Source organism: Gorilla gorilla, chromosome 7 (genome assembly GCF_029281585.2).
Source record: "Gorilla gorilla gorilla isolate KB3781 chromosome 7, NHGRI_mGorGor1-v2.1_pri, whole genome shotgun sequence".
NCBI lineage: Eukaryota > Metazoa > Chordata > Mammalia > Primates > Hominidae > Gorilla > Gorilla gorilla.
The window spans coordinates 79259977-79330084 of record NC_073231.2 but is presented as its reverse complement, the minus strand read 5'-3'; the positions used below and the strand labels follow the sequence as shown (position 1 = coordinate 79330084).

At 46.6% G+C, this 70108-nt stretch overlaps 2 protein-coding genes, 1 long non-coding RNA gene and 1 pseudogene across 11 annotated transcripts; 1 reads left to right on the top strand and 3 right to left on the bottom strand.

The window, feature by feature from the left end:
- Nucleotides 1-488, bottom strand: part of LOC101143758 (myosin regulatory light chain 2, smooth muscle major isoform-like) — an 11624-nt pseudogene extending 11136 nt beyond the window's left edge.
- A 1627-nt stretch (nt 489-2115) lies between these two features.
- LOC129524232 (uncharacterized) lies at nt 2116-3190 on the bottom strand. Its single transcript, XR_008667982.2, has 2 exons — nt 3031-3190; nt 2116-2408 (listed from the first exon to the last, which is right to left on the bottom strand). It is a non-coding gene; the product is annotated as an uncharacterized lncRNA (long non-coding RNA).
- Nucleotides 3191-12965: 9775 nt separating this feature from the next.
- Nucleotides 12966-31348, top strand: AP3M2 (adaptor related protein complex 3 subunit mu 2). 8 transcript variants are annotated; one of them, XM_055349201.2, is made up of 9 exons: nt 12966-13235; nt 14732-15076; nt 18055-18226; nt 22394-22531; nt 25222-25307; nt 25578-25711; nt 27319-27526; nt 27821-27965; nt 28352-28448. In XM_055349201.2, exons 2-9 carry the CDS (start codon nt 14804-14806, stop codon nt 28417-28419), a joined length of 1224 nt encoding a protein of 407 aa, XP_055205176.1. In that variant the 5' UTR covers nt 12966-13235; nt 14732-14803; the 3' UTR covers nt 28420-28448. The 8 variants fall into 8 exon arrangements, with proteins under 8 accessions (XP_055205176.1, XP_055205173.1, XP_055205178.1 ...); XM_055349198.2 differs by lacking the exon at nt 28352-28448 and adding an exon at nt 29125-31348 and having other exon boundaries at nt 12970-13235; XM_055349203.2 differs by lacking the exons at nt 14732-15076; nt 28352-28448 and adding exons at nt 14594-14652; nt 29125-31348 and having other exon boundaries at nt 12972-13235.
- A 4045-nt stretch (nt 31349-35393) lies between these two features.
- Nucleotides 35394-67939, bottom strand: PLAT (plasminogen activator, tissue type). 2 transcript variants are annotated; one of them, XM_055349196.2, is made up of 14 exons: nt 67677-67939; nt 53340-53437; nt 51596-51638; nt 49132-49269; nt 48103-48213; nt 47643-47817; nt 45281-45372; nt 42918-43089; nt 42136-42221; nt 40689-40884; nt 40441-40577; nt 40125-40265; nt 39097-39263; nt 35394-36312 (listed from the first exon to the last, which is right to left on the bottom strand). In XM_055349196.2, exons 2-14 carry the CDS (start codon nt 53409-53411, stop codon nt 36160-36162), a joined length of 1683 nt encoding a protein of 560 aa, XP_055205171.1. In that variant the 5' UTR covers nt 53412-53437; nt 67677-67939; the 3' UTR covers nt 35394-36159. The 2 variants fall into 2 exon arrangements, with proteins under 2 accessions (XP_055205171.1, XP_055205172.1); XM_055349197.2 differs by lacking the exon at nt 49132-49269 and having other exon boundaries at nt 67677-67892.
- Nucleotides 67940-70108: the final 2169 nt, after the last annotated feature.

The window sequence follows — 70108 nt, the reverse complement described above, 5'->3', positions numbered from 1 at the left end:
CTTCTTTATCCTGTGATTCCGTTCTGCTTTTCCTTCCAGCACGACTGCAAAGTGACTCTGCGGGGTTTTCCCGAGTGCCCTCGCCCCAGACCTCAGCGAGTTATTTGTGGAGTCACCGGGTCCTGCTCCGCATTGTTATTCGAAGTCTCCCCGGGACAGCGGGGAGCAGGCGGAGCTGCGTGTCCCGGCCTGCGCGTCTGGGCCCAGGCGGGCGCGCGTCGCGCTCGGATTTCGGGTGGATAGTGCGAGGGAGGCGGCGCTGCCCTCCGTATGCAGCGCGCGTGCAGCCGCGGTGGCGCTGCGATCTGCGGCCTGGGGCCCTGGTGTGAAACTCCCGCGGAGACGCTCCCAGCCGCGGGCCGCAGCTCGCCCCCGCACGGAGGGAGGTGTCTAAAGGTGTCTCTTAGGAACAGGCACAACCCGGGCAGCCGGGCCCCAGAACAATGGGTGCTTTCAGCCGCCCCTTTAGATGCCTGGCCCGTCACCATGGCAACCACCCCATTATTGAAAGTCAGTGCCGGTCCCCGCCTTAGACGCTCTCCTCCCGGGCTCCCCTCCCCCGCCGGCCCCGCCGTATGGTGTGTGTGTCACTGGAAGCTGTTGTCAAAAGAAGGCACCTCTTTGTCTCCAGGGGATGAAAGCCATTTGGTTTCCAGCGCCACCCTTTCTCTCCGCCCGGCAACTTTTCTCCGCGTCCCGTCCCCAAGGCGTCCCTGGATGCGCGCGCTCGGCCCCGCGCCCGCCACCCGCGCTGAGTGCTGGTATCCTCCCCATCACTCAGCCCAGAGCCGTTCTGCCTCTGCCTCAAACTCTCAGAGTCCTTATAAGTCTTATTCTCAAGAGTTGTGTCCCAGCGAAGGGAATCCGCCTTGGAAATCGCGGCTTCCTCCTTGCACGCCGCTCGCTGAGTTTCAGCGCAAGCCGAATCTCCCCTCACACCCAACAGCACCACCTTCCGAGACTAGCGGCTCATTACCGCCCAGTCCCCGCGGCCGGCGCAAGAACTCCTCGCCGGGCCCCATTCCAGGCTGGGTCGGGTCTTTAGAATAAGGACCAGTTGTGTGTCTCCCTGTCGCTGGCAGCTGATCACTTTCTGGCTGAAGAAAAGACAAAACGACGAGGGAAACAATAGGACCTGTATGTTTTACACACAGTTCTCATTCGAAATGTATCATGATCATATTTTTAAAGATGCGTGTTACCTTTCATAAATACCTAAATAAAACTTACTTTCTGTTGTCTGCGGAGGAACTTGATAAACATTAAAAAAGCAAGAATATCTTTGGTGGCCATGTGTCTGGGATGTGGGGTTCACCTATCATCTGCCCCAGGGATCCTAAGAGGGGAACAGATGGTGTTTTCAAAACCTATCTGGAAATAAAAAAGGTTACGGTGCTGAGAGGAAGAGCAGAGTCCAAGAGGAGGGGGCTGTGAGAGAGAAACGCAGAGAGAGGATAAAGCTAGGACTTCCAGTTATTCTGTAAACACAAACTTGAGATGCTGTGTGGGTAGGAAAAATAGAGGCGTCATAAAACTTCACTGATACTGAAAAGTGTAACTACTAGAGGAAGAAATTTAAGGATAATTTGTTCAGAACTCAGTCTATATTTTTACAAAAAGTTTAAAAATAATTACCAAATGATAAACACATTTTTAAAACTTTGTAAATGCTAAAAGTATGACAAGTAAAGAAAAGCAGGTGACTGACAAGAGGTAAGTTGTTCTGGTCTTTGCTTTCAATAACTATCAGTTCCATTTGATAAACAGGATGCAGGCGAGTCTGACACACAGGAAACAAGTGTTTGCAAAGCCCAGGGGTGTGTTTCCCTCTGCGTACAAGTGTTATCTGAGTAACTATCTAGAAAATAGTAAGTATGTTACCCTGAAAACGTTTCCTGACAGTCCAACCTCTTTTCCTTTCCGATAAATTCTGGAGAAAATTCTGTCATTCTTCCATGAGATTTGATGAGTATTTCTCCAGTCATTTCAAATGAGGGTTTATTATGCAGTGTCAAAATTTGAAACGCTAGTTATTTAATGTGATGGGTTTGGTAAAAAGTGCGTAAGATTGTTATTACCAAGTAAAAGCAATTTTCCATATCTGATGGTAATCTGTCTGATTTTTAACCAATAAATGCGTCATTTTATTTTGTTGAAGTCACACATGGAACTATGTAGAAGTGAGCTCCACGGAACTCAGGGGCCACCATGGGAATGAAGACCGAGGCCAAGCAGACATTGCTCCGGAATTCTATTGCTGCGTCCTCTGGAGCACCTCTGCTTGATCTTTTTTGTTGGTTGATTGGTTGGTTGGTTGGTTGGCTGGTTTTGTCTTCAGAGATAGAGTCTTGCTATGTTGCCCAGAATGGTCTTGAACTCCTGGGGTCAATCGATCCGCCCGCAGCTTCCTGAGTAGTTGAGAATACAGGTGTGTGCTGTCTCACCCAGCTCTTCATCTGTTTTCTATGAAACCTTCCATTTGTCTAAAATATTTCACTTAATTAAAATAAAAGTTTCCCTGGTGTGGTGGCTCACACCTGTAATCCCAGCACTTTGGGAGGCCGAGGTGGAAGGATCTCTTGAGCCCAGGAGTTCAGGACCAGCCTGGGCAATATAGTGAAACCCTCATCTTTTAAAATAAAAAAAATTAGCCAGGCATGGTGGTGCACACCTGTGGTCCCAGCTACTCTGAAGGCTGAGGCTGGAGGATGGCTTGAGTCAAGGACGCAGAGGTTGCAGTGACCAGAGATCACACCACTGTACTTTAAGCCTGGTCAACAGAGCCAGACCCTCTCTTAAAAAAAAAAAAAATGACCACTAGAATTGTAGCGTTGGGAAAGATCTTAAAGATAATTTAGTTCAATCCTCTCATTTTACGACCCATGAGACCCAAGGACCTCCCTAGGTAACCTCCTGAGGTCACACCGCCAGTTTGTGGTGACCCTGTCACCATGCAGATGACCCTGTGATTGCTTATCATCCCCACAGTGCTTTCAGACATGACTCTTACCCTGACATCACGTACTGTACCTTGTTTTCACAACGGACATGTTTCTGTCTTGTCTTCTAACAAGATTAAATAAAAAGTCGAGCACTGTGGCTTGTGCCTGTAATCCCAACTCAGGAGGCTGAGGCTGGAGGATCGCTTGAGACCAGCAGCTCAAGGCCAGTGTCAGCAGCAGAGCAAGACCCTGTCTCAGAAAAAAAAATTAAGTAGAGTCTATTTTGTGGAACCTTCCTGTTTTCCAGTCCACCTTACCTAAGCCCTCCAATTCTAGACTTTAATTAAAATATTCAGTCTATTCATTGATTGTAATCACACTTCACTTTGTTAGTTGCCTATTGGATATCCATTCTCCTGTCTTCCTTATTCACAGAATCCATTTTGGAAGTGGGAGTGGGGGCAGTAATGTGCCCAGCTAAGAACAATCCCAGGACCTCCTTTAACATAATATTATCTGAACAAGAGAGTACCAGTGGGATTCAGGAAAAGTTCCTCAAAGGGAGCCGATGCAGTTGGCTCACACTCATTTGCTCTCTATCTTTTTTTGCCTGGAATATAGCTTGATGCCTGGAGCCACGGCAACAATGTTATGCACATGAGGATGAAAGCTCCACCCCCAGGAAGGGTAGGATGACAAGCTAAGAGATGCCTGAGTCCATGATGGAAGCTGCCATTCCAGCTCTGGATTTATGAACTTCTTGACATCTCATGATGTGGAGAGAAAACTAAACCCCTATCTTGTTTAAGCCAGTGTTATTTGGCTTTTCTGTTACATGTAGCTAAGCATAATCCCCATGGGCTCCAATTTAGGACAAGAATAAAGGAGAATTAGGGGGCCTGGCACAGTGGCTCACCCCTGCAACCCTAGCACTTTGGGAGGTCGAGGCAGGCAAATTGCTTGAGTCCAGTTCGAGACCAGCCTGGGCAATGTTGTGAAACCCTGTCTCTACAAAAAAATAGAAAAATTAGCTGGGCATGGTGACCACACACCTGTAGTCCCACCCAGCCCAGAGGCTGAGGTGGGAGGATCACTTAAGCCCGGGAGGTGAAGGCTGCAGTAGTGAGCCAAGATTGCACCACTGTACTCCAGCCTGGGTGAGAGTGAGACCATGTCTCAAAAAAAAAAAAAAAAAAAAAAAAAGGTAGGATTAGGAATTCAGTTTTTTAAGGAAAACTTACTAGCTACTCATCTAGTAGCCTGTACATACAAATCACAGGGCTGTAGTATAGTAATTCATTCACTTAGTCTTGTAATAAAATAATCTCTTCCCCTTACCCCCTGCCTCTGGCTACTATATGTGTATGTCTCTTGTCCAGATGCTATTATAGATCCATGTATGGTAAGAACTAAACTTTCAAGTGCGACCTTGACATTCTTGAAGATCACAGGGCCTGAATGCTTGTGAATTCCCCTCATCTTAGCAGACATCCCTGGCTAATTCTGTCAGCAGGACAAGCTGCACCCCATGCAGTTCTCAACCTAATGAGCTTCACCTTCCTATTAGCCTGCGAAATAATTCAAACAAACCAATCACATGCTCCAATGGGAACCAAGGGCCATCCTGCCCTCTTGTCTCTACCAAGGCTGCCTCTCTGGGGGTTTGCTCTACTCCAGAATGCAGCCCCCACCGTCCACAATCTCCTCCTCCTGCAGCTGTGAGTTTACATTGTGAATAAACTGCTATCAACCTCATCCGTCCAGGGCCAGGTGTCATGTGTTTGGCTATCTTGTACTTTTTAGGGCAGGGATACCCCTCATTCACCAACAGTGGAAGGTGATCAGAACAGCCCATGTAAGCCACAAACATTTATTGATTTAAAATTTTAGATTCAGGGGTACAGGTGCAGGTTTGTTACATGAGTATATTGCATGATGCTGAGGCTTTAATGATCCCGTCAGCCAAGTAGTGAGCACAGTACCCATAGGTAGTTTTTTGACCCTTGACTTCCTCCCTTTCCCCTGCTTTTGGGATCCCAGTGTTTATTGTTCCCATCTTTGTGTCTGTGTGTACCTAACATTTAGCTCCGACTTACAAGTGAAAACATGCAGTATTTGCTTTTCTGTTTCTGCATTAATTTGCTTAGGATAATGGCCTCCAGCTGCATTCATGTTGCTGCAAAGGACATGATTTCACTCTGTTTTATGGCTACATAGTATTCCACGGTGTATATGTACCACATTTTCTTTATCCAATCCACCATTGATGGGCACCTAAGTTGATTCCATGTCTTTGCTATTGTGAATAGCACAGTGATGAACATACAAGTGCATATGTCTTTTTGGTAGAACAATTTATTTCCTTTGGGTATATGCCCAGTAATGGGATTGCTGGATTGCATGGTAGTGCTATTTTAAGTTCTTTGAGAGATCCCCAAACTGCTTTTCACAGGGCAACAAACATTTACTGAAACCTCCTGGGTGCCAGATATTGTGCTAGGCAATGGCTACAAAAGTGAGCAGGACAGACACAGTGCCTGACCTCAGGGGGCACATACTCTAGTGGGGAAGACTGACAAAGAAGAAAAGACCACAGATAAATAAACACAGTAATTACAAGCTGCGATGGGTATTATAAAGAATAGAGACAGAATACTTAGGGTGGTAGAGGAAGACAAAGATGGGGGGTAGATTTAGACAAGGTGCTTAATGGAAGACTCCCTGAGAAGGTACCATAAAGGAAGACTTAAAGGAAGAACAGGAGCTTCCAAGCAGAGGAAAGAGCATGTTCTAGGCCCAGAGCTGAGAATGGGGGTGAGTGGTGGAGGGGTGTGGCAAGAGATTCAACTGGAGAGATCGAGAGGACAGATAAGTGTTAAAGGTAGTCAGGTGTGGTGGCATGCCTGTAGTCCCATTTACTCAGGAGGCTGAAGCGGGAGTATTGCTTGAGTCCAGGAGTTCAAGGCTGCAATGAGTTATGATCACACCACTGCACTCCAGCCTGGGCAACACAGTGAGACCCTGACTCTAAGGGGGGAAAAAAAGAAGTAGTAAAGGCATTTTTGATTTAATGCCATGGGAATGCATTGATGGGTTCCAAGCTGCACATAACTGTTTACAGTTTTAAAAGCTCACTTTTGCTGCTGTATAGAAAATGGATTGGAGGGGTGAGAGTAGAAATGGGAGACCAGTATGGCAGCGGTTATCATCTTTCAGGGAAGTGGTGATTGTGGCCTGGACTAAAGTGATGACATTGCATTGGAGAGATTCTGAATTCCTGATGTACATTAAAGATAGAATCCACAGGGTGTGCTTCTGATTACATGAGGGGATGAGGGTAATGGAGGACTTGAGGATGACTCATGGGTTTGAGTAGCTGGATGGATGGTGGTATTGTTTACTAAGCTGGGGAAAACAGATGAGGTTGGAGATACATCGAGAGCTGTCATCATTAAAAGGGTATTACACTCATGAAGCCATCTAGGGAGAGTGCAGAGAAAGAACCGCGGAGCGTCTACTAACAAGCCACAGAATAATGCCATGCCCCTGAGGTGAGGGTGTGGCCTCATGATTGGATATTCTTGTGGCTAATCATCTGGGGAAGGGACCATTTGGTGCAATAATTATGTCCCTCAGGAGACTGGAACCAGGAGGCCAGCCTGAGGCCACCAGGAGAGGGAGGCTGCTGTCTCCTTGTCAGACAAGGTTTGGATTTCAGGAACTCCAGATGGCTTGCTGGGGCTCCTAGGTGAGAGGAGGTACACAGCATCCCTGTCCCCTGGAAGCAGGTGTGCATCCCATAGAGACATCTAAGATGCCCGGATTGGATCACATTTGTGAGCTACATTTTTAGTTGCATGTTACTCTTTCTGCTCACTTCCTTTCTGTTATCTTCAAGTCTTTTTTTTTTTTTTTTTGAGACTGAGTCTCATTCTATCACCCAGGCTGGAGTGCAATGGCACGATCTTGGCTCACTGCAAACTCTGCCTTCCAGGTTCAAGCCATTCTCATGCCTCGGCCTCCTGAGTAGCTGGGATTACAGGTGGCCGCCACCATGCCCAGCTAATTTTTGTATTTTTAGTAGAAATAGGTTGGCCAGGCTGGTCTCGAACTCCTGACCTCAAGTGATCCGCCCACCTCTGTCTCCCAAAATGTTGGGATTACAGGCGTGAGCCACTGTGCTCGGCCTATCTTCAAGTCTTTAGACAAGCTTTGGATAAATGTCCATCCTGGTCTCTGCTCTGCTATAGGAAATTAAACAAACAACAAAAAATAGTGTGTCTTAAATGCCATTGAAGAGTTAAAGGGATACTGACCCTCCCAAAACCAGTATGGTGGTAGAAGCTGCAGCCAGCAGTGAGAGGTCCCTAAGGAGAAAGCGGATCTCTTTTTCTAGAGTAGGGCGTCAGGTTCAGTCTCTCCTCTCCACATGGACAGGCTCCTTTCATGTGGAGCCTCCTTTAAGGCCAGGCTTAAAGGAGCTGGTTTTTTTTTTTTTTTTTTTTTGAGATGGAGTCTCCCTCTGTGGCCCAGGCTGGAGTGCAGTGGCGCGATCTTGGCTCACTGCAACCTCCGCCTCCTGGGTTCAAGTGATTCTCCTGCCTCAGCCTCCCCGAGTAGCTGGGACTATAGGTGCATGCCACCACACTGGGCTAATTTTTTTTTTCTATTTTTAGTAGAGACAAGGTTTCACCATGTTGGCCAGGCTGGTCTCGAACTCTTGACTTCAGGTGATCCACCCGCCTTGGCCTCCCAAAGTGCTGGGATTACAGGTGTGAGCCACGGCGCCCGGGCTGGTTTTGATAAGGGGAGCAGTCTATACTTTAAATCCCCCCTCCACTTGACTGTATGTTCCTTGAAGTAACATAGAGTACCGCATCTTTGTACCCGCGGTGTCCAGGAGGTTGTAAGCACTCCATCACTGTTAGTTTAATAGGTGATTGTTCGCTAGACATTGTGAGACACACTGTGGTTTCCCAAAGAGCTTAGAATCCAGATTTGGTCAGCAGATGCACATGTTGATGCATGGCAGAGTGTGCCCGCTCTGTAGGTTACATGAAAGAGCTGGGAAATGCTCTTTGATCACAGAGGAGGGAAACATTACTCCCAGTGTGGGGGCATGAAGCTTCAAACAGACTTTGTGGAGGAGGAAACATATGGCTGGGCCTTGCGGGCTGGAGCGAATTTCCAAAATAGGATGAGTAAAAGACAAACATGTGCCAGGTAGAGGGCTCCGTGAGAAGGGAGGCATGAGGAGAAGGCATTCCATTGCTTCAGTGCATGACCGGTAGTGAGGTGTGTTGCAAGGAGAGCATACGTGTGAACAGGGAGGAAGTGGCAAAGACGCAGAAATGATGTTGCAGCTCTGAAAAAAATGTCTTTCTGGGTGGGCAAGGCCTCTCTTGTCTCAGACCAAAAATGAAATATAAATAAATAAATAAATAAATGGTTCCCACTGAATCCTGATAGCTAGGATTGACTTTTTATGGTAGAAAAATTTCTCAGCAGTGAGAGCTGTTAAACACTAGAATGGTTTGTCAGTGGCAGCTTTAGGAAATCTTTCCCTAGAGATTTTTATGCACAAAATAGACTGACTTATCATTTGTCAATGATTTCCTGTGGCCTCTCTTAAAGTCATGGGAAAGTATTACATGAGCTCTCAGATTCGATGTTACTTGATTCAATTCAACAAACACTTGAGTATCAACTTGGTTCATGCCCCCAGGCATTGCTATATACTGGATTCATGCGCCCTCCCCTCAAGGGGCCTCTCTTCCAGTGATCCCCATCTCAACACATGATGCTTCCATCCATGTCATTGCCCGAATCAGAAACCTACTCTGCCTCACCACTGACATTCCATTAATCCCTAATCCCTATCTTCTCTGGAAGGTGTCCACTTCTCTCTAATCCCTGCCTCCTGGCTCCAGGCACTAGCTCTCTCCTAGGGATTACTGCAATTGTCTAAATGACCTCCCAGCCTCCAGGCTCAGCCTGTTACAGTCCATCCTGCACACATAGTCTTTCTGAAATGGAAATCTGAAAGTGTGCCACTCTCCTGCTTCACATTTCTTCAATGGGTTCCTGGGCTTAGAGGTAGGAAGTGTGGAATCTGAGCCATTCTGCTCAGATCTTCCAACGTCCTTGAATCACAGCTTTGCTGTTCGACCTTGGGCAGGTTATTTAAGCAGTCTTTGCAGCTTCCTCATCTACAAAAAGGGGATCACAACAGTAATTCATTTTAGAGTAGTTGGGGGGATTAAATGATTTCAGATCCTCCTCTCTTATGTGAACTCTTAAATTTGGAGTGTCCCTGGAATCTGGTTCTCTTATCTCTCCACACTCCTTCCCTTGGTCATCTCAACAGGTCCTACTACTTTAAATATCCATATACTGAAAACACCCAAATTTATATCTCAAGCTCAGCCCACTCTCCTGAACCCTGGACTTATATGTCCAGCTGCCTTCTCAACATCTCCACTTGGATAGTTAATGGAGCTCACAGATATATTGATATACTTTAGATGTTTGTCCCCTCCAAATCTCATGTTGAAATGTGATCCCCAGTTTTGGAGGTGGGTCTAGCAGGTGTCATGGGGTTGGATCCCTCGTGAATGGCTTGGTGCCCTCCCCATGGTAATGAGTGAGTTCTCACTCTGTTGGTTTATGAGAGAGCTGGTTGTTTAAAGGAGCCTGGCACCTCCTCTCTCTCACTCCTGCTTTCACCATGCAACTGCCCGCTCCCCTTTCACCTTCTGCCATGAGTAAAAGCTTCCTGAGGCCTCACCAGAAGCTGAGCAGATGCTGGTACCACGCTTGCATAGCCTACAGAACCATGAGCCAAATAAACCTCTTTTTTTTAATATTATAAATTACTGAGTCTCAGGTATTCCTTTATAGCAAGCTTGTCCAGCCCGAGGCCCATAGGCTGCATGCGGCCCAGGATAGCTCTGAATACAGCCCAACACAAACTCATAAACTCTCTTAAAACATTATCAGATTTCTTTGTGATTGCTTTTTTTTTTTTTTTTTGAGACGGAGTCTCGCCTTATTGCCCAGGCTGGAGTGCAGTGGCACAATCTCGGCTCACTGCAACTTCCACCTCCCAGGTTCAAGCAATTCTTTTGTCTCAGCCTTCCAAGTAGCTGGGATTACAGGTGTCCGCCACCACACTCGGCTAATTTTTGTATTTTTAGTAGAGACAGGGTTTCACCATGTTGGCCAGGCTGGTCTCGAACTCCTGACCTCAGGTGATCCACCTGCCTCAGCCTCCCAAAGTGCTGGAATTACAGGCATGAGCCACCGTGCTTGGCCTACCCATAGTCTTCCTAGTCTCAGCTGATGAAACTATCCTTCTCCATGCTGAAGCTCAGTGGCCCTCCCTTCTCTCTTGTTCTCACTCGCTGCATCCCATCCATCTGGAAATCCAGCTGGCTCCTCCTGGAGACTACACGCACAGTCCACCTCCTCCTCACCACCTCCATGGCTACAGCCTGGTCTGAGCTCCATCACCTCTCGCCTGGGTCACTGCAGTGGTCTCACTAGTCTTCTTGCACAGTCTTCTCAACCCAGATGACTGATAAATCAGATCCTATCACCCCTTTGTCCAAACCCTCCATGGGCTCTCTCTTTCACAACCATAATCTTTAAAAGAGCTTTCCAGCCCCTGTGTGATCAGGCCGCCCACCCTGTAACCTTGTCTCCTCCTTTACCCTGCGCTCATTTCACTCCAGCCACACTGTCACCCTTCCTGCTCCAGAAACTCCCCAGGAGCATTCTGGCCTTACAGGCTTTGCAGTGCCTGTTCCCTTTGCTGGAATGCTCTCCCCCAAGATCTCCCTATAGTTAACTCTTCTGCCTTCTTCAAGTCTTTGCACTAATGTCTCTTCTCAATGAGGCTTGTTCTCACTACTCTCTTAAAAACTGTAATTTGCCCTCCAATCCCATAACACTCCTGGTAGTTTTTTTTTTTTTTTATTGCACATGCCATCTTATAACCTACTATATACTTTACTTATGTATACTGATTATTATCTGTCTTTTCCCCACTAGAATATAAGCTTCACTAGGACAGGGATTTTTTTTTTTTTTTTTGAGACAGAGTCTCACTCTGTCGCCCAGGTTGGAGTGCAGTGGTGCGATCTTAGCTCACTGCAACCTCTGCCTCCTGGGTTCAAGCGATTCTCCCGTCTCAGCCTCCTGAGTAGCTGGGACCACAGGCACGTGCCATCACGTCTGGCTAATTTTTTAATTTTGGTAGAGACAGGGGTTCATCATGTTGGCCAGGCTGGTCTGGAACTCCTGACGTCAAGTGATCCGCCCACCTCAGCCTCCCAAAGTGTTGGGATTACAGGCGTAAGCCACCGCGCCCAGCTCCAAGAGATTTTTGTCTTTTGTTTACTCGTGTTATGTATCCAAGCACTGGAACAGTGCCTGGCGCATGGTAGGGCTCACTAAATATTTATGGAATGGTACTTACAAATTATAAAACACAGTGTATGGCACACAGTGTTTTATAAATATTAACATTTCCAAGGTTCACAACCACTAGGCTCCTACTTACCTTTCCAGCCTGATCTCCCTGCGCTCTTCCTACCATTCCAGCTCAGCTATACTTGCTCATCTGCAGAGCCTTCCTTATGTACTTTTTTCTCTGTCCATCTATCCCTGCATTTGAGGGATCCATTCTCATTTTCAGGTTTCAAGGTAGAGGGTCTTCCCTGACTCTAGGTCAGCCATCTCTACAGCACTCCTCCCACCCCCTATGCGTTCCTTATTCATCACACTGCATTGCAATCCCTTGCTTCTCATTTGTCTTTCCTGCTGGGCCCTGTAACCACAGGGACAATGCCTGTGACAGCAGTCATTGCAGCATCTCCAGCATCCAGCACAGGTCGATACGTGAGGGTTTTCGGCAAATGTTAATTCAGTGAATGAATGAGAAATCCTCACGGCAGCGACTGCATTTCTGCACCTTCGACACACATTATCACGTGTTATTGTATCTTGTGCTGTTCCTTAGGGCATAACAATTGCTAGCATTTTCTAACTCAATCCTCACAACTCTAGGAGGGAGGTACTATTCACGTGCTTATTTGAGAAGTGAGGAACTTGAAGTTTAGAGGAGTTACAGTTCTTTCTCACGGTCACTCAGGTTGTAAGTGTTGGAGCGGGTTCATGCCAAGTCCTCTGGCACCAGCGTCCCTAAGCCCACCCAGAGTCATACCATTCTGCCATTTTGTTTCTGGCTTTTCTCCTTAGTTCAAAGTCAGCCAACTACCTGCCCTTAGCAAGCGTGGAGAGAACCCCCCGCACCACCTCAGCAAAGGGCTTGTGTGTGGAGGAGCTGCCACCCACGCTCCATTTCACCAAAGTGAAAACTAATGCTAGGGAGGGCGAACCCCTCATCGGCGAGGTCGCCACTGTCACCAGCGCCCACTGCTGGGTCCAAGGCTGGCGACGCCTCACCGCATCTGGGCCTGACTTCCTGCGTCACTGGGGCGACCCCTGGTCCTGACTTCCACTCCACGCCTTCGTGGATCAGGACGACTGGGACCACTCAAAAGCATATCCAAGTCCTGAGGTCTCCAAAGCGGTGGAGAGACCCGCCCAGCCCCTCACTCCCCGGCTGGGAACTGAGATTGTGGAGGGTGGGCGCCCTGCCGCGGCCCAGTGGGGCTGGGGGCTTCCAGAGTCGGGGTCCAGGGCTCGGTGTCCGAGGCTCCACCGCCAGCCGCGCCGACCTGACCCACGGCCGGGTACAACAGACAAGGCTGCGCTTCCCAAAGGCACCGATGGAGTGGAGGGTAGCCGCCGCCCTCAGGATTTATCAACCGCGAGGCGCTGTCAGCAACTCGTTCCCGGAAGCCACCCCGCCCCGGCACACACATACTCCAGCGCCCCCTCCAGGCGCACTCCGCAAACACGCGACCGCGGCGGCCGCCCCAGCCCTTTGTGACTGGATGAGTGGGGCCGAGCAGCACTGTCTTCGACCTCCAATCAGGACTCGGGGTCTCGGAGCTGCACCAATCGGAGATGACCGTGGCCTCAACAGGGCCAATCGGGGGACTCGAGCCCGACAACAGGGCAAGCCGCCAACAGCGATCAATCAGAGGGGAGGAGCAGCTCCCAGATGCCCAATCAGCGGCCTTCAGGCGCAGATCGTGGGCGGAGCGGTAGCCAGGCCCGCGGGCCGGCCAATCAGCGGGCGAGCGGCTGCCTCAGCGCGCGCGGTGGGCGGGGCGGGGCCTGTCCGCGCCTGGGAGGAGTGGGCGCTGCGAGCAGCGAGGCCAGGTGAGGAGTAGGGACGACCCCGAGCCAGGAGTCGGGGCGCGCGAGGGTCGGGGCGGGGTCTCAGGATGCAGCCGGGCGGCCTCTCAGGGCTGCGGACGCGGCGGGGAGAGGTGAGGGGCCGGGTTCAGGGTTCGGGGAGGGGGTCCTTCCCAGCGTCGCGGCTGCGGGCGGAGGGGACACTGTTGCCATGGCAGCGCACGTGCGCTCGCTGGCGCGGCCCGGCGCCCCTGCGCTCTTCACCCCGGAACGCGCGTGCCCCTTCAGCCAGGCCCCTGCCCGCCTGCGCCCCGCGGCCTCCGTCGCCGCCAGCTCTGGGCCGGGGCCTGCGCAGGGACCGCCCGCCTAGGCCGCTGCCTCTCCCTCGCACCCCGGGCTGTCTGGCTGTCTCTCCCTCCTGCTGTCTCGTCCGGGCGGCGCTGGGCACCGCAGGCCTCTGCGTTTTGACCACCCGCGCCGGTTCGTGGAATGGCCACATCCTGGCGACTGGCACCAGAGAGATGCAACCGTCTGAGGGCTTTGGGGTGTCTGTCCCCCAGGGAAATTTTTTTTTTTTTGGAGGTGGGGGGGGCGGGGTTCTCGCTCTGTTGCCCGGGCTGGTCTCGAACTCGTGAGCTCCAGTGGTCTGCCCGCGGAGGCCTCCCTAAGTACTGGGATCACAGGCGGGAGCCCCAAGGGATCTTTTTAAATGTCTTACTGCATTAGCAAGTGCCTAAGGAGTGCTCAGAGAATAGCTCTGATTGGATGAATAAAGACCCCCAAGGGCAGCTTTCCATTCCTCCCACCAATTCTGGTGGGCAGAAATAGAAAGCAAACCACGTATATAATTGTACATGTTCTGGTAACCACTTTAAAATAATAAAACAGGTTAAATTAATTTTAATATATTTGATTTAACCCAGGATATCCAAAATGTTATTACAACATATAATCAATATTAAATTATTGGTAAGATATTTGAAATTTTTTTTTTCATGCAAAGCCTTTCAGATTTGTCATGTGTCTTACACTTAACAGCACACCTCAGTTCGCACCAGCCACCTTTCAAGTGCTCGCTGGTCCCATAGTGGCTATCGTATTAAGCTGCACATTTCTTGTGTATGTGTGAGCTGTTGCCAAAACATGACATCAAATTCAGTGTTCTTCGAAGCCCTCTTCAAAGAACACTGATTGTGTTGCAGTCAGGCAACGCAAAACATGAGGCACGGCCCTTTTCTTCAAGGAGTTTGCAGTTCGGTTGAGAAAATAGACACCCACAGATAAGTAGTATTTTAAATGGATGCAATTTGGGCGATAGTAAAGATAACTGGGAGTATATGATTGACAGTCAGATGACTGATCATTATCCTTTCGAATTCAAGGGAGGGCTATCTTCAGGCTCATGCAGGAGGGGAAGATTGGGCCTGGTCTTGAAAGATGGGTAAGTCTTGGACTGTTGGGAAAAGATGGGGAGGGCCTTTTGGTTGAATGGAACTGAATATCGGTGCTTTTGTTTTTAGAGTTGAAAATTTACAGAGTCCTGAGGCTTTCAGACTGAAAAAGGCTTTCTTCTGTCACTGACGATCGCCACCATGATCCATAGTCTTTTCTTGATCAACTCCTCTGGAGACATTTTCCTGGAGAAACATTGGAAAAGTGTGGTCAGCCGTTCTGTTTGTGATTACTTTTTTGAGGCGCAAGAGAGAGCTACTGAGGCAGAAAATGTGCCTCCGGTTATCCCTACCCCTCACCACTATCTCTTAAGTGTTTACCGCCACAAGATCTTTTTTGTGGCCGTGATCCAGACGGAGGTCCCCCCTCTGTTTGTCATTGAGTTTCTTCACCGAGTGGTGGACACATTTCAGGTTCGTGAATGTGGGAAAGTTCATATATGTAAACCGTGAAGTGTCTTTGTAGTCCTGTTTCCATTGTGTAAAGCCTCCATTAAGAAACTTAAAAAATCAAAACTCTGGTATTACTTACTTCCTCTCCCATCTGATAAGATTCTGGTTTCTATTTATTGAATTGGCTGCATACAAAATGACAAATGGAATACTTTTGAACCTCTTGCGTGGGAAAGTCATCCTATTTGCGATGACTATATATAGCCTTTCTAGCTCTGATTCTACTTTTTGCTCACAAATTAGAGTTTAGATTGTTTTTGCCTGGTGGTCTTGATCCTAACCATTGTTATCTGCATTGCTTTGAGTTGCATCAGAAAGTGATTGTATAAAGTTTTAGAAAAGAAAAAGTAGAAAAAGCTAAGGAATGCTTAATTTAACTCTCCCAGTCAGGGGTAACTCATGAACCTGTACTAGTTCTCAGGTTTGAGGTGGTTCTTTATAGTGAGAGAGTGGTACTGATGAGCTCTGCTTGCAAAGATGAGATTGGGAAATCTCATGTGCCTGTAAGAATTTAAGTGAGCCATTTTATGAGGCAGTTTTCATTTTAAGCTTTTTCTTCAGGAATAGATGTTAAGAACTTAGGGGGTGATGTCCAAGGGAGGTCAGTGATACCAGGACACGACACCACTTGCAGCACAGGAGTTCAGACAGCACCGGCCCTGGATTCACACAGAGGAACTTTCTCCCAAAAGAACCAATCAACTTCTAACTGTTTCGGTTATTTGCATAACTCAAATGAGAAGCGAGGGCCCTTTGGTTTAACTTCTGTGTCATATGAGGTCTGGAATGAGTCATATGAACACTGGAATTGTGGAATTGGAGAAGAGAATGAGGACCCACACACTATGATAAAAGTTAAAAAGCAAGTCAAAGAGTTCCTTCTCTTGTACTCATATCTGCACCACGTCTAGAACAACTTCCCTTCCCAAGAGAATTAAAATACGTTTTATGTTTTTCCCTGCAATACTCTGTAGTACTACTATTCTGGAATTTCAGTTCTCATGCAACATACCGGCCCCTTTGCACAGTGAAAACGTGAAGTATGATAAGTCCCAGTATGTGGAAGAACTAGAAGAACCCAGGAGTTGTGATCCTAAACAACTTTTAACTGGGCCTTGTTATGATTTCCACATGTGATACTTTACCCATTCTGAGATTAACAGTCGCACTGGTGAAACTGACAGCCGCTATATGGCCATACTAATGTAACTTATTACAAGACAGGAAGTGAGAAGAGTTGTTTGATCTAGTTGAAACCACGGGGGAATTTGGGAAAGCAGAGTAAATTTGCTAATTTGGAAGTCTGAGACTTCAGAGCTTGTTATTCTTGAAGCAGTTGTTAAAAGTCAGTGGACATCCTGATTCTCAGGTCTCCGATGTGCATCCTCTCCGGCAGCATGATTTTTCCAGGACCAGAATGTGACAGGAGCGGCCCCGCAATAGAATTGCAGGCTCACAGGCCGGCTGCAGCACTTGGCCGTATTGCGAGGCTCCTTTCCAGCTGCTTAGTTCACATGATGCCTGGTTTATAAAACCTAGTGAAGTGTTTTATTTTTAAAAAATAAATCACTTTTGGGAAGGAAATGTGTGACTTTTTCTTCTTTTAAATTATCATTCAAAATGAGAATTTTCCTCTTAAAGAGGAAATCTTTTTGTTTTAGGAATACATTCCTGACTCTTAGGTGACCCGGGTATTGGAATCTTGTGGATAATTGACGTTATCTAATGTAATTTAGACTCTAGTAGAGTCTGTTCAGTTTTGGATGTCAAAGAAATGGAAAGATGGTGAAACAACCTGGAAACCATACCTTATCATGAACAGCGGAAGTATCTTGAAAGTGTGGCCCTGAGAAGAAAAAAACTGAGGTGAAAACTCGTAGTTTTCAGATAATTGCGGGGCTGTTATGTACACTTGCCTGTAAAACAGAGCTAGGAGGCAAATTTCAGTTTAGCAAAAGAAAGAACTTTGGAATGATCAGAGCCATTCGTGAATAGAATGGACTTTCTCAAAAGGAGTAAATTTTCCTTCATTCTATGAGTTGAAGAGGGTTGCATGACCCTCTCAGAGGTCCTGGAAAAGACATACTGACATTGCTGGAAGGGAACATTGAATAGCCACAAACATTTCTTGCTAAATAATGATCATGCATTCCATTTTGTAGTGCTTTATAGTTTACAAAGTACATTCATGAGCGTTAGTGTTTAATTAGTCATGCCTAATTCTTACAGCCCTGTACCTCCAGTGGTGTTATCCTGATTATACCATTAAAGAATCAAGATCAAAATTAATTAACGTGACTTAATCTACAAATGACAAAATTATAATCCAGGTCTTCTGGTTTGAAATCCAGTGCTTTCCCACAATGCAGATAATTTAGCACCTAACGTTAGCCTTTTAAATAAAAGGACAAAGAGTTCTTGGAATGCTAGCGTCTTAAAGATAGTCCAGAGGAATTTTCAGGTGTGCTAGCTTGTCCCCCTTATTTCATTTTTTTCCCCTCAACTCTTATTCACTGCATGAATGTTAAGAAATAGCACAGCAGTAGGGGTAAAGATTTTCATGTACTGTTCTTTGTTATATCAAGTATTATTTTGTATAATTCTTTCAAATTCTTGTTGATAAGCACATATAATCAAGATTCAATTTTGTATTCTGTGTATTTTATCAAGTTGAGGAAATTAACCCAAAAGATTTAAGTTCCTCTTGTTTGTAGAAGAAGCTAGTAATGACAGTAGTACCATAAGCCAGTCTAGTGCTTTCTACCAAACAGACTGCCTAAGAGAACTATGGTTATGCTGCATTCCCTCATTGTAGAAGAGTAGCCCAGAAACACATGGACAGGCCAGATCCTTATTCTCTGTAGGCACATTCTTTTATTTATTTATTTATTTATTTTACAGTATCTGAGTGATCAATGTGTATATTCTGTCTCCATCAGGATTATTTTGGGGTCTGTTCAGAGCCAGTGATCAAAGACAATGTAGTTGTGGTTTATGAGGTATTGGAAGAGATGCTTGACAATGGTTTTCCATTGGCTACCGAGTCGAACATTCTTAAAGAACTCATAAAGCCTCCCACCATCCTTCGAACGGTTGTCAACACCATCACAGGTACGGCGGAGGGGGAAACTGATAGATAGTGGCCATCCTACAGCCTGAGTGGCTTAGTCGAGTGTCACACATTGTTTTGAGTGTTTGTCTTTGGGGATCTCAGGTGTCCCAGTGCTTTAATTTTGCTCTTTGTAGTTTTTTTTTTTTTTGAGACAGAGTCTCCCTCTGTCACCCAGGCTGGAGTGCAGTGGCGTGATCTTGGCTCACTGCAACCTCCGCCTCCTGGGTTGAAGTGATTCTCGTGCCTCAGCCTCCCGAGTAGCTGGGATTACAGGCATGCACCATCACACCCAGCTAATTTTTGTATTTTTAGTAGAGATGGTGTTTCACTATGTTGGCCAGGCTGGTCTTGAACTCCTGGCCTCAGGGGATCCACCTGCCTCGGCCTCCCAAAGTGCTGGGATTACAGGCATGAGCCACCGTGCCTGGCCCCTCTTGTAGACTGAGTACAACCTGAAATAATATTTTTGCTTTGTGGAAAATACCCTGATTTTAATGACAAAATGAAGTGTTCTTTAAAAATATTTTTTTCTGATTACAGAAGAAACACATGATTATTGTAGAAACTTCAGAAATACAGAAAAGCACAAAGAATGCAAAAATTGCTTTTAATCCCACCACACTTTTAACGTGATATTTTATGAACATTATCCCATGATGATGTCTTCTACATGGTTCTTTTTTTTTTTTTTTTTTTGAGATGGCGTCTTGCTCTGTTGCCCAGGCTGGAGTGCAGTGGTGCGATCTCAACTCACTGCAACCTCCGCCTCCCGGGCTCAAGCGATTCTCCTACCTCAGCCTCCCAAGTAGCTGGGATTACAGGCACACGCCATCATGCCCAGCTAATTTTTGTATTTTTTAGGAGAGATGGGGTTTCATCATGTTGAGTATGCTGGTCTCTAATGCCTGACCTCAAGTGATCCACCCACCTTGGCCTCCCAAAGTTCTGGGATTACAGGTGGAGCCACTATGCCTGGCCTTCATTTTTAATAATTTATAGTTTTCTTCCATGTGGAGTGGACCCAAAGTTATGTACTGAATCCCTATTTATGATGTTACTGATTTTTGTTCTTTTAAATAACAAGGATTACCATTCTTATACTTGAACCTTGGTGCACATCTGGGATGATTTCTTTAAAGTAGTAGAGGTAGCAATGCTGTGTCAAGGGGTGTATACATTTTAAGTACTGTAATGTGTTGCCCTCCAGAAAAGTTAGGCCAGTTTATACTTTCAGTAACAATTTCAAAGCACTGTAGTGAACCCTGTTATTGTCATTAATAATTTTTTAGAAACATTGGCAATTTGATGGTTTCCTGATATCTTGTATTTACACAGTCATTTTTTGTTATTAAGGAGACTAAAATCTTTTCAAGTATTTATTGACTGTTTTTCCTCTATTGTGAATTACCTTTTCATGTCCTTTGTTCATTTTTTTGTTGTTGAAATGTATTTCTTTTTTCATGTGGATTTAAAATCTCTTTTATGGGAGATCTTTATGTCTTTTGATTACTGCATTACAGATATTTTCTTACAGTCTATCACTTGTGATTTAGCTTTGTTCTGGTGGTGGTTAGCCACATTTTAAATGTTTTGGTTTAATCAAATTAATCATTCTTTTCATTAAGGTTTTACATTTTGGGTCTTGTTTAATGCATAAGCAAGCATTTTCATGGAATTTTATAAACTGATTGAAAAATACATTTTAAAAGTATAAATATTGCAAGAATAGCCAGGACAGTTTTGGAAAAGAATTACAAAGGGGTTGTTGGGAGGATTTGCCCTGTCAAATATCACGACACGTTAAGTTTGTATAGTACACAAGACAAATATTCGTACAGTAGACATCCCACAAGACCCAAGAGAGTTTTGAAAATAATATTTTTAAAAAGAGGAAAGATAAAATGTGTCCTACCAGATATCAGATATATTACAGGTTTAACATCCCAAATCCAAAATCCAGAATGCTCTACAATCCAAAACTTTTTGGACACTGACATGACACTCAAAGGAAATGCTCATTAGAGGATTTCAGATTTTTGAATTTGGGATGCGCAACTGGTATAATCCAGATATTCCAAAATTTAAAAAAATACAAAATTTGAAACATTTCTGGTCCTGAACATTTCAGGTAAAGATTACTCAATCTGTATGAAGTTTGGGTAGTTTTTAAAATTTGGTATTTGTCCGTAACAGACAGATAGGTCATTGGGATAAAATAGTCCAGAAACAGACCCTTGCTTTTATAGGAATTTGGTGTAGATAGATGTGGTCATTTATCAAATCAGTGGACCAGGGGCCAGTTGTTAACTATATTGTATTAGGGCAGTCAGCTTCAATATGGAAAAAATTAAGTCCCTCCACTTCACACTATACACAAAATAAAGTCTAGCTAGGTTGAGGAGTTAAACACAGACTTTATAATTATTAGACAAAAACAGGAGAATGTCTTTTTGATCTCAGAGAAGGGAAGATCTTTTTTAAAAGTCTAGTTTGTGATTTTATTTTTGGATTTAATTATTTAATCCATTTGAAAATTATCTTGGTGTGCAATAATGTTTATTTCTTCAAGAGTTTTCCTAGCACCATTGTGTAATTTATCCTTTTCCCCTGTTTTAGAATGACATTTCTATCTTGTCCTGTCATTATGGATTCTTGGTCTGTTTTTAGGCTTTCCTGCCTTTTCCCTAGACTGCTTTGATTATTATATCCTGATGATACATTTTAATACATAGTTCCTCTTTTTAAGGAAACAAATTTGGTGGTTTCTTCAATATTCTGAGTTCATTTTAAGCCTTAAAAGCTTTGTTAGTGCCTGAATCATTTACGAATATTATGAAGTGAGTTAAGCCTGTATCTCACTTTAATCTAGAAAAGGGTATCTAAGAACCACTTTTGAAAAGTTGAAATGCGCCTGACATATTGGCTCACGCCTGTATCCAATACTTTAGGAGGCCGAGGCAGGAGGATCACTCAAGCCCAGGAGTTCGAAACCAGCCTGGGCAACTTGATGAAACCCTGTCTTTACAAAAAATACAAAAATTAGCCAAGCATGGTGGTGCATGCCTGTGGTCCCAGCTACTCTGAAGGCTAAGGTGGGAGGATCACTTGAGCCCAGGAGGTCGAGGCTGCAGTGAGTTATGACTGTGCCTGTGAATAGCCACTGAACTCCAGCATGGGCAACATAGGAAAACCCTATCTCTTAAAAAAATTTTTTAGGTGGGCACGGTGGCTCACGTCTGTAATCCCAGCACTTTGGGAGGCCGAGTTGGGTGGATCATTAGGTCAGGAGTTCAAGACCAGCCTGGCCAACATAGTGAAACCCCGTCTCTACTAAAAATACAAAAATTAGCCGGATGTGGTGGCACGCGCCTGTAGTCCCAGCTACTCGGGAGGCTGAGGCAGGAGAATTGTTTGAACCTGGAAGGCAGAGGTTGCAGTAAGCCAAGACTGCACCACTGTACTCCAGCCTGGGCGATAGAGCAAGACTCTATCTAAAAAAATTTTTTTTAAAGACAGAAAATAAAAGGATCCAGGTAATGGAAGAAGGAAATAGAATTTAAATTAATGTATTTTATTATGTCAGTATAAAACCTTTTAAATTAAAAAAAAGTTTATGCCTGTAAAGGAAAAACCAAGTGAAGGAATTGATCTACAATTCTTAAAGACAGGGAGAGATCAACTTTGTGTTCTTTTCCTAAGTTTCAGTGTTGGAACTTAGGAATGAGACAGATCATATTGATATGTACATTTTAATACCTACCATAAATGTACCTAAGAACCTATCTCAGGCTCAAATACTGTTTTTACCCATGAAATTTTTATATCGATATGTAGATTACGAACTCTACTGAAAGCCAATACATTATTTAAGCTGCATCTGACATACTAAGTTCAGGTTACTTTCAAAACCAAAATATGATATCTGTTTCTCAGGTAACTTTTTCTTAAACCTTTATTCCGTTTGAAAAGGCAGACCAGATGGCAACAAGAAGTTTTAAAAATAGACTAGGTTACCCCATATAGAAGTTGGGAAAAACCTCATCTTCTGTTTGAAAAATTCTTCAATTGAGTGCATGAATAGTGGGAGCATAGAAACTTCTAGGGAGGTGTTCTGTGGTTTCTAGAGTCAAAATGGTGTTAAAATACAGTAATATTAATTGCCTCAGGAAGCACGAATGTGGGTGACCAGCTTCCCACTGGGCAGCTGTCAGTGGTGCCTTGGCGACGGACTGGGGTGAAATACACCAACAATGAGGCCTATTTTGATGTGATTGAAGAGATTGATGCAATTATTGATAAATCAGGTAGGTGCTTTTAATATGTTCTCAGAAATATGAAAATAGAAAGGGACCTCTTTCATATAATGCTTGTAGTTTCAGAATTAACCCCCATTCAAGGTCATCCACTTTAATTTAGTGCCTACTTTGTGCCAGGCACTGTGCTGGGTACTGGGAATGGACGTTAATATTATGATGCAGACCAGGTTTTATTTCATACTTTTACTTGCTTTATTGGTCTTATCCTCTTGAATAAAAAAGAGAAGTAACAGGCCAGATGTAGTGACTCACGCCTGTAATCCCAGCACTTTGGGAAGCTGAGGCGGGAGGATTGCTTGAGCCCAGGAGTTTAAGACCAGCCTGAGCAACATAGTGAGACCCTGAGCAACATAGTGAGACCCCATCTCCACAAAAAGTGAAAAAAATTACCTGAGCATAGTTGTGCATGCCTGTATTCCTAACTTTGTGAGGGGCTGAGGTAGGAGGATTGCTTGAGCCTGGGAAGTTGAGGTTGCAGTAAGCCCTGATCATGACACTGCACTCCAGCCTGGACAACAGCAAGACCCTGTCTCAAAAAAAAGAAAAAAAAAAAAAAAAAAAAAAAAGAGAAAGAAGTAACAAATTGATTTCTTATTGATTAAATTTCCTTCTCGAAAGTATTTGGCTCCCAGTTCTGATGGCAGAACTAAAGTTGTAATCACAAAATTCAGGGAGCTGCCTTTTCTATGTGTTCTGAATTAGGTAAATATGACTAGAAGTCCTGGAGCTTCAGAATTTGTAGAAGCCAGTCATGATGGTATGAGCCTATAGTCCCAATTATTGGGAGGCTGAGGTGAGAGGATCACTTAAGCCCAGTAGTTGGAGACTGCAGTGAGCTATGATTATGGCTGTGAATAATAGCTGCACTCTAGCCTGGGCAACATAGTGAGATCCTGTCTTTAATTAAAAAGAAAAAAATTGTAAAAAGTCCTTTTCACATTAGTGAACTTATTAAATTCAACAGATGTTTACTGAAAACTTGCATCATAGCACAGTGCTAGATAGTGGGCACTTGATGATGAATAAGACATAGTCTGTGGCTGCAGAAGTTAAGTCTAGTGAGGGAGAGAGAAAGGTAAAAAGGTGGAGCATATGAGAGGTACCCACCCCTGGGCAAAGTGCAACAGAGAGGTGGGGGTGTTTATGCTTCATCGGTGGATTGAAATGAAGTTATTAAGATGTGTGGATTTGGGAGCAAAGTATGCGCAAACATCACAATATTGAGCAAAAAATCAGATGCATAAGATTATAGACAGTGGGATTACATGTATATGAAGTTTGAAAACAGATGCAATTTAGTCTAAGGTAATAGAAGTCAGAATTTTGGGGATGTGAATTACCTGGGATGGGTAAGAGGGAGCGCTTGGATGCTGAAAATGTCCCGTATCTTGCTGTAGCTAGTATTTGCATAAATATATATATATTTAAAAATTCATTGAGCTGTACACTTTAAGATTTTTACATTTTACTGTTTACCTCAACGAAAAACTAAAATATATATGGCCAGATCATGAAGAACCTTGCCTGCCAGTTTAAGGAGGGCAGATGTGAGTGATTGAAGAGTTTTAAGTTGGGAATGACTTGATGAGACTTGTAGTTTAGAGCGATGAGTCTGGCTGCTGTGTGAAGAATGGCCTGAAGTGGGGTGGGCCTGAAGGCAGGGAGCAGCTACGAGGCTGAAATCCAGGCCCAAAACATAGACGTCCATAGTGCAATGAGGACAGAGAGGAATGCACAGACCAGAGAGAGGTGAGTCCTCGAAAAGAAAGGAGCTGATCATTGGCTGGATGTGGGCGGGGGAAGTGGACATCGTCAGGGATGCATCTGTGTTTCTGGCTTAGGCAGCAGGATAGATGGTGCCATCACACAGATTTGGAAATGGGAGCACCGGGTTCAGGGCATGAGAGAATGGACTCATTTCTGACATGTGCCTCAGTGTCATCCAAGTGGAGATGTCCATTAGGCAGGAGTGGGGCTGAACTTGAAAAAAGAATAGGTAATAATGGGCTGTAAATGAACATTGAAGCCTTGGGAAGTAGGTAAAATAACCCAGGAGAGTGTGTAAAGTGAAAGAAAATAGAAGTTCAGAACTGAAAAAGCATTTAAGGGATGTGCAAAGAAAGAGAACCTGCCGAAGACACTGAGGAAGAGGAGCTGGGAAAATAGGAGGACACCAGGAGAGGTTAGGAGGGAGGGATGTTTGAGAAGGTAGAAGTGATTGACAGTGACACATGCCACATAGAGGAAGTGTAGAATAAGAGACCGGGAGTGACCACTCACTTTAGCAGCAGAGCTCATTGGTGACCTTAGGGAGAACAGTTTCTGATAGGAAATTTTCTGAACCATTGGCTAAAATAATGATGCTCTGTTTAATTCTGATACTAGACTGACAACTCCTTTAGGCTAATAACTACTTCATTAATCTTTTTATCACCGTTACCTCACCGTAGTGTCTCATACTTGATGTGCAGTTGATAAGTGTTCAGAATGATGGATAGATGGATTGTATAAATGAATTGGATGGCTAGGCAGAAGGAAAGAAAGGGAGAGAGAGGAAGGGGAGGGAGAGAGAGGAAGGTGAGGGAGAGAGGAAGAGAAGGAGGGAGGAGATAAGTTTGTTGAGAAGGACAGAGAAGTATTCAGTAATCTGTGTTCTTTTTGTCTTATTCCTGTCTCAGGCTCCACAATTACTGCTGAGATCCAGGGGGTGATTGATGCCTGTGTCAAGCTGACTGGCATGCCAGACCTTACACTTTCCTTCATGGTAAAATCCTGGGCCAGAGATTAAGTTCTTGGGATGAGAAGTTAAATGCTGCTGGAAAGACAGAGTAGTGGGAATGGAATAGAACAAGAATAAATAATTAGGACAGCCACGAAGCTTGTCTCGGGCTTGAATTTTCTAGAAGTTACTACATGATTTCTGTGTGTGTGTGTGTGGTGTGTTTTAATTAAAAACAGCATTTAAATTGCTTTCCTGAAAGTACTGCAGGTGTTTAATGCCCACTTCTTGCTTCTCCTCTCCTGATGACTGTAGAACCCTAGGTTGTTGGATGATGTCAGCTTCCATCCTTGTGTTCGTTTCAAGCGCTGGGAATCTGAGCGCATCCTCTCCTTCATCCCTCCTGATGGAAACTTCCGCCTGCTGTCTTACCATGTCAGTGCACAGAAGTAAGCAGCTCTTATAATTAAGAATGGAATCTGTGTATGTACATGTATGTGGAAACCGTATCTGTGGTGATTAAGAACTCAGGCTCTAGAGTTACCTGGGTTCACATTCCAGCCTCTGTGGTTACTAATTGGGTAACCTCGGGTGAGTTGCTTAACCCCTGTGTATCTCTTTTCTCATCTGTAAATTGAAAATAATAAAAGTACCTTGTTCTGAAGATTGAATAAGAGACTCTGAATAGTGCTTAACACAAAGAAGTGCTCATTAAGTTTGCTGTTATTTTTGTTGTTGTTATGTGTCTGAACAAGAACATTATTTTCTCAAATCAGAATCTGGGCATACTGTGTTCAATGTCCCTGGTCTAAAAGAAGCATTAAGTTATGCTATGAAAAAGCATAAAACACAGTGATTTTTGGTCTTGAACATTCTCTTTTATTTGGAATCTAAAGGCTTTTGGAAGCAGTTTTGTATAGTATAAGGTATGCAGACAGAAGAGAGTCAGGAGGCCTCAGAGCCACCAGTCCCTTCCCGTGTGACGTGGAATGAATCATTTGGGAAAATATCTGAGTGCTTGAGGTCAAAGCCTCTGGAATCAGACTCCCTGGACTTAAACCCCATCTTCAGTACTTAGAACCTTGGGCAAGTTACTTAATCTCAGTTAAGTATAAGGACATCAGTATTCATCTATAAAATCAGTACCTACTGCATAGTTACAGTAGCAGTATCTACTTCATACTTATTGGGAGGATTAAACACGGTAGGAGTTAAATGGATAGAAACCATTTAGCATAGTGACTGGCAAACAGGAAGTACTCAATAAATGTTAGGAACTGTTATTACTTCAGGGTTATTCCGTGACTTCTCTGAATCCTTTTCTTCTGTCAAATCATGACAGCCTACCCTACCTTATGGGGTTTTTGTAAGGACCAGATGACGTCAGATGAAAGCATTCTAAAAAAATTATAGAGACAAGAGGATCACTTGAGCCCAGGAGTTTGAGACCAGCACGGGCAACATGGCCAAACCTTGTCTCTACAAAAAAAAAAAAAAAAAAGTAAAAATTAGCAGGGTGTGATGGTGTGTGCCTGTGGTCCCAGCTACTCAGGAGGCAGTTGTGGGAGGATCACTTGAGCCTGGTAGGTCGAGGCTGCAGTGAGCTATGATCGTGCCACTGCACTCCAACCAGGCTGACCGAGCCAGACCCTATCTCAAAAAAAAAAAAAAAAAAAGAAATTATAAAAGGTCCATGAGCTATGAATATTATACTCCCCAGTGCAAATGATGATTGGTCACATGTTACAAGTTAAAAACATAGAGACATAATGACAATACATTTTTGTACATTATGCCTTTGTCATAGTATACTTTTTGATTTTGTTTATATTATTCAGAGTCATTAGAAAAGTTAATTTAGTTACTAGACAGTAGCTTTTCAAAAAGAAAAAATTAGATTACTGGGGTTTTTTTCTGTTTATTTTTTCAGATAAAAAGTAAGGACATAGTTAAGGGAGAAGAAGCTACCCACAGGGCAGAAAAAGCATCATGTGAAAGGAAGAACTACCATTTTCCCAGTGCACGAATGAAATGACTCTTTGTCTCTCATTTCCAGTCTGGTTGCAATCCCAGTGTATGTCAAACATAACATCAGTTTCCGGGACAGTAGTTCCCATGGACGCTTTGAAATAACAGTGGGACCCAAGCAGACGATGGGGAAGACCATCGAGGGAGTGACTGTCACCAGCCAGATGCCCAAGGGGGTCCTGAACATGAGCCTTACTCCATCACAGGGGACACACACATTCGACCCAGTCACAAAGGTAGGGATGAGCAGGACATCTTGAATTGCTGATGTTAAGCAGAAACCAGTCTGCAGGTTCTCTGTGTAGACTCTAGACCTTGTTTGGAAGGTGAGATGAGTCAAAGGGACCTTGTTTTCTCCTGCCAGGTAACTTAACAGTAACACATAGGATTCTCAATGGAAAGATATCCAGAGGCAGCTTATAATGTTGTGGACAGGTGCCCTGAGTTTAGATCTCAGCCACCTCAAATGCAGGATTCTGCTGTAACTATTTTTTGGAAAGACCACTTCTCCATTTTTATTTTTTTTGAAGATGCTGTCTTGGGATGTAGGAAAAATAAATCCACAAAAGCTACCAAGTTTGAAGGGGACCATGAGTCTTCAGGCTGGAGCTTCCAAACCAGATGAAAACCCCACAATTAACCTGCAGTTTAAGATCCAGCAGCTGGCCATTTCTGGTAAGTGACCCAAAGCTCAAGAGGCTCCAAAGGGAACAAAAACGGCTTTCTGCCACATGGCGCAGGCACCAGGAAGCCTTTCTGGGCTTCCTGTTTACAAGGTTTAGTTTCATTACCTGATAAACAATCTTTAGTAACATCTTTTCTGGCATGTTTCTGGGGAAAATTTACAATCCTTCCTTTGAAGTTGGCATAAGTGACCTGAATAAAAGTGCCTAAGACACACTGAGAAAGAAACAGTATTGGTAGAAGGAAGTATTCATTAGCCATTTTTGGATCATCTTAGGGTTGTTCATTTCAGGTTCCCAAGGTTTTCAGTATGAGAATCCATGTGCATTCTCAGCTATAACTGAAGAGTAATTTCCACTCCTTTCTTCTGTTTTCAGAAGACTTTCATGTTTGCTCTTATTTCTATTTTGGAACCACTGGGCCTTTCCAGGTCAGTTCACTATAGTCTGTGCCAACCTTAGCACGATAGTCATCAGTTACCACTTTGGGGGCATTTACCATGTTCCAGGCACTGTTTTAAGCTCTTTTCATGTGTTTTCTTTTTTAATCCTTAGAAACTCTGTGATGTGGAAAGGAGATGACTTTAGCTTTATATGAAGTTTCTGTTTTTCTGTACAAACGGGCCTTATACAATTTAAGTGATTGGAATTCATTTGATGTATAAGCTCTTCCATCTTAAAACAATAAACTATAAAGCTCTATACAGTATAAAATATTCTTGGCTTAGTCTAGTGAGAATACTTAGGAAGCATTCATTTATTAATTTATTACTTTCATTGTTAATTCCTTTAGTTATAATTGACTTCATTATTCATTTGTTTTGTTATTCATTTGTTCAGTCCAATAATTTGAGAAAAATCATGCAGTGGTCTAATTTTTTCCTTACCCTCATTTTAGTCTGCACATTACTTTGTGCCCTTTCCACTTCAGGGACAGGTCTTCTCATAGGTAGCTTGTCTGTTGGAGCCTTTTTTTGCTGTCAGTATCTGTCCCAAGACTGGAGAATCCATCTGCTCTGCATAAGTGGTTCCCTGTCACAGCAATGTCGGTCCCACTGACCTCAGTGTATTGAAGTGAACAGAAACAGTTAGGCGACCTACCCCTTTTGAATAATACTCATGTCTATTTTCCCTCTCTCCCTCCTTTCTAGGACTCAAGGTGAATCGTCTGGATATGTATGGAGAAAAGTACAAACCCTTTAAGGGCATAAAATATATGACCAAAGCTGGGAAGTTCCAAGTTCGAACCTGAAGGGAGCATTTGCTGAGGGAATAGTCTTGCACACTTTTTCATTTCTTACTTGTCTAAAAGTAAAAAAAAATATCAGCCTGTCTCCTAGGTCAGTCCCCTCCTGGACCCACCCGCTCCCTTTTTTCCTTAGCCTTCAGTGCCATGGAACTAATCAAGGGAGGAAAAGGTCACCAGGGAGAACTGGACAGAACTGAAACACAGCAACACCAGTTCTCAAGGACAAGGTGTGTGATGGGGGTAGGAAGCTTGGTGCTTATGTAACCATTTTAAACGTGGTTTCTATAGGAAAGACCAACATTTGTTTAGCTTGCTTGGCTTTAATTATCTAAAGCCAATGAAAGACTTCTTTGTTGATTTTTTAAGATAGAAATATTAAAAAGAAAGAAAGATGGGAAGAAAATGAATGTTAGTCAAGGAAAGGCCACTTAAGGATCTGATCTATGAAGGAGAAGAAAGAGGAAAAAGAAGTAAAGGAGTTAGGAGGAGACACTTAAATGAAAGATTGGCAAGAAAAGCAGTCGGACTCTACCTTAAGGAGGGATGGGAAGGAAAGAGTTGAGTTGGTTTCTTTCTGATTCCTCTACTCATGTAGAAAACACTTGTACTTCTGGAAATGGACTGGAGACTTTTTAAATTTGAGTCCACTATTGACATGGAAACCCCAGTGGAATCAGATTTTCCCTTGAAGACCATGATGGTATCGGACTAGTTTTCAGACACTGCCTGTTGCTGTCCATCAGCACTTGGTCTCTTATCTTCAGTGAGAAGGTGACCTGCCTTCTTCCCATGGTGGCTGCCTAAAGTGCTTCTTTTCTAACCCAAAACAGTTCTACTCACTTCCTTTTACAGAATTCACTGGCCATTTTCCTGTTACCTGATCCTTCTACAGGATTTTTAAAAAGTAAGAGCGTTTCAGAGAAGCCGATCCCATAATCCCCAGTGCAGCCAGGGTTTGTGTGTCATCGTACTGGAGTAGAGAGGGCCGACTCTTCCCATGAAGGTGGGCACGGCTGTGAGTGAGTGAGCTCATATCTCCATTTGTCAGTGCTAGACTGGTACCAGATCGTAACCTTCCCGTTGGTCGGAAACTTTTCCATCTGTCGCCCTAGAAAAAGAGAAAGCTTACCATCGAGGGTGTGGTTGATCCTTGAAGCTACTTGGTAAAGTTATCATTTCCTCAGTCTTTTCTTTTATACTCTATCATGTATTCATTAATATCTACCAGTCCCTTTTCATTCTAAGACAAAACATTTCTCCTAAATCTCTGAATAAAATCAGTGCTGTAGGAAGATGGACCGTGTTGATCATGGGTGTAAGCAACCCAGTTTAAGAAACATGGCAACTAAAGGGATACCTCAGGCTTTCTTTCCCAGTGGGTCATTTTTGTCCTAGTTCAGTGTGTCTATTACTATTTAAATATTTATACAAAAGGGTTTTTGTTTATAGCTTAAGGAATGATACTGTGCTCTGCTTCGTGCGTGGAGAAAAGGGAAGACCCGTACTCTCCACACTCTAGAGCTTTTCTCTAAATATTGTGCAAAGTTTTTGCTAGTTTTATCTTCTGACTTTGGGACTAGTTTTTGCTGCAGAGTTGTGTTGCTTTGTGATTTTCCTCTGGGATAAAGTGTACTGTACACAACCAGATGTGTTCCACACTCCATCACTCTGCAGTTTGTCCTGGAGTGACATACACATCCACCACGGAAAGGGAAGCATCTCTCTGCCTGTGGATTCTCAAGTACTTGGAAGCACCTCTCCTGAGGAACCTACAGAATTCTAAGGTTTCCTAGGTCACTGAACAACTAATCTTGGTCCCTGAATATTTCTAGGTTTCTAAGTGCAGCAGTTTTACCTCTAGAACTCATCCTGTTTCAAGGGAAGTACCTAAGAAGATATAGAGTGTTTCTAGGGTAAGGGACCTGCAGGTGTAAGCATAGATGAAATAACTGTCCTGTCACATGTGCAGCAGGTCGTGGAGTGTAGCAGGCATCGCCGCCGCCATCCCTGCAGCGTCAGCATAAGCAGTGCGGGGTGTCTCCATTGAGCTGTTTAGTTCCATGTGTGTTTAACATGTGCAGAAGTAGCTTCTCTGTTTAAGTTTAATAAAGTTGAGTTTCACCAGTCTTCTACGTCCTAAGTGGTTTGTTACCAGAACTAACAATAGTGCTATGCCACTCAAACCTCAGTAGAAGCAGTGAGTAAGGAACTCATCGACTCAGGAAGATCTTACTGCTTCTGTCCTGTCCAGCCAGCAGACCTAAAGCATGTGTTTGGATCGATTCTTTGGTCACATCTGGAAGATAGCAGATGCTGATATTAATGTCATTTTTAGGGTTGTGAGCATAAGGTCCAGATCCACCTAGTAGTTATTTTTCACCAGAGTTTTAAAAGACGAAATCGTTGAAGCTGCCGGCATTTAGTCTAGGGCTTTTCCCATTCTCTTGACGTGCTTCTCTTGTCTTGTTAATTTAGGCATGAAACAGGGTGTCGCAGTACTCTGGCGTCTTTATTCCAGGAGAGGCTTCTTAAAAGATAAGGCAGTGCGAGTCGATTGTTAGGCCACACCTGTAACAATTTTCTATAAACATCTCATGGCCATCAAAAAACCTTAAAACTCAATGCGTACTCACCGTGAGTGTTCAGTGCCAGCTAGTGCTCCACCCCTTCTCCCTCTCAGCCGGCGTCAACTGTCTCTTCGCCTGTGCTCCCGGTGCTCTGACCCTGGTGGTGGGACAAGAAGTTGGTTGTATACATGTACTTTTCTCTGTGGCCGGTAGGTGGGGACTCCATGCCATCAATACTCATTATTTTAATGGTTAGATTTTTTTTTTTGGGGGGGGACGTAGTCTTGCACTGTTGCCCGGGCTGGTGTGCAGTGGCGGGATCTTGGCTCACTGCAATCTCCGCCTCCTGGATTCAAGCGATTCTCCTGCCTCAGACTCCCGAGTAGCTAGGATTACAGGCGCCCGCCACCATGCCCAGCTAATTTTTTTTTTTTTTTTTGTATTTTTAGTGGAGACAGGGTTTCACTATGTTGGCCAGGCTGGTCTTGAGATCTGCCCGCCTCGGCCTCCCAAAGTGCTGGGATTACAGGCATGAGCCATTGCTCCTGGCCAACTGTTAGAATTTTTTTTTTTTTTTTTTTTTTTGAGGCGGAGTCTCGCTCTGTCGCCCAGGCTGGAGTACAGTGGTGCGATTTCGGCTCACTGCAAGCTCTGCCTCCCGGGTTCATGCCATTCTCCTGCCTCAGCCTCAGAGTAGCTGGGACTACAGGAGCCCACCACCATGCCCCGCTAATTTTTTTTTTTTTTTTTTTTAGTAGAAACGGGGTTTCACTGTGTTAGCCAGAATGGTCTCGATCTCCTGACCTCGTGATATCACCACCCGCCTTGGCCTCCCAAAGTGCTGGGATTACAGGTGTGAGTCGTTGCGCCCGGCCCTGTTAAAATTTTTAAAAGGAAATTTGACCAGCCTGGCCAACATGGCAAAACCCATCTCTACTGAAAAATATAAAAATTAGCTGGGCCTGGTGGTGGGCACCTGTAATCCCAGCTACTGGGGAGGCTGAGGCAGGAGAATCGCTTGAACCCGGGAGTCGGAGGTTGCAGTGAGCCGAGATCGCACCACTGCACTCCAGCCTGGGCAAAAAGAGTGAGACTCCATCTCAAAATAAAATAAAATAAAAGGAAATTTAATTTCAAACTCTGAAACTTCCTCCAAGATCCTAAGTACTGAGGATTGCATGAGTCTTTGGCTTTTGAAGTTAAGTGGAATGAAAAGTTTATGCACTTTCTGATAAACAGACGTGACTGGGGCTCTGGGAGGGTACAGTGTCACCATCCGAGAGTTCCTCTAGGTCTTCACCCAGTAAGAAGAGTTGCACAGGTACCTGGAGATCTTGTTCTCCTGCACTGTTACCATCTGCTTGTTTTATTAACTAGCTGGGAATAATGAGGAGATGATATTTAATTTCCCCTGACACCCATTCCTGGTAATGATGTGTTGCTCTTTGAGCGTGTTTTAGAATTTGCATCACTGGGCTGGGGCCCCGTCTCTCAGTCAGGGGCCTTTTCTGAGCAATTGTCTCTATCTAGTCTGTGGTTCCAAGACTGCGTGGGAGGAATGCTGGGGCCTTTTTACCTCCCATTTCCATCCCCAGGGGCCTCACTGCCTCAGTTCATTTCATTAATCCTGAAGAAGAGCTTGTCCTGCAAAGGGGGAAGGGATGAAACCAGCTGAATTTCTGCCGGAGATTCAGTGGCTGGGGGTTCCTTCGCACTGGTCCTCAGTGTTTTTCTTTTTTTTCTTTCTTTCTTTTTTTTTCTTGACAGAGTCTTGCTCTGTTGCCCAGGGTGGAGTACAGTGACACAATTTCAGCTCACTGCAACCTCTGCCTCCCAGGCTCAAGCGATTCTCCTGCCCCAGTGTTCCAAGTAGCTGGAGCCACAGGCGTGCACCACCACACCCAGCTAACTTTTGTATTTTAGTAGAGATGGGGTTTCGCCACATTGGCCAGGCTGGTCTCGAACTCCTAGCCTCAAGTGATCCACCCACGTCAGCCTCCTAAAGTGCTGGGATTATAGGCATGAGCCACCATTCCTGGCCTCAAACAATGTTTTTCTTAAATGGCTGAGATACACATCTGTCTAAAAATTGTAGAACATGCAAGTGAGCAGTCTGAAGTCAAGAAATCTGTGACTTAAGTCTCTGTGACCTGCATTTATTTACTGGCCTAGGTACTTCAACACTTCAGGGATGTCCCCCGCTGCCTCCCCGACCCCAATCAAGCTCTTGGGAGTTAAAGAATCTCTTTCTTTTGTGAGTTTAAATGACTTTTGTTCCAAGAACCTCTAAACTGAGCAGTTCTGACAACTCCACCAGAGAGACGACCACCTTTCTCCTCTCTGAAGAGCTGTGTCAGCATATCCCCAACAGCAGCATTGCAGCATCCGATTTATTCTTGGAACTAGGATGTCAGCGAGAACAAAAGCTGCCAGACAGCAGCCAGGAATAGGGGTTGCATCTCGCGAGTAGAAAGTAGTCTAAGAGGGCCGGGTGCAGTGGCTCACGCCTGTAATCCCAGCACCTTGGGAGGCCGAGGCAGGCGGATCACGAGGTCAGGAGATCGAGACCATCCTGGCTAACATGGTGAAACCCCGTCTCTACTACAAATATGAAAAATTAGCCGGGCATGGTGGCGGGCACCTGTAGTCCCAGCTACTTGGGAGGCTGAGGCAGGAGAATGGCGTGAACCCAGGAGGCAGAGCTTGCAGATAGCGCCACTGCACTTCACCCTGGGCGAAAGAGCGAGACTTTGTCTCAAAAAAAAAAAAAAAAAAGTAGTCTAAGAGAAGCAGAATGCAACATTACTTAGATAACATACTTGTGTGGACTGGTTTAGGGGTTCGATTTCTAATGAGCAGAAAATTAAGACAGAATGGGAAACAGATGGCCCAAATACCAGCTTCTAGGCCGAACCAACGGTTGGGATGTTGCTGTGTTAGCAAGGTCATGCGAGGCTCTTCCTCCCTATCCCCACAGCATTCCTCTCCTGCTGTCTGCTTGCTTGCCAGCCACCCCCTGGTTAATTTTCCTAAGGCATGCCCAGTTCCTCACTTCCCTGAGCAGAATCTCCATGGCTCCTCGTTGCCTACAGAAGTCAATTAAGTCCAAACTCAGTTTGGTGTTCAGAGCCCCCATAATCTAAATTCCAGCCTATGTTCCTCTTCCTGAAGTTCACTTCAGACAAGCTCAACTCATTTCTCCCTGTACTCCCTTCTCTTGGCCCTCTACATATTCATACCTCCATGGAGAGTGCCTTTTCCACACCTGTCCACAGTCCATGTCTCACCCAGTTATTTTTTCCTTAAGATTCTATTTTTTCCTTAAGATTCCCCAATCCCTCTTGCAACTGAATTCTACTACAAGTCTGCCCTTTTGTGACCGGCTCCACTGTACCTTGGTACTTCTCTAAATGCCATATTATCCCATCAGACCAAGCATGCCTGTCCCTCCTTTTCCCGGTCTGGAGCACCTAGCCCATTGCCTTGTATGTTACAGGTGTTGTGTATATGTTAAGCGAGTGAAGCAGAATTCCGAATGATTTTAAAATGTGAACATGAATAAAGAGTGGGATACAGCATCTATAACAAAACCATTCCACTCTGATTTTGGAAAAACCGTGAAAAATATATCAGAATTTATTAAGTACAGTATAAAACAGGGTTGTGGCAATAGAAAGTAAAAACTAACATGGATTGCTATAAATATGCTGAAGTCTAGTTGTTCAAATGATACAATTCTCTCAAGCTACTCTAAAGTTTATAAAGAAAAAGGATTTACACTTTACACACTGTACACAAAAGGAATACCTTCTGAGAGCCGGGGAGTGGGGAAAGGGGAAGGAGACTTGATGTCAAGGGTGCTTTTGAGGAACATGACGGGCCGGCCAGCCTGCCCCAACTTTGAGGCCCTGCTGGGCTCTTGTGACTATAAATATACTGTCTATTTCTAATGCAATCCGTCTTTCCTGAAAGATCTTGTTATCTTTTACTATTGAGACATGCTTTTATTTTTGTGGTCCTGTTTCCAAAGCTGCTCACGGTGACAGGTCAGGAGGTTGGGCTTTAGCTGAAAACAGGGTGGCATGGCCACTTTCTGCCCAGGGAGGAGGCATTCCTGGAGAGGCTAGTGTGCATTCATGTCTTCCCATCTGACAGAGTATCCTGAAATCAGACCAAGTCCTGAAAACTTCCAAAATGGGAAGTATCTGGGAAAATGCACTCTTCCCTCTCCTGTAGGGTCTCGTCCCGCTTCTGCGGTGTGGTGGGTCTGGAGAAGTCTGTAGAGAAGCACTCCGCCTTTGCAGTGTCTTCTGAAGAAGAAGAGGCGGGGTCTCATTTGCTTTTGAGGAGTCGGGTGTTCCTGGTCACGGTCACATGTTGTCATGAATCCAGTCTAGGTAGTTGGTAACCTTGGTGTACACACCTGGGACATCCTTCTGTCCACAGCCCAGGCCCCAGCTGATGATGCCCACCAAAGTCATGCGGCCATCGTTCAGACACACCAGGGGGCCTCCCGAATCGCCCTGCAACGGAGATAGCAGGTTTGGCGTTTGCAAAAAAAAGCAGACTATCTGGAGAAAGTCAGTATGTATAGCATGAACATCGTAATCTTCAAAATACAGCAGGCCCTTCAATAATATTCCATTCAATGTCATTTCATTATAACATTGATGAGGAAAACAAAAATCAATTCCTGTCTGGGGACACTGTCTGCCTGGGTTTTGTCCAGGTACCCCGGTTTCCTTCCACATCCCAAAGCTTGCACGTTAAGCCAACTGAGGATGTGTCTACGTGGGCCCAGTCTGAGTGAGTGTGGGTGCCAGTGGCTCTGCGATAGGATGGTGGCGTCTGTCCAGGGCTGGTCCCGCCTGGCGCCCTGAGCTGCCAGGTGGCTCTGGCCACCCCCACCCGAGACCCTGAACCGGAATAAGCAGGTTGGAAAATGAATGAATACAAAGGGTTATAAAGTAAAAATCTGTCTAGTCTGTGATAAACACACGAATGAATGATGATAAACTGTGAGGTGTGGAGGCAGTCAGGGAGCCTGCCCTATTTGTGATTGTTTTTGAACTTCATGGTAGTAAGAGGTGTTCCTTACCATTTTTGCTTTGCAAACATTTATTCCCTGAATTAACCCACCACTATTATGACCGCCATCACTCACTTATTCTCCAAAAATTGGGTAAATAAATACCATGTTTGTTTTTATTAACCTTTCTTAAATGTTGTATAGCTCACATTTATTTCAATATTGAATGTTAGAAGTGTTTTGGGTCTTTATTTAGAAGTTTGCTGATGTTTTTATGACTAGAAATATTGCCACAAGAACTTCACTCTTCTTTTTTTGTTTTTTTGTTTTTTTGTTTTTTTTTTTTTGAGACAGAGTCTCACTCTGTCACCCACCCAGGCTGGAGTGCAGTGGCGCAATCTCAGCTCACTGCAGCCTCCACCTCTGGGGTTCAAGCAATTCTTGTGCTTATGGGCACGCACCACCACACCTGGCTAATTTTTGTGTTTTTAGTAGAGGCAGGGTTTCACTGTGGTGGCCAGGCTGGTCTCGAACTCCTGACCTCAGGTGATCTGCCTGCCTCAGCCTCTCAAAGTGCTGGGATTACAGGCATGAGCCCCGCACCTGACCAACTCTTGTTTATATCAATTAGCTGATGGTAAAATTGGTTTTGGAATTAGCTGATGGTAAAATTGGTTTTGTTATACGTCATTTCACTTACAGTTGCAGTTTCTAAGAACCTGTTTTTTCCAGGCATGCTGTTAAGTGGAGACTTACTGAAGAGTGGGTAAATTGTATCTCAGTTATCTTGGTCCCATGGAGGATTAGGCTGTATCTATTCTGGTAAAGTAGAGTTAATTACTCAAACGTTTCAGGCCTCAAAAACCCTGGCTTGGCTCCACCACTTACTGGCTGATGGCCTTAGACTAACCATGCTTCGGTTTTCTTATCTGTACCATAGAGATAATATTCATACTACCCATAGAGTGGTTATGGCATTCAGTAGAAGAATGCATGAAAAGCACTGGAAGACATCTAGTAAAACTCTTGGTAATTGTTAACTGTTCTTATATTGAATTAAAATGATTTGGTTTTGCTTTTAAATAAGCTTGCAGATAGATAATGGTTTCACTTTGGTACAACCTTTTTGTGTTTGGACTGTAAGCTGGTACAGCTGAGGTTTCTGAAGAAACCATTCAAAAAGAAACTAAATCCTGTCAGGGAATCAGAGGGGAAACCGCTGATATGACTGCCTTGCAAAAACAAAGCCCACACATTCTTCAGCGCCAGAGCCTGGCCTCACTTCTCTTTGTATCTCTTCTACCCCCAGCCCTTAAAGGAGAGCTTGGCACGCTGCAGGCACTGAAATGTCTGAGGAAGATCAATTCCTTGGCTCTGTGCAGGTCTTAATACCAGCAGGCTGGCCTGTCCTCCCATACCCCAGTATCTGGCTAATCATGAAATATAAGTACTAATTCTGATAAGGATGCCTACACAAAGGACCTCAAATAGTGTGCTTTCCCAGGGTATTAGGGCTGAATGTGAGTTTTGAAAACTTCTTTCTCACATCATCTAGATCCTGCTTCCCAGTAAGTTCCCTTTCTTCCTTCTCCTTCTACAAAGCAGACTCCAATTCTCTAGCGCCAACAGAGGCAAACATTTCTTTTCTTTCTTTTTTTTTTTTTTTTTTGAGGTCGAGTTTCGCTCTTGTTGCCCAGGCTGAAGCGCAATGGCGCGATCTCGGCTCACTGCAACCTCTGCCTCCCGGGTTCAAGCGATTCTCCTGCCTCAGCCTCCTGAGTAGCTGGGATTACAGGCATGTGCCACCATGCCAGGCTAATTTTGTATTTTTAGTAGAGATGGGGTTTCTCCATGTTGGTCAGGCTGGTCTCGAACTCCTGACCTCAGGTGAGCCTCCCACCTCAGCCTCCCAAAGTGCTGGGATTACAGGCGTGAACCACCACACCAGGCCGAGGCAAACGTTTCTTAATTGTGTGGCTCTCTCCATCACTTCAATAGTCAATCAATTGCCTGGGCTGAAAGGAAATCCTGTACAGGTGGAGTTGCCTGTGCAGATCCTGGGGAAATTTCCTGCAGTTTAGAATTCTTAGGTTTAGGTGACTTTGATCTTCCTCCAGTTGCTTTATTCTGTGAGGCCCTCATCTAGAATCCCCAGGGGTATCACTAAGAGGAAATCACTCCACTCTGGTGATAACTTTTTTCTTTGGTGAAGAACCTGTTGTCCCAGGGGCATTTTCCCCTGGGTTGTGCCCAGCATGGGCGCGCCACTCCTGGTTACCTGGCAGGCGTCATGCAAGTTTGCCTGGGGCCCGCCGCTCCGAGTGTCTCCAGCACACAGCATGTTGTCGGTGACCGTTCTGTTAAGTAAATGTTGTGATGTGCAGCGGCTGGATGGGTACAGTCTGACATGAGCCTCCTTCAGCCGCTCCGAATAGAAAGGAGACACTGAAAGAGGAGAACCATCATATGGTTTTAGGGAAAGTTATTTATAAACGTTTTTGAAAGAGAAAGCCAAATTTTCCAATAATAGCTAACATTGATCAAGATTCAACATGTATTAGGTCGAATCCTATGACACTGCTGGTATTTTATCGTTTTGACCCACAAAAACAGCAGGATTCCGGGACTGAACCCACAGCCTCTCCGTAGTGGCACTGCTGATGCTTCAGACCAGGCAGGTCCCTGTTGTGGGGGATGGGGACAGTCCCGAGCCCTGCAGTGTGCAGCATCCCTGGCTGCACTCACTGAAGGCCGGCGTTAACCCTCACCCTAAACTGTAACAACCAAAAACGTCTCCAGACCTCGCCAAACGTTTCCTGGGGGACAAAATCACCCCAGCTGACAACCATTCGTTCAATATTATCTCATTTAACCCTCCTAATCTAATTAGGGAGATAGTTCTATCTCCACTTTACCAACGAGGAAACTGAGGCTGGGAGCAGTTCAAAATAAAAATCCATGTCCACGGTCACACAGCTCAGCAAGTGGGATTTGAAATCGGGTCTTTGTAACTCCAGCTTCCCAGAACCCACACGCTTAGCGACTGTACTCCACTTCCTACTCAGAACCTTCCCAACACCTGCAGCACTTCGAGGCCCTCATACTGTTGTGTCCTTTCCTGGCCTGCAGTGTCCCTGTGAGGCAGAGACAGCAGAGACGGGCCCCCACGACACAGGGAGACGGGACTGGCGTCAGTGCCTGACCCGGGGCTGGAACTTCGCTCTCCTGACCCCATTTTCCTCTGGTGGACCGCAGCCTTCCCTGCTGTTCCGCAGACAGGATGGGGCCGAGACTTCTTCCACTTACAGGCCTCATGCTTGCCGTAGCCGGAGAGCTCACACTCCGTCCATTCCGGCAGCTGCAGGTCCGCCGGGGGAAGGCACACAATGCGGACCACGCTGCTCTCCTGGGCACAGCGGGACGAATCCGATTTCAGCTGCAGCAGCGCTGGGAGGGAGAAAGGAGGAGTGAGTTGGCGTGAGGGCCGCGTCCCTGGGAGGGGAGGAACAGGCAGGAGGGGCAGGGGCTGGAGGAGGAGGCCCGTGTGTGTAAACATAGGTGAGTGCATGTGGGTGTGTTGTGTGATCTGTATGAACTGGAGCCGGGAATGACGAGCTCTTACCAATGTCATTGTCGTAAGTGTCATCATCGAATTCCTTATGGACAATGTATTTTTCTACTTCAAATTTCTGCTCCTCCTCGCCAGGGACCACCCGGTATGTTCTGCCCAAGATCACCGTCAGGTGGTGGGGCGGAAACCTGGTGGAGAAACAGCCTTAGAATGCTATTTTTGCTGTGGGATTTCCCCTAAAGGGCTTGGTTTCTAGGCGTTAGAGGGTGGAAAAACCAACTGGGTTTCCGAGTCCCTACCTCTCCTGGAAGCAGTGGGCGGCAGAGAGAATCCAGCAGGAGCTGATGAGTATGCCCCCGCACAGGAACCGCTCTCCGGGCGACCTCCTGTGCTTGGCAAAGATGGCAGCCTGCCAGGGGTGGGAGGCGATGTCGGCGAAGAGCCCTCCTTTGATGCGAAACTGAGGCTGGCTGTACTGTCTCAGGCCGCAGGTGGCTGGGGAGGAAAGGACGAGGAGGCAGTCAGTCCCACAGGCCTCCTGCACGTGTGTAGGTAGAGTGAGGAGGCCATCAGCATGGCTGTAAAACCACAACTTTCACTTGGTGGGATCAGCATGCCGAGTGTTGTCCATACATTCTCTTCAGTTCCCACAGCGGTAAGTTTCAGGAGGCGGAGACGTTTTTGCCCAAGGTTGCAATGGCACCTGGATTAGTTCCCAAGTATGTTTGACTCCAAAACTGGGGATCTGCCACCCTTCATTCCTTCTAATGTTTTCCTACAGCCATTTCCTGGCCTAAGAAATGAAGAATTGCAGCTTCCTTCTGAGGAATGTCTGCTCATTTCTTTTCCATCTGTCCAACCTTACCCATGCTTCAAGGCCCAGGTGCAATCCTGCCTCCTCGCAAAGCTTTCCTGACGTCCCCACCTGCTCAGCTCTGAGGAGCTTAGGGACACGGACCACTGAGGACTCACACTAATGCCCTTGGTTGTGAGTTAGCTGGTGGTCTGTGTCTCATCGTCCCAGTTGGACTTGTGTTCCTTGGGGAACATTCTGGCTGATCTGTGTTCACAGGAGGTGATTAATAACCTACTCTCTGGCCATTTCCAAACTAAAGTTTCATTTTTTAGCAATATGCACCAGCTTGAATCTCCTATCTCTCACCCACATCATGAGCCAGCTCCCCTGTGTGAAATAGGTCAACAGGAAACGTGGAAGATCTCACAGTGGAAGTACATGCCATTGGGGTCAGAGGGCATGAGGGCAGGCCCTAGCTTTACCTCCCGGCGCCCAGCGAGCTTGGGCAGGCCACCTGGCGTCTGGGAGACTGCTTCCTACTCAGTAAACTGGAGGTAGGAAGACCACCTCCACCACGCTGTTGGACGAATGTGGTGAAGGCACTTTATTATCTAAGGAGCTATGCATGCGAGGCCTCCTCCTCATTCCCCATTACTCTCAGCAACACCAATAGAGGTGTCTAGAGAGAGCGGGGTAGAGCCTACTGACTTCTCAGAGAGGTTGCTGTGTTCTTTTCTTTCTTCTTGCCCCTCCCCACCACCCCCATGCATGGGTCGTGGACACCCGCCCACCCACCGTGGCTTCAGTCATGGAAGCCCCCTCCCCACCCAGCCTGGAAGTCTGGTAGGCACACAGTCTGCACCAGACAGCCATGAAGGCCTAGAAAGTGGCGAGGAAATGGTGAAGAAGGGAGACCAGGTGCAGGGAGGCAGCCGGGGCCCAGCCCTTACAGCAGGAGGGCACATCACAGTACTCCCACGTCAGCCTGCGGTTCTTCAGCACATGACACCAGGGCTTGGCGTCCCCATCAGGATTCCTAAATGATAAGAGAGTTTAAGGTTTCCTTTTTATCTTCTTATTTTTTAATTTTTCTAGAGATGGGGTCTTGCCATGTTGCCCAGGCTGGTCTTGAACTCCTGGGCTCAAGCAATCCTCCTGCCTCAGCCTCCCAAAGTGCTGGGATTACAGGCATGCACCACCACACCAGGCCAGGAGTTTAAGATTTTCAATCCCATTTTCAGCCACATCACAGGCCATGTAAGAGTAGAAGGAGACTCAGGAAACCAATGAAAACCACGAAGCTGGGAGGGAGGACGCCGAGTTCATCTTGACTTTGTGGCACACCCCCACCCTAGGAGAACTTCTCTTTAACTTTGTTATCCAGTCAGTAATGTAGTGTTCTAATCTCAAAGGGTTGTCAGATAGAACTGTGAGCTGTCCTGTTACAGAACTCTTACAAATCATTGCAATAAAGATGTCATGAGAACAGCTGAGGACTAAATGGTTACAGGCCAGGACCCTGAACTTGGGATTTAGGTTGGAAAACTGGTAGACCTTGCTTTTCACAATATGTGTTATTCTAGCAAGTGAAGAGGTTGGACTAGATAATATCCATGGGTGCTTCCCACGCACTGGGTCTGTCATGCAACTTGAGACATTGGATCTTCCCCCATCTCACACCCTAATCCCATGTTCTGCCAAGAACTGAACCCCCCGCCCCTGTGCTACCTACCGGCAGTAATTATGTTTGCCCAGGCCCAGTGCCTGGGCACTGGGGTTCTGTGCTGTGTAAACCTTGCCTATCAGGATCATGGAATTCCACGGGAGGCAGGAGGCACCCGACTCGGTGAGGCTGTGCGTGCCACGGTAGGCTAACCCATTCCCAAAGTAGCAGTCACTGTTTCCTAGAAGAAAAGAATTCTCAAACTGAAACAAAAACAAATTCTGAAGCACGCAAGTCAGGGCTGGGGCTTGAAGTGGAGCTGCCGGTCGAGGAAGCTGGAGGCCGCTAGCCCGGCACTGAGAAGAGTGTAACACCTCACACTTCCCCTTTTGTTGCCCAGGCTGGAGTGCAATGCGCGATCTTGGCTCACTGCAACCTCCACCTCCCGGGTTCAAGCGATTCTCCTACCTCAGCCTCCCAAGTAGGTGGGGTTACAGGCATGCGCCACCATGCTAGGCTAATTTTGTATTTTTAGTTGAGACAGGGTTTCACCATGTTGGCCAGGCTGGTCTTGAACTCCTGACATCAGGTGATCTGCCCGCCTCAGCCTCCCAAAGTGCTGGAAGTACAGGTGTGAGCCACCATGCCCGGCCTGAGCCTTTTTCCCCCTCTTTGAGTCCTTTTACTTAGAGATGGCAAGGGGGTTTCATCTCCACCAGAAGTGGCTCCCTAGATTGCTACGTTGAGAGAGAGTCTGGGGACATCTTCAGGTTCAGCAGGAAGGATGCTACGTTCCATGAGTGGGGGCTGTTTCTGAAGCTGCTTTGAAAGCCAGTAGGGGTTTCGTTGTGTTACTTAACAGGCTGCAGTGAACCAAGGTGCTTCAGTGGGGCTGGGGTGGGAGTTATTTCTCGGACTGTGTCTGCCAGTATCCTGAGGATCTGATGATGGGCTTGGGAAGGAGGAGGGTATGAGCCGTAGAGTGCTGCCTGTTTTCATCTATTTCCCCCATTTTTCCATTTTTTTCTCCCCACCTGAAACTGACAAAGCATACCTCTATACATAAATACCATAAATGGAAGGGATTTTCAAGATTATCTAGATCTGCGAGTCCTCATTTAGACCAGACCACGGGGGATGGGGAGGATGCTGTAGAGTGACCGTAAAGTCTTCAGAGTCACAGGCATCACCCGTGGACCTGGGTGCTGAATGCATAGAGCTGGTGTGTGTTTATATATATATCATATATAAATTTAATATATGTGTATTACATATATATACACACACACACACATTTATGTATTTATTTTGAGGCAGGATCTCACTGTCACCCAGGCTGGAGTGCAGTGGCACAATCATTGCTCACTGTGGCCTCAACCTCCTGGGCTCAAGCGATCCTCCCACCTGAGCCTCCCAAGCAGCTGGGACCATAGGCACAAGCCACCACACCTGACTAATTTTTGTATTTTTTGTAGAGATGGAGTCTCACTTTGTTGCCCAGGCTGGTCTCAAACTCCTGGGCTCAAGCAGTTCTCCTGCCTCAGCCTCCCAAAGTGCTGGGATTATAGACACGAGCCACTGCACCTGCCCCTATATATATTTAGAACTTAAAAAAAATCTTTCATAGTGCTGTGATAAATGTGATAAGTAACGTAATGATTTGTAAAAGCACCACTGAATTCATAGTACCTTTCTGTAACTTAGCATTTCATTTTTTTCTTTTTTTTGAAACAGTTTTTTGTTCTATCACCCAGGCTGGAGTGCAGTGGCATGATCTTGGCTCACTGCAACCTCCATCTCCCAGGTTCAAGCAATTCTCCTGCCTCAGCCTCCTGAGTAGCTGGGATTACAGGTGCCCGCCACCATATCCGGCTAATTTTTGTATTTTTAGTAGAGACAGGGTTTCACCATGTTGGCCAGGCTGGTCTCAAACTCCTGACCTCAGGTGATCCGCCCACCTCAGCCTCCCAGAGTGCTGGGTTTATAGGCATAAGCCACTGTGCCTGGTCTTGTAACTTAATATATTTTTTTTCAATTTTGGAAGTTGGCTTTTTTTTTTTTTTTTGCATTAAAAAGTTTGAGAGGGAGCGAAAGAGAGAGAAAGCCCCATTCACCCATTAATCAAAAAAGGGAGAATCTCCATTCATTCTCAAAAGGACTGAAAACCACTGATTCAGCCCCATCCTCTCCTCCATAGAGGAGGAAATTGAGGGTCAGAGTGTGAGGAGATCAGCTCCAGGTCAGACAAATAGCCAGTCAGAGGCCAAGCCCAGGCACAGACCTAAGTCCTGTCTTTCTTCCCTCTGCAACCAAAATAACTCACTCCTGGCCTCCCCCTTTCTCCCCTCAGGTGCAGGAGGGCTGTCGGCCTGTCCTCCTGGACTTTCCTCCCCCAGGGACATTCAGGGAAAGGCGGGGTGGCTGCCACTTACCCTCGGAGCAGGCGGGGGTGCTGCAGAACTCTGAGCTGTACTTCCCCGCCTTAAAGACGTAGCACCAGGGCTTTGAGTCTCGATCTGGGTTTCTGAAAAATCAGCCAAGGGAAGGGCCAGGGTAGGTCAAAGGTGAAGCCTCTCCTTTAGGACCCAAGGACTTTGGTATCCTTTTCTGGAGGAATGGGGGGTGCTTTTTTTTTTTTTTTTTTTTTTTTGACAGAGTCTCGCTGTGTCTCCCAGGCTGGAGCGCAGCGGCGCATCTCCTCTCACTGCAACCTCCGTTTCCTGGATTTGGGCAATTCTTCAGCCTCAGCTTCCCGAGTAGCTGGGATTACAGGTGGCTGCCACCATGCCTGGCTAATTTTTGTATTTTTAGTAGAGACAGGGTTTCACCATGTTGGCCAGGCTGGTCTTGAACTCCTGACCTCAGGTGATCCACCTGCTTTGGCTTCCCAGAGTGCTGGGATTACAGGCGTGAGCCACCACGCCCAGCCGGGAGTGTGTTTTTGGTTGTACACTGGTAGTTCTATCATGTTAGGCAGGAGTATGATTTTGTTCCTGTGTTTACTTGGAGGTGAAGGATGGTTTAAGGAGATGCACATGGGTGCCAAATTGACAAGGTGTGGACTGGAATAGTCTTATATGTCAACTTGGCCAGGCTGTAGCACCCAGTCAGTTAACCAAACATTCATCTAGGAGTTGTGAAAGTGTTTTATAGATGTGGTTAATATCTACAGCCAGTTGACTTTAGAAAAGGAAATTGTCCTAGATAATGTAGCTGGGCCTCGTCCAATCACTTAAAGGCCTTAAGAGCAAATATGAGGTTTCCTGAATAAGAAATTCTGCCTTAAGAGAGCAGCCTCAGCTTCTGCCTGCACTTCCAGCCTGGCTTACCAAGACGTTTCAGACTTGCCAGCCCCCATGATCCTGTCAGCCAGTTCCTTAACATAAATGTCTATCTATCTAGTGTGAAAGGAAAATAAATCTCAGGACCCCAACGTCATGAGCCTAGGGAAATGTCAAGCCGGGAACTACATCAGGCAAACCTGCCTCTCATTTATTCCTCAATAAGATAGCTGCAAAGTTTTTTTCTTTTTTTAATTCCCTACAAGGACATTCCTTGCAGGCCTAAAGATCTTTACCCTAAAACAGTTCTGTTGACTTTCACCTTGGCATTGTAAACGGATAGCTTATCTTCCCAGGTGCAGGACAGAAAATCATCCCTCTGCTCATCTGAGACAAATGCATATCTGATTGCTTCCTCTGCCCTATTTTTTATGTAAAAATGCAGATGAACTGAGCCAGACTCAATTGTGTGTTCAGTGAAAAGCTGATCAAGGACTCAGAATACAGCCTTTTGTCTCTTATCTACCTATGGCCTGGAAGCCCTTGCTTTGAGTTATCCCAACTTTCCAGACCAAACCGATGTACATCTCACACATGTTGATTGATGTCTCATGACTCCCTAAAACGTCTAAAGGCAAGCTGTGCCCTGACCACCTTGGGCACATGTCCTCAGGACCTCCTGAGGCTGTGTCACGGGGATGTCCTTAACCTTGGCAAAATCAACTTTCTAAATCGATTGAGACCCGTCTCAGATACTTTGGGTTCACACACATTCTCTCTCTCTCTCTATCTCTCTCTCCTCTTTCTCTATCTCTATCTCTCTATCATCTATCAATCTGTCTATCATCTATCTATCTATCATCTATCATCTTACATCTACTATCTATCACCTATGTATCTATCATCTATCTAATCTATCATCAATCATCTATCATCTATCAATCTATCTATCACCTATCATCTATCATCTATCATCTATTTATCATTATCTATCTATCATCTATGTATCATCTATTTAATCTATCATCTATCAATCATCTGTCATCTATCAATCTGTCTATCATCTATGTATCTATCATCTATTTATCTTTCTAATCATCTATCATCTAGCACCTATCGTCTATCTATCATCTATCCATCTATCATCTGTCTATCTACCATCTATCATCTATGTATCTATCATCTATTTATCTAATTTATCTATCAATCATCTATCAATCTATCATCTATCTATCACCTACCATCTACCTATCTGTCATCCATCTATCATCTATTTATCATCTATCTATCATGTATGTATCATCTATTTATCTAATCTATCACCTATCAATCATCTATCATCTATCAATCTATCATCTATCACCTATCATCTATTATCTGTCTATCATCTATCCATCCATCCATCCTGTATTGGTTATGTTTCTTGGGAGAACCCTGACGGATCTGACAGAATCTTTCCCCAGCCGTAGCAGCTTCTCACAGGGGGAATCCCTCCTTGGGGATGTGCCCTCACCTGCAGTAGTTGTGGTTCCCCAGGCCCAGCCTGATGGCGTCTGGCCTCCGCCCGCTGTAGGGCTTCTGGGCCAACGCGCTGCTGTTCCAGTTGGTGCACTCGGCGCCACTCTCCGCTGTGCTCCACGTGCCCCTGTAGCTGATGCCCTGGTCCTCGTAGCAGGTGGCCCTGGTATCTGACGGAGAGCAGGGCATGGATGCCTCACATGGGAGTCCCCTTTCATTCAGCCCTCAGGAGGCTCCCCTCTCTGCCCTGTCCTCCCCCAGGTCTGATGCAGGCTGGCTCGGAAGCCACAGGCTGGGTGGCAAGGGTGCCAGCCTGGATTCAGGGTCACACCTAGGCTCTGCTTGCTGTGTGGCACTGTGCTTCCTGACCCATGGCAGAAGCACCTTCCCTATCCCTGGCCCCACTTCCCTGGCCCTGGGATTTCAGCTCGTTTCACGTGCTCTCACCTACTCACCTATTTCACAGCACTTCCCAGCAAATCCTTCGGGGCACTGGCACACGAAATCTGAGAAGTACAGGGCCTGCTGGCAGGTGCCCCCGTTGAAACACCTTGGCTCGCTGCAACCTGTCAAGTATAAACAAGGAAGCCCCTAATGACAGCCTCCCTCTGTGTGCTCAGGCCATGGTTCCAGGAGCCCTGTCTACCACAATCCACACACACTCACGTCCTGCAGCGTGGAACACGCGTATACCAGTTCTGCATCCTACAAATACTGTTTTCATCCTGCCTTTGGTTGAAAAAAATCCATACATAAGTGGACCCTGCAGGTCAGACAAGTGTTGTTCAAGGGTCCCCTGTACTTTCAAAGCAGCTCCAAGGATGATGTGAGTTAAAATATTAAGAATGTGCTCTATGTGCCAGGCGCTGTTGTACAGTCTACAAAAATTAGCTAATTTAATCCTCACAGCAAACCATGAAGTGTGTACTGTTATTCCCACCTCTTTACAGATGAGGAAACTGAGGCAAGTGGGCATTTGCCCAAGGTCACTTGGTCTCGCTCCCTTTTCTGCTCGTATCTTCACCTCCGCCTAAGGCCGAACAGGCCTGGAGGCTCCTTTTGAAGATTTGAACTTTCCGGGGACCATGAAAGACAGGGCTCATGACTGGACCCCTGAACTCGAAGTCTCAGCTTGAAGTCGATTTGTACTGGGCTTTTCTGTGTTTTTGTTTTTGTTTGTGTTGTTTTGTTTTGTTTTAGAGGTGAGGGCTTGCCCTGTCGCCGAGGTTGAAATGCAGTGGCGCAATCGTAGATTACTGCAGCCTCCAACTCCTGGGCTCAAGTGATCCTTCTGCCTCAGCCTCCCAAGTAGTTGGGACTACATACCAGGTCTGGCTAATTTTTTTTTATTTTTTGTAGAGACAGGGGACTTGCTATGTTGCCCAGATTGGTCTTGAACTCCCGGGCTCCAGCGACCCTCCCACCTTGGCCTCCTAAAGTGCTGGGATCACAGGCATGCACCACCTCCCAGCCTCAGTACATACTTTTGACAGGCACCGAGTGGCACTGTGCCCTGCCACTGTTGCACCAGCAATATTCCACCCGGTTGCTTCTGAGCACAGGGCGCAGCCATGACTGATGTTGCTGGTATATCATCTGCGTTTTTTCATCTCTGCAGATCACTATGAGAAAAGACAGGCCAGCCTCATCAGAGTATGACTCAAAATGAAATGCTTCACTACCCTTGCACCTACTGAGAAAACTCCCTCACTTGCTTTCTATAGACTCCATTGCATACTCCCTTATTGAAGAGACACAACTGGAAGACAACAAGATAACGAATACTGGCCAAACACGGTGACTGATGCCAGTAATCCCAGCACTTTGGGTGGCCGAGGTGGGCGAATCACTTGAGGTCAGGAGTTCGAGACCAGCCTGGCCAACATGGTGAAACCCCATCTCTACTAAAAATACAAAAATTAGCCAGGCATGGTGGCAGGTGCCTGTAATCCCAGCTACTCAGGAGGCTGAGGCAGGAGTATTGCTTGAACCCAGGAAGTGGGGGTTGCAGTGAGCCGAGATTGTACCACTGCTCTCCAGCCTGGGCGACAGAGCAAGACTCCATCTCAAAATAAAATAAAATAAATTTGCATTTCTTTTCTGAGTGCCATTGAGTATCTTCTCATATGATTTATTTATTTATTATTTATTTATTATTATTATTTTTGAAACAAAGTCTCACTCTGTCGCCCAGGCTGGAGTGAAGTGGCACAATCTTGGCTCACTGCAACCTCCACCTCCTAGGTTCAAGTGATTCTCCTGCCTCAGCCTCCCGAGTAGCTGGGATTACAGGTGCCCGACACCATGCCCGGCTAATTTTTGTATTTTTGGTAGAGATGGGGTTTCACCATATTGGACAGGCTGGTCTCGAACTCGTGATCTCAAGTGATCCACCCGCCTCGGTCTCCCAAAGTGCTGGGATTACAGGCATGAGCCACCGTGCCCAGCCTAATTTTTTCTTTTCTTGTCTTTCTCTTTTTCTTTTTTTCGAGGGTCTCTGTCACCCAGGCTGGAGTCCAGTGGTGCTGTCTTGGCTCACTACAACCTCTGCCTCCCAGGCTCAAGCAGTCCTCCTGCGTCAACCTCCCAAGTAGCTGGGACTACAAGTGCACACCACCACACCCAGCTAATTTTTAAATTTTTTTGTAGAGGCGGGGTGGGGTGGGGGAGGCAGAGGGGTCTCACTATGTTGCCCATGCTGGTCTTGAACTCCTGGGCTAAAGCCATCCTCCTGGATCCGCCTCCTAAAGTGCTGGAGTTACAGATGTGAGCCATTGCACCTGGACTTTTTCTCATTGTAATTCACCAAAAAATATATATATGCATAACTGTCTACCAGAGTTTTTTATCCACATAAGTATTACCACACAGAAATGATGCATTTTTGGCCCCAAAGAAAATTGACATTTTAGACTTTGCAGAAAATGTGCTACTTCTCCAAGTATTTTTGGCATAATGAAAATAGTTGAAGTACTCCCATTAATATTTTCATGCCATCTTTCTGTTTTCAAGCCAGAATGCCAACTTAAAAAACAACAACTTTACTTTCAATTAATTAAAGAAGTAGCACGTGCCCACTGTAAGTCAGACCCTTGCTGCTTCTGAGGTCACTGAGGCCAGGATACCCTGGTAGGAAGCAGGATGCCATCCAACAACGAAGGCATTAAGAGTCCAGGTGTGACTCACTCTGGGGAGCGAGTCACCCTTTTTAACACCTTTACAAAGGGTATTGCAGAGTCTTCCAGACTCAAAGGAACTGGGTCGTGAAGGAGGGAAATCGAGGGCCTAAGTTGGTAGTTTTGGACCTGAAGCTGGGCCTCGCATTCCTCAGCCTTCTAGAGTCAACTCTAGATGTGGATTTAGAGACCCCACCATGTCTAGGGGTTGCCTGGGTGGGACATCCCAGTTGGGACATCCCGGTTGGATCAACAGAGGGAAATGGATACACAGGGATGTTGTTACCAAAGCTGCCGGTGCATTGTGGTGGGATCACAGCCCAGGATGAGACCCAGAGCATGGGGCTGGCCTCGGCCGTGACTGCCCTAGCCCTGCTGTTGGCGGCTGTGTGACCCTGGGCAAGCCACTTGCTCTCTCCTGGGCTCTGCCTTCTGATCTGTATAACCAGGACCTTGGGCCAGTGGCCGCCCCCCCCCCCAGCCCCCGCTAGGTTGTGATCCCTGACAGCCTGGCTCCTTGGCGGGGAACACCTGTTTCTGCTCCCCTCAGAATCAGAACCCGCCCAGTGGCCGCAGCTGATGGGAGAATGGTGCCGACACAGGCATCTCTGTAGAATTATGCTGCAATGGCACTGTCACACCGTAGGCAGGTGGTGGGTGGGAGAAGGCAGGTGGTGGGTGGGAGAAGGCAGGTGGTGGGTAGGTGATGCACTGTGCACCCCGCCCTGCCTCCCTCCCTGACGACCCCATGCACCCCTCAGCTTCACCCGACCTTGGTAAGATCTGGCTCCTCTTCTGAATCGGGCATGGATTTCCTGCGAAGAAGCCAGAGGTGGAGGAAGGATCAGCACATGCCAGGTGTACTAAGAGTAAAGGCGGCCAACCCAGAAGCCCATGCGAACCTGCCGGCCAGATACCCCTGCTCAGAGACCCCCTCGGGTAACTGGCCCAAGTGAAAGTCCATCTCCTGCCTTCTAGTCCAGTTCTTCCTCTCCTTCCTGACTGGCTCTGTCCAGAAGAGCTTTCTGCATGGTGGAAATGTTTTCTGTCTGTGCTGTCCATGACAGAAGCCACACAGGGCCACCGAGTGCTTTGAATGTGGCCAGTGGGACTGAGAAACAATTTTTAACTTTAATTATTTTAAATTTAAACAGCTGCACATGGTAAGTGGCCACCATATTGGGCAATGGAGTTGCAGCTGGCTGTCTACTCCACGCGGTCACCTGGCTCTCCCCGCTGTAGTGTCCTGTGGGAGAGGTGTGGTTAGTTTGGACTTCTGTGAGGCCCTTTATTGCTAGGCATTTTCAGAGAGTGTGTGTAGCGCTTCCATCTCAGCTAGAGAGTAGGCACCATGAGGGCAGCTTGCCTCTGCTGTGGCTCATGGCACTTGCATTGCCTTTTTCTTTTTCTTTTTTTTTTTTTTTGACACAGGATCTCAGTTTGTCACCCAGGCTGGAGTGCATTGGCGCAATCGTATCTCACTGAAGTCTCAACCTCCTGAACTTAAGCGATCCTCCCGCTTCAGCCTCCTGAGTAGCTGGGACCACAGGTGCATACTAGTACACCCGGCTAATTTTTAAATTTTTTGTAGAGACAGCATCTCACTATATTGCCCAGACTGGTCTCCAACTCCTGGGCTCAAGCGATCCTCCCACCTCGGCCTCCCAAAGTGCTGAGATTACAGGTGTGAGTCACTGTGCCCTGTCCTGCATTGTCTTTTATAAATACAGTCCACTTTGTATATCTGCAGGTTCCATGTCTGTGGATTCAACCAAAACAGAAAAATAAAAAATAATAATATAAGCTGGGCTTGTGGCTCACACCTGTAACCCCAGAGTTTTGGGAAGCCAAGTTTTAAGCCTAGGAGTTTGGTGCTGCAGTGAGCTATGATTGTGCCATTGCACTCCAGCCTGGGTGACAGAGTGAGACCCTGTTTCCAAAAAATATATAAATAAATAATACAACAATAAAAATAACACAAATTTAAAAATACATTATAACAACCATTTACATAGCATTAACATTGTACTAGGTATTATAAGTAATTTAGAGATGATTTAAAGTATACAGGAGGGTGTGCATAGGACATGCAAACTCTACACCATTCTATATGAGGAACTTGAGTATCCCTGGATTTTGGTATCCTTGGGGGTCCTGGAATAAATACCCCATAGATATGAGGGACAACTGTACTTTATGGATTAATTCGAATACATTCTTTAAAAACAGCTGCAAAAAAAGGCAGTCACAGGCAGGGAGTGGAATGTTAATTCTGCTTACTCAGGTCAAAATAAGTGCCTAGGGCCCAGCTACACACTGGGCCCCCAGATACAGAGTCTGCTGTACAGAAGGGAGTGTGTGCTGTGTGCTCCACAGCAATGCCAGCCCCTCGTCCCTGTGCCTCTCTGCTCCCTGACAGCATTCCCACCTCCGTGGCCCAGATGGACACAGACGCCTGGAGCCTCCGGAAGCATCGCAGCCTTGAGGGGCGGGACACAGGGATCCTGGACACCAACCTGGCTGGGCGAAGCGAAGACTGCTCCACACAGCAGCAGCACACAGCAGAGCCCTCTCTTCATTGCATCCATGATTGCTTCACAGCGTCCCTTAAATTCTGTAAGGAGAGAAAAAACAGCTTGATCACGGGGTGCGAGAGGTCCATGATGGCAACAGAGGAGGATAAGCCTCAATGTTGTCCTGTCTGGCTTCCTCCAGTGCCAGCCCCGCGGGAGAAACGCCAGACATGCATCTAGAAGAGGATTCTAGAAACTACGTATTTTTTATTGTTGCAAAATATACATAACACAAAATTTACCACCTTAACAATGTTAAGTGCACAGTTCAGTGGCATTAAGCACGTCATATTGCTGTGCGGCCAGCCGTCACCACCGCCCATCTCCAGAACTTCTCCATCACCCCTAACTGAAACTGTGTAGCCATTAAAGAATAACTCCCCATTCCCCTTTTCCCCAGCAGCCACGCTGCTACTTTCTGTCTGTATGAACCTGACTGCTCTACATACATCCTAGAAGTGGAATCAGACAGTGTTTCCTCTTTTGCGACTGGTTTGTTTCACTTTGCAAATGTCTTCAAGGTGCATCCATGCTGTAGCATGTCCTTTTTTTTTTTTTCTTTTAAGATGGAGTCTCGCTCTGTCGCCCAGGCTGGAGTGCAGTGGTGTGATCTCGGCTCACTACAAGCTCCACCTCCTGGGTTCATGCCATTCTCCTGTCTCAGCCTCCTGAGTAGCTGGGACTACAGGTGCCTGCCACCATGCCTGGCTAATTTTTGTATTTTTAGTAGAGACGGGGTTTCACCGTGTTAGCCAGGATGGTCCCAATCTCCTGACCTCGTGATCTGCTCGCCTTGGCCTCCCAAAGTGGTGGGATTACAGGCGTCAGCCACCGCGCCCTGCTGCCTTTTTTTTCTTTTTCCTTTCTCTTTCTTTTTTTTTTTTGAAACAAGTTCTGGCTCTGTCATCCAGACTGGAGTGCAGTGGTGGCATGAACACAGTTCACTGCAGCCTTGACCCACCAGGCTCAAGAGATCCTCCTGCCTCAGCTTCCCAGAGCTGGGACTTCAGGCATGTGCCACTGTGCCTGGCTAAGAGAGAGAGAGAGAGAGAGAGAGAGAGAGAGAGTGTGTGTGTGTGTGTGTGTGTAGAGACAAGGTTTCTCTATGTTGTCCAGGCTAGTCTCGAACTCCTGGGCACAAATGATCCTCCTTCCTCAGCCTCCCAAAGTGCTGGGATCAGGCGTGAGCCACCGTGCCCAGCATTTTTCCTTCCTTTTTAAAGCTGAATAATACTCCACTGTGGGATAGAACACATTTTGTTTATCCATTTGTCTGTCAATGCTGGGAGATAATTTTGCCCAGAGATTTCTGTGGGCTGAAGGGCTAGACCATTTCTGAGACATCTTGGCAGCCCAGAGACCACAGCGCTCTGGCTTGGTTTCCTGGAAGGGAATTCCTGCCCTGGGCTTGACTAGATGGAGCCGCAGTCATGTCCTCTTGGACTTCTGCAGCGGAAGCCATTGGGATTTTATTGCCAGCACATCATAGAGCCAGCCTGCCTTAGACTGCTCTGGTTCCTCCACGCAGGATGGAGCCTACTCCCCTGCCTGAGGTTCTCCCCGCAAAGCAGAGGCCCCCCAACCCAACCTCCACCCCCACCGCCCCCCCCACCGCTCTGCCAGAACATCTGTCTCCTTTTTCATAGACTGCAGCAGATCCGGCAATGTGCATATTTGCAAGAAGGAGGGGAGGCAAATGATGTTTGGTCGGAAGACTCAGATCTTCCTGGACCCCAGAGCCCCAGTTTCCATCTGCCTCTCCTCTGTGATCCTGCCCTCGGCAGCTAAAAGTAGGTTAGTCGGCCGGGTGTTATTTTGTGGTCTGGCGGCCTGTTCCCTCCTTCATCCACAAAAATTAAAGCATGGCATTTCTTTCCCTGACTCATTTCCCTTCGGTCACAACAACTTCAGGTCCCACCCTCCCCCTCCCCCTCCCCCGAGCGTCCTAGGGGCCTGGAGGCACAGGGGCTTCCAGGCCTTGCCTTGCTGCCTGGGTCCGGCTCTGGATCTTTGATTGTTACTTCGAAACGAACTCCCCCGTGGGAGGTGCTGATCACCCTCCTTGCCTCGCTACATTTCATGCCTGACAGATTCTCCCCGGGCTCCTGTGTCAGGCAGAGGGGCTTAGGGAGAGGGCGAGGGAGGCCTGCAGGAGGCTCCGGGTACAGCAATTCCAATGAGAAAACACAGCTCAGAGGGAGGCTCGCCAGCCTGGCATCCTCTCAGCGTCCCCGCACCTGTCCCATCAGGAGGGAACAGAAGTGCCATCTCCAGCCTTTGAGCCCACAGTGCCCAAGGTCTCCCTGGAGTGCGCTCTTTGGGTGTCCCTTTCTCCCCGGGAGGAAGCAGCTGTGCTACTCCCTGGCTCCAGGCAGTTTCAGAAGAAAGGGAGTCAGGAGCCGAGGCTACCCAGAACAGGAGTGCGGGGTGGAATCTTCTCATCACGGAGACTTACTCCAGATCTTCTCTTTCTCAGCTTTCCTCAAATTTCCTGTTTCTCAAAACTTCCCAAAATTCCTCTTAAATTCCCCTTTTAAATTTTATCCCATTACTTAATCTTGTAAAAATAGCTCATGTGAAACTCCCTCCCCATTTCTCCTTGATGTTCATGTATTTCTAGGTTGCCCCACTCCTTAATCTTAAGCAAGACCCAAGGTTGATGAGAGCTCCCGCCTCACAGGAATTGTGAATGAAACAGCAAACGAGTGAGTACAAGGAACTTGACCTTCTTCATCGTGCTGTCCACACCACCCAGCCCTCTCGATAGGCTCCTGCACTCCAGCCTGGGATACAGTTTGGGTGTTTTTTCCAGATGCCCACCAAGTTACTTCTTTATTTCAAGAACTCAAAGTCCTTCCAAACGGAATGCAATCCCAGATGCCGGGAAACTGCAATGTGAAGAGTGCAGCATGGACACGTTGGCATTGCCTAGGAACATCCCCCTTTCTGGATAACTAGGGGTGGGGGGACCAGATGGAGGAGGAGCACGACCTAGGGCTGGTCCACACATACCACCCGCTGCATCATGTTCAACCCTTTTGCAACTGAACAGTCTGAATAAGAGATAAGAGAGCAGGAGCATATTTTTGTCTTTGCTCCTGAGAGAGTTGGAGACTTGTCTCTTCTCTTCCTTGGCTTCCCTGGACCTTCCTGCACCTTGAGCTGATTCAATGCAAGTGAATCTCACCCCAGCAGGGCGATAGCTCTGTCTGCATCACACAGAGGCGATTCGAGCAGCTGAAAAGGCCAAGTGGGGTAAGAGATGACAAAGAAATGAGTCATCCGGCCAGCAGAAAAACAGTGCAGTCTGAAAACAAGAAAGAGAGAAGAGAGGGAGGAAAAATGAGTCCTTGTTTCGCCTTCGCTGAAGAGGTGGGCGTCGAGGTCTGGGGGCAGTGACGGGATGCAGAGCAGAGTGAAAGCCAGAACAATGGACTCAGACTCGGGACCGCAGGGCGTGGCTGGGATGGACTTTGGGCCTCACCAAAGGAAGGTCCATGAGTGCTCTGGCGAGACCCAGGTGAGAGATGACATTGGCGGAAGGGATGGAAGAGGCTCATTTTTATAAATAGAAAGACTTCTAATTTTGTTCTGTGTTATCTCCCTTTTGCTATATTTAGTAGCTTCTCAGGATCATCAAAGAACTGAAAAAAAAAACAGGCAAATGAGAAGAAGGAAGGAAAGGGGTAGGAAGGGAGGCACAGAAAGATAGAAAAGGAAAAAAAAAGAAAGGATGAAAGAAAGGAAGGCCCCAAGGTTGGCTGACTTTTGCTGGGCTGGAATCCAGAATCACTGTATGAGAGGAGAGGTGGAATGCTGGTCCCCAAGACCCCAAGGCCTAGCCCTGTCAGGCCACCCTAGCACACAAAGTTGATTTTTGCAGATTTGCAAAAGGCACCCTCTCTGTTGGATGAAGTTCAACAGTCTCAGGGCATGGCAGGTTGACAAAGAATCTGTGCAAATTAGAAAAAACAGAGTCCGTGGGTTGGCTGATAGAGTGCAGCCCAGATCTGAAGGATGTGTGTGTAGGCACCTGTGTGTAGGACACAGCCAGCATATCTGTGCTCGGCCAGCCCTGTCTGCTTCCAACCTGCATGTGCATCCTGCAGAGCAGCTCTGACCTTTCTGCCTGGAAGCCGTGTTTGGTCTGTTGGCTGTAGCAACCAGAGTGACTCTGTTCCCGGGCCTGCCAAGCAACCTGTGAATGATGACTGTTCTTGGGGAAAACGGGAACAATAGTCTGGTAACCAGGAAGTGGGGTACCGTGCTGTAAGCTCACTTTCCTGGGAGATGTACTGTTTCCCAGAGCCAAGGATGCATACCGTTTTGGCTGAGAAATTGATGATCATGCCAACCAGAAAGGTGGTGTTCATTTCTATGGTGGCCACATGGGGAAATGATGGTCGATGGGTACCAGTGAGTAACTGATTCTGGATTGGGCACAGCCCCTGGAAAGGAGGAGGCCAGCTGGAGGAGGGACAGAGGAAAGTCAGTGGGGTGCTGTCTCAGTGCCTGTGTATTACATCCCCCTCTATCTGCCTCTACCAGCCCCATCTTCCCTCCATAAAAACCAGCTCCTAGGAAAGGAACTAATCAGCTTGTTCACATAAGGTAAAAATGACTGAAAAATAATTAATATGCTGTCCTTCCAAAAAGCATCTATATCTTGAGACATAAAATCTCCTGCCAGCAATGCAAAACCAAGTGGGCTGGATGCTCCAAGGTTGCCTCCGGTGCTGACATCCTGCGGTTTCTGTTCTGTTGTAAGAACAAGCGATATGGGGAGTGTCACATGCAGTATAAACTGGGAAACTCTTACAAATGGCACTATAGTTCTATTGTTTCAATTATATAGGAAAGCGAGGCCACATGAGGTGGTTCACGCCTGTAACCCCAGCACTTTGGGAGGCCAGGGTGGGAGGATCACTTGAACCCAGGAGTTCGAGATCAGCCTGGGCAACACAGTGAGACTCTGTCTCTGTTTATTTTAATATAAAAACACTTAAAAAATAGATTATATGGCCAGGCACAGTGGCTCACACCTGTAATCCCAGCACTTTGGGAGGCCAAGGCTGGCAGAGCTCTTGAGGTCAGGAGTTCAAAACAAGCCTGGCCAACATAGTGAAACCCCATCTCTACTAAAAATACAAAAAAATTAGCTGGGCATGGTGGCAGGCGCCTGTAATCCCAGCTACTCGGGAGGCTGAGGCAGGAGAATCGCTTGAACCCGGGAGGCGGAAGTTGCAGTGAGCCAAGATTGCGCCACTGCAGCCTGGGCGACAGAGCAGGACTTCGTCTCAAAAAAGATTATACAGAAAAGTGACTTGCAATAAAGGAACTGTACACATGTAGTCAATCAATCAAATTGCAAACAGTGCAGTAGCTCCAGATGTTAGTGAACTGGAGAGTTATAGTCTGTACTCTTGCCAGCAAGAAGAAGGCAGAAACATGAGCAAGCTAGAGGAGGAGGGAAATTGCAAGGGAAAGACAAACGTAAATTGATACTATTATCAAATGTTGCACCATGTGCAAAGTTTGCTACATTTATCTTTGGTCAAGGAGATTCTTAGGTTATTGTTGCTTAGCGAAAGGTCTCTCTGAAAACCTGAGCAAGAGAAAGTCAGTCTTCAAGAGTACCAATACCCTAAAATGACTCATGGATTTAAAACAACACACTCTCCACTGCCACCCCCGCCACAACCACCATAGCCCAGATGATTACCAACAATTAAGAAAAGAAATGGCCAGGATTCCTTGGACCAGCAAAGGCACGTTTCTAGAGCAGGACGAGAGCTGAAGTGAGATGCTGGGAGAGGAACTAGCCTTGGAAAGGGTGGCGTGCTCCCACGAAAGCAACCCTTTGTTCGGGACAGGAGCTTTGAGCCTGGTAGCTCTCATCCCACTTCTCCAGGCCCTGCATAGTACAGAGGCCATGATCTCAGAATAAAAACCACTTTCAAAAACTACCATCACATAAGTAATTCTTAACTTTTCGAAAAGGTGATTTTCTATAGGCTAAATGGTTATTTTCCCTCTCTTAACAGAACTGTTTATAACTAGGCGAGAAGAGAGGAAGAGTCTGTTTCTTATCTAATTTCACCAATTCCAATGAAGTGAAGAGTATAGCATCCTCTCAGAGCTGGGTGTGGTGGTTTGCACCTGTAGTCCTAGCTACTCAGGAGGCTGAGGCAGGAGCATCACTTGAGGCGAGGAGTTCAAGACCAGCCTAGGCAACATAGCAAGACCCCATGTCTTCAAAAGAATAGAATATTTTCCTGGCACACCCTGCCTCCCACCCATCAGAGCAGAATTTTCTCCAAAACATCTTCCAAATGTAGGCATATGGCCTGTGTCTAAGCTATATGGAATTAAACTCAGAAAAAGCTACAGCAGGCATGTCCAGCTGTCATCTCCTCAATGCTCCACCCTCTGCCCGGTAATCCTGGTTATTTGGAGGAGTGGGGAACGTTGGTTGTGGGTCTAGGAAAACAGAAGTCTATCCCGCCTCCTCCCACAATCAAAACAGAAGAAACCCTGTCCTAATACACTTAGATCCTTCTGAAGCAAACACAAGGACCACCTGGTGAAAACTAAATCAGTCAGTGCAGTAAAATGTTACCCGCAAAGTCTGCATCTAAACAAGCCCTGAAATCTGAAGTGAATCTAAACGAGTGTCATCTTCCGTGATGAAGGTCGTTCGTTCCTCATGTTCCTTCCACTCCCTAAAGCAAACATCACTACAAGGTAATTAAATACGCAATGATTTGACAATTCTCCAGCCCAACTCCACATTTCAACACACTTGAATTAGGAAATACTGATCAGAAACTTTCATTGTATCATTATATGACTTTACCCACATTTTACTGGCCTTAGGTGAAAGTGACATTATTGTTGCCTGAGAAATGTACACATGGATGAATGCCACTCACTCAACAGATATTTGAGTAGCTTCTACCTTTCCAGGCACAGAGTTTACTAAACCCTTTCACATCCATTAAGTCATTTGAGGCAATATTATTACCTCGTTTTTACAGATGGGAGAACTGAACTTCAAAAAAGTGTAAGGGGCTGAGAGCAGTGGCTCACGTCTGTAATCCCAACACTTTGGGAGGCTGAGGAGGGTGGATCTTTGAGCCCAGGAGTTCAAGATCAGCCTCGGCAACATAGGGAGACCCTCGTCTGTACAAAAAATACAAAAATTTGCAAGGTGTGGTGGCTCACATCTGTAATCCCAACACTTTGGGAGGCCAAGGAGGGTGGGTGGCTTGATCCTTGGAGTTTGAGACCTCCCTGGGTAACATGGCAAAACCCCATCTCAACAAAAAAATACAAAAAATTACTGGGGCATGGTGGTACATGCCTGTAGTCCCAGCTACTTGGGAGGCTGAGGTGGGAGGATGGCCTGAGCCTGGGAGTTTGAGGCTGCAGTGAGCTGTGATCATACCACTGCACTCCAGCTTGAGACAGAGCAAGATCCTGTCTCAAAAAAAAAAAAAAAAGTATAAGCGTTGTGCTGTACGGTGACACATCTTGTGAGAGTTGGCATCAGGACTCAAGCCCAGGAGACACAGTTCTCTTACCCCAAATCTAACACTCTTTCCACTACTCCTCACTGCCTATGTGACACCCAATTGTAACTTTTTTTTTTTTTGAGATGGAGTTTCACTCTGTTACCCAGGCTGGATTGCAACGGTGCAATATCAGCTCACTGCAACCTCCGCCTCCTGGGTTTAAGCGATTCTCCTTCTTCAGCCTCCCGAGTAGCTCGGATTACAAGTGTGTGCCACCATGCCTGGCTAATTTTTGTATTTTTAGTAGAGACGGGGTTTCGGCATGCTGGCCAGGCTGGTCTCGAACTCCCAACCTCAGGTGATCTGTCCACCTTGGCCTCCCAAAGTGCTAGGATTACAGGCGTGAGCCAACATGCCTGGCCATAATGTTCTTAATGTGTTCCACTTGGTATACGACAGCAGAATGCCACAAAGAAGGGGTGTGGTCACTGGATTCTCAACCTGGAAATCTAACTGCATTTACAGCACACATTCTGTGTGGGCAACTCACTCTCTCTGAGCCTGTTTCCTGGTTTTTGTCATGGGCTAATCATTTCCGTCTTGCTGAATTGTAAGGTAATTGGAAAAGAAGCAGGAAAGTCCTTCCCCCACACCTGGGTGCACGGCAGGAGCGACCTGCACCTACTGTCATGAACATCCTTCCTCAACAAAAGCACTGAGGCTTCCCGCTTCTGCCTGGAACAACTTGAAGCTGCCGACGCAGAAGAGATGCCACGCTTCATGGGGTCCTCATGGATCCCCGTTAATACTGAATCCTGCTTCCTAGATCATCCGACCACCTGTGTTAGCCTATAACCAATTCTCTGCAATTGATGTAGAATTTTGTGCCTTCATCTGTGTTCGCAGAACAGTATCAACAGGAGCCATTATTTCCTGAATACAGGGTGATTTAATCTGGTTTTTAATCTGCTTTTTTATTTGCCTTTCCCACACCATGCATGCAGAGACCACTGTGGACTCCCAGCAGAAGCCGGAACTAGCAGCTGAGACAGCTGGGACATCAGGCCATCTCTATTGATAAGGCCCATCTGACCAAGCCACACTATGAAAGTCAGAGGCATCACGTGAGAGAAATAAGGAAATTGGAGCTTCCCAGAAAAAAACCCTTCGCTTTCTCTCAGTAGCCCAGGTGTTAGACACTGGCTCTTGCTACAAGATAAAATACAACAGGTTTCTCTTTTTGGTGAACATGACAGAAAGAGAATAAACAGCAGAAATCAAGTTGACCAGTAGTCTCTCTTTCTTATTTATCTGTTTTGAGACAGGGTCTCGCCCAGTCACCCAGACTGGAGTGCAGTGGCGTGATCACAGCTCACTGCAGTTTCAACCTCCCTGGCTCAAGTGATCCTCTCACCTCAGCTTCTCAAGTAGCTGGGACTACAGGTGCGTGCCACCATGTCCGGCTAATTTTTTTTTTTTTTTTTTTTTTTGTAGAGACAGAGTCTTCGCTATGTTCAAGACCCAGGCTGGTTTCAAACTCCTTGGCTCAAGCAACCCGCCCACCTCGGGCTCCCAAAGTGCTGGGATTACAGGCAGGAGTTGTGTGCCCTGCCTCTGTTAGCTCATCCATACTGGGTTACCGGGTTTAGCATCCCCTCCCAGTCCCTGTCCCCTGCATTCTGGAGACTCAGCTGAAATAAAAACTGCCCACATCAAGAGTCCCATCTATGGGGCTGGAGAAGCTGCAGGGATGTCCTCCTCCCAGGGCCTACCAGACCCCCACCCTGCCCCCCCCAGCCCTCAAGCACCCACATGAGCTGCTTCTCTGTTAAGCATTCACAGACAATGATCTACCCATGCTATATATTCACCATCAACGTGTATGGAGCACCAGCCGTGCCCTGGCACAGGCTCTGGCGATGCAAAGACACAGCTCTTATCCTGAAAGAGCTCATAGTTATGAAGGGGCCTGATGAATAACTAGACACTCAGGGTACAGCAGAGCAGTGCCATACCACGCAGCAGGGTGGGGACGGGGGTGGGCTTGGAGTGGAATGCGGAGGAGGTTGTCCATCCCAGGCTTGTTCAGGTGGGGGTGGTCAGGCAGGCTTTCTGGAATGCATAACACAGAAGCTGTTCCGGAAACACACGAAGGAGTTAGGCAGACAGTGAAGGGGTCTGCTCCAGACAGAGCACATCCCCACGGCTTGGGTCTGGGCCACAGCAAGCACAGAGCCCCCTACCCATCAGCACAGCTCCCAACAGCAGGCAAAGGTGACAGTCGCCCCCAGGCTCTCCTGCCAGGGTGTCCTGGGAGGACGTGTGCTTTGGAATCTCTGAGTGTTCTAAGGATCTTGGGGCCTTTGTAGGAGTCCAGCATGGATTCTCTAATGCCTAGCTGTATGTTAATGGAATATTTGTGACTACATAATAAATACAAAAGGCTCTCAATACACAGGTCTCCTGGTATCTGGGTTCAGCCTAACCCGGAAGTGATCACTTCAGAGGCTCCAGGTGGAATCAGATCTTCTGATCAATCCTCAAAAAAACTTCCCTAAGCCACCAGTGCGTGTGTCAGGAGCATCGCGTGGTCACCCATGCACATCGGCTGGGCCTGTTAGCCAAGTCGCTGCTGGGTCTTGGCCATTGGTGTGTGCAATTCACAGCCGGGCAGCTGCTGCAGACACCCAGTCATATACTTGTATAGGAAGAACAGCTGGCTAGCATTTCCTGGCAGTCATGATCAGCACCACAACTCAGGCAAAGTTGAGTTCAAAAATGTTTCTAAAACACTTGCTGTGTGCCCAGCACCTGTTTCATCTTCACTCTGTCACAGGTGTTATTTTTGAGTGGATCAGGAATTGGGTTTATCTGTCCCTCTATCCCATTCTATAGAAGTTTCCCAAGTGGCATACATAGAAAATATTTTTTGAGTATACAATATGCAAAATATCACTAAGAGGGACTGGGCACAGTGGCTCTTGCCTGTAATCCCAGCATTTTGTGAGGCCATGGCAAGAGGGTTGCTTGAGGCCAGGAGTTTGAGACCAGCCTGGGCAACAAAGCAAAACCCTGCTTCTACAAAAAAATTTTATAATTAGCTGGATATGGCAGCATGCCCCTGTAGTCCTAGCTACTTGGGAGGCTGAGATGGAGGATCACTTGAGCCCAGGAGTTTGAAGGTTCAGTGACCTATGATCACACTGCTGCACTCCAGCCTGGGTGATGGAGTCAGACCTTGTCTCTAAATATATATATATACACACACACACACACACACATACACACATATATACAAACACATATTGCTAAGAGAATGTGCTGTCTTTATATGTAAGTAGAAAACTGAGCCACTATCGGAAGACCATGTGGCTTGACTTAGGGTTGGAGCAGGGTGGATGAGCTTTAAATTTCTTTCTAGCTCTAATTTTCTTTGAGTCTAAATCATCCTCACTCTTTTACCTGGTTTGATGTGAGACCCACCATATGGTTTTGTGAGCTGCTTGACTAGGACGAGTTTTATAGCCTGACACTATAGACAAAAATTTTCTCCCGTATATACAAAAGAAATGGCCCCAAGAAGGAATGAGCAGAATGCACTGGTCCCTTATTGTCCGTCCCAACAATCTCATCAAAGCAGAAGCGAAAATCACTCAGAGAAAGTAAAAAATTTATTCTGAGACTGCAGATGCATAATGCCAAATAATCAAAGAAAAACCTGTCTGGGCATGGTGGCTCACGCCTGTAATCCCAATACTTTGCGAGGCCAAGGCGGGCAGATCACTTGAGGTCAGGTGTTCAAGACCAGCCTGGCCAACATGGTGAAAACTTAGCTGGGCGTGATGGTGGGCGCCTGTAATCCCAGCTATCTGGGAGACTGAGGCAGGAGAATCGCTTGAACCTGGGAGGTGGAGGTTGCAGTGAGCCAAGATTGTGCCACTGCACCCCAGCCTGGTGAAAAAGTGAGACTCCATCTCAAAAAAAAAAAAAAAAAGAAAAGAAAAATTGGCTGGGCATGGTGGCTCATGCCTGTAATCCCAGCACTTTGGAGGAGGAGGGCAGATCATGAGGTCAGGAGTTCGAGACCAGCCTGATCAAAATGGTGAAACTCTGTCTCTACTAAAAATACTAAAATTAGCCGGGCGTGGTGGCTTCAAGTGACACTACCAAAGTATGAAAGGAAAATAAATCTCAAGACCCCCAAATCACTAAGCCAAAGGGAAAAGCCAAGCTGGGAACTGCATGAGGCAAACCTGCCTCCCATTTTATTCCTACATAAGACAGCTACAAAGATAAAAAGCTACATACCTCCCTCACAATTTACCCACAAGGAAACTCCTTGTGGACTTCAAGATCTTTACCCTAAAACAGTTCTGCTGAACTTCACCTTGGCAATGCAAATGGGTACAGGACAAAGGACAGAACTCAAAGTCATCCCTCTGCTCACCTGAGACAAACGCATATCTGATTGCTTCCTCTGCCCTATTGTTTTTGTAAAAATGAAGATTCAGGCCAGGCATGGTGGCTCATGCCTGTAATCCCAGCACTTCGGGGGGCCGAGGTGGGTGGATCACCTGAGGTCATGAGTTCAAGACCAGTTTGGCCAACATGGTGAAACCCTGTCTCTACTAAAAATACAAAAATTAGCCAGGTGTGGTGGCAGGTGCCTGTAATCCCAGTTACTCAGAAGGCTGAGGCAGGAGAATCACTTGAACCTGGGAGGTGAAGGTTGCAGTAGCCGGGATCATGCCATTGCACTCTAGCCTGGGCAAAAAGAGTGAAACTCCGTCTCAAAAAAAAAAAAGTAGATTCACTGAGCCAACTAAGGCATAAGTGACTCTTCCTCTGCCCCCCTCTCACATGTAAATTGTGTATTCAGTGAAAGGCTGACAAAGACTCAGAAGAACGAAGCCTTCTTTTATCTACCTATGACCTGGAAGCCCCTACTTCGAGTTGTCCTGCCTTTCCAGACCGAACCGGTGCACATCTTATATACATTGATTAATGTCTCATGTCTCCCTGAAATGTATGAAACCAAGCCGCACCTTGGCCACCTTGGACATATGTCCTCAGGATCTCCAGAGGCCGTGTCACGTGTGTGTTCTTAACACTGGCAAAATAAACTTTCTAAATTGACAGACCTGTCTCAGATACTTTTGGGTTCACAAAGGAGTGCCTGGGCTGTTTTTTGGAATCCTTTGAAATCTACTGGCCGCTGGCTCTGCTCAGCAACGTCAGGCCCTGGGGGAAATCAAAGCCTCAGTGAACTCAAAAACCAACAAAGGGGAACTGCTATTCCCAGCTATTCCCTGGCTGCCTGGACTGTCCCAGGCCTGTGATGAAGCAGGGGGAGCCGCAGACACTGGGAGAATCCCATGCGAGTCATTGTGAAATAAACCGAGCTGGTCTTGGGGAGTCGGGCAGAGAAGGAGCACTTTGGAGACAACGGCAGCTTTCATTTGCTCCTGAGATTTTGATCTGGGGCTTTATCATTTGATCCAGAGCTTGGAGGCTGGCATCTTTGAGAACATTTTAGGTGGAATAAATGGGTGGGCAGGATGGAGCTATTCATATCTCAATACTCACGGTGTCCCTGCCAGTGCTGGAGTCCGACTCTGCCTGCACAGGAAGCACGCACCCAGCAGCTCATGCTGACCGTCATGGATTGATTCTAGATCCCAGAATGAGCGTTCTTGCCACAGCAAGTACTGCTACGAAGTCACCTTTGAGGGGACTCCACCTGACAATGGTATTTGCAAGACCACTTCCTGGGACTGCAATGCACACGCATACACACACACACGACATTTTTTCTGTCATCAAGCGGCTATAGGAGACCACCATATTATTCCCAATTGGCCACCAAACGCACCCTTGTTACCACACTTCTTTGAGCTTGAGTTTGTCATTAGTTACCTGGGACCTCGGCGTGTTTTCGTCTTCCCTCCCTCCCTTCCTCTCTCCCTCCCTGTGAGGTTAAGAAAATAAAGATAATAACAGTGAAAATCTGGAGAACCCCACAAGCTTCCTGCAGAGTGCTTTAGGAATAAAAGACATTAATGTCAGTTTTTTCCCCTGTAATTAAAATGTCCTTTAAGGAGGACTGCACACTTGACTGATGCACCCTGGGCAAAAAGCCAGAGGGCCAAACTGACCTGTGGAGACTCGTGGGGGTGGCACCTAGGGAGGAGATCAGAGGCATTTCTCTATCCCACGGGGTAATGTGGGGTGTGAAAGCCACCTGCTTCTCTCTCCCAGCACCTAGCAAATAGTGCTCTGGAAGTAAGTCCCCCTCTGCCCCATCCACAGCCTCAGTTCCTTCCTGGGGGTTCGTCGGGGTAGGGAGGAAACTAGGGGACCCAGAGGGCTCTCCCAGCTGTCACAGGCACGTGTCCCAAGGCAGTCAATTTTCCTTTTATTGCTTGCTCGTCTTGAGGTACTCCCATAGGCTATTTGGGGCTTTTCTGTATCGTTCTTTTCACTTTCCCCTTTACTCTGTCAGCAGAGGCTTCTCCAATGAATGCAACCTCCCTAGTCTCCCTTTCCCTGACTCCCTCTCCCCTCCAAAACACTCCAGCCTACCCCAATCACATGCAAATGCAAACAGACATCTCTCCTCTGGAGCGAATTCTAGCGGATCCTCTAGTTGCCTGAATTACAAAGTTGGTCCCTTGGTTAAAGCATTCCTTCACCGGCTCAGCTTGCTGGAAAGACTTTTAAGAGAAAGAAGAGGAGACAGACCCCAAGGCACAGAAACCCGACCTACCACGGCTTGCTCCTTGCCTTTCCTCGCAGAGGTTTTCTCTCCAGCCCTGGACTCCTGTAGGATCTCAGCTCTGAGCTCCCCACAGCTCCGGCCTCCTTTAAGTTTCCAGGCAGGGGGTGGGGTCGGTGGCCCCGGCTGGGCGGGTTTCTGTGTGGCGGGAGGATGCTCAGTGGACAGGGCCCTGAGGGAGCTGAGGCGGGCCTGTTTTTATAAAGCAGGGGGAGGAAGTTCACGGTGGAAGCAGCACAGCCCATCCTGGCTTCAGGCCAGGCTGATTATTCACAGCCGTGATGTCATTGAATCGCAGGAATTTGGAAGTGGGATGGGACCTTAAGAATCATCTTTCTTTAGAGTCCTAGTGTCCCAGGTTTAAAAGGGACTTTCAGGACCCTGTGATGACAAGAAGTATTTATAATTCTAAAGGCACCAGGTTGGGGCTGGGAGTGGGGTGTCTTATGGAATCTGTGGCTGTAGCTCTGGCCTCTCAGGACATGAGAGGTTAAAAGGACTGGAGGATGCACAAGGATTGGAACACTTTGTGTGGTGGCGGGAGCTCAGCGGGGTAGCCACTGAGAAGGCAGGACCAGCCTTGGGCTCACCTGCGGTAGGAGGTGCCCCCATGGGGGTTTGCTCTGGTAGGCATCTTGGGCCCAGCTCTGTAATTTTAGGGAGAACCTTTCTCTTCTTTGTAAAGTGCAGGGCTGCAGTAGGTGGCCTCCGGGGACTTTCCGGCTCCAGCATCCCCTTGAGTGGGCCCAGGGAATATACACAGGGCCTTGGGGCCAACATGCCTGAAATTCGATCAAAGCCATCAGCCCTTAAGCCCACCGAAGCCTTTCAGTATTTGCTTGTAAAATGCCCCTGGAAATAGACAAGCCATTTCCCTTGCTGACACCTTTTCAGATGACTGAGAAATAAAAGCCCTGTCGTGTAGGGGAAAGTCTTAGGTTTAAATCCGGCTGCGCCAGTAACTGGGATATGACCTCAGTCAAGATTTTCAACTATGCTGAGCTCTGGCTTTTGCATCTGCAGTTCATGTGAGGATCAGAGAGAAGCCACGCATGTCAGGGCCCTGGCACGTCACAGGGCTCAGCAGGAGCATCTATCATCATTGGTTCATGTCTGGCTGAGACAAGACCTTGTAAAAATGAGAGAGAGGTGAAAGAAAGAACGCAGGGAGGGAAGAGAAGTTTGGCAGAGGAAATTGTGGGATGACCGACTATTCAGGAGAGGCCAGATTTCATACATTCTGATCGTAAATATACTCATATTTGTCAAACCATGAGTGCTGAGTTTGAAGTTGAAAGGCACCTAACTGCTTTTCACATTGCTTTCAAACTGTTTTTCCACATTTTTATCAAGCTGCAGCCCTGCTGATGGTCATTGTAGAAAAGGGGCACTGGGGTGGGTTGCCTGCTGAGCACGGGAGGTAGACCTCCCATGAGCGGCAGCAGCTGTGGGCCTGTCTGGTGGGCATGGGGCTGCTTTCCTGCAATGTGGTCTAAGATGGTGAGGATGGAGGCTTTTTTGGGGGGTGGGGCATTGCCGTTCAGCAGGGAGTGCTGGTCATGAGGACTCTCATTTGAACTCTTGAGAGGATGGTTTTCCACTGAATGGTTGCACTTAAATCCTGGATCCTGAACCTCTATGGAAAACAATATGGAGATTTCCCAAACTAAAAATAGAACATCCATTTGACCCGGCAATCCCACTACTGGGTATCTGTTCAAAGAAAAAGAAATCATTACATCAAAAAGACACCTGCACTCATACGTTTATCACACACAATTCACAACAGCACAATTCACAATAGCAAAGGCACAGAATTAACCTAAGTGTCCATCAGTGGAGGACTGGATAAAGAAAATGCACATATACACCGAGGAATACGACAAAGCCGTAAAAAACAATGAAGTCTGTCTTTTGGAGCAACATGGATGAAACTGGAGACCATTATCCTAACTGAAATAACTCAGAAACAGAAAGTGAACAACCACATGCACTGACTTATAAATAGGGCCTAAACAATGGGAGACTGAGAGGAGAGGGTTTGCAGATCATTAGCAGGGGCCCTGAGCTTTGCTGAACTACACCCGAATGATTAAGACCCAGCAATATCCTGCAGCCCTAGAAACTGGGGCCTCTGTGTTCCTTCTGAATTGAGATTGGTTTCCCTCGGACAGATTTTGGGGAAGCCTGAGAATGCAGAATTAGGCATGGGCAGGCTGATAAGGTGACAATGGGAGCCTTGATTTTAGTCAAGGGATCACTTCGAGGAAAGGAAAAGAACAGAAAAAAAGGAAAAAAATCTTGGTGACCTCACATCCTGTGAACATTTCATCAAAGCCCTTCATTTTCAAAAAAGAGAAATAAATCCAGGCCTAGATAACACGGAGACAAAGCGGGCACAGGGAAACTGGACGGGGAATTGC

Excerpts from the sequence above, each read along its gene's own strand:
- AP3M2 (XM_055349198.2), top strand. The coding sequence starts at position 14,804 with ATGATCCATAGTCTTTTCTTGATCAACTCCTCTGGAGACATTTTCCTG. Across the intron at positions 22,532-25,221 it reads TGCAATTATTGATAAATCAG|GCTCCACAATTACTGCTGAG; the intron begins GTAGGTGCTTTT and ends TTCCTGTCTCAG. Across the intron at positions 27,966-29,124 it reads CCAGCAGCTGGCCATTTCTG|GACTCAAGGTGAATCGTCTG; the intron begins GTAAGTGACCCA and ends CCTCCTTTCTAG.
- PLAT (XM_055349196.2), bottom strand. The coding sequence starts at position 53,411 with ATGGATGCAATGAAGAGAGGGCTCTGCTGTGTGCTGCTGCTGTGTGGA. Across the intron at positions 40,885-42,135 it reads CTGTGATGTGCCCTCCTGCT|CCACCTGCGGCCTGAGACAG; the intron begins GTAAGGGCTGGG and ends TTTCCTCCCCAG. Across the intron at positions 39,264-40,124 it reads CTACGGCAAGCATGAGGCCT|TGTCTCCTTTCTATTCGGAG; the intron begins GTAAGTGGAAGA and ends CTCCTCTTTCAG.